The following is a 72,089-nucleotide window of genomic DNA, read 5'->3' as shown; positions in this document are numbered from 1 at the left end:
TGTGCTGGTGACCCGACTCTTACTTTAATGGTGCTGACCCGACTCTAACATTAGTGGTGGTGACCCGACTCTGACATTAGTGGTGGTGACCCGACTCTGACATTAGTGGTGGTGACCCGAATCTAACATTAGTGGTGGTGACCCGACTCTAAAATTAGTGGTGGTGACCCGACTCTGACATTAGTGGTGGTGACCCGACTCTAACATTAGTTGTGGTGAACCGACACTAAAATTAGTGGTGGTGACCCGACTCTGACATTAGTGCTGGTGACACTTCCCTAACATTTGTGCTGGTGACCCTTCTCTAACATTAGTGGTGGTGACCCGACTCTAATATTAGTGCTGGTGACCCGACTCTTACATTAGTGGTGGTGACCCGACACTAACATTAGTGGTGATGACCCGACTCTGACATTAGTATGGTGATCCCACTCTAAGATTAGTGGTGGTGACCCGACTCTAACATTAGTGGTGGTGACCCGGCTCTAACGTTAGTGGTGGTGGTACGACTCTAACATTAGAGGTGGTGACCCGACTCTAACATTAGTGGTGGTGACCCGTCTCTGACATTAGTGGTGGTGACCCAACTCTAACATGAGTGGTGGTGAACAGACCCTATTATTAGTGGTGGTGACACGACTCTAACATTAATGGTGGTCACCCGACTCTGACATTAGTGGTGGTGACTCGACTCTAACATTAGTGGTGGTGACACGACTCTGACATTACTGGTGGTGACCCGACTCTAAAATTAGTGGTGGTGACGCGACTCTGACATTAGTGGTGGTGACCCGACTGTAAAATTAGTGGTGGTGACTCGACTCTGACATTAGTGGTGGTGAACCGACACTGACATTAGTGGTGGTGACCTGACTCTGACATTAGTGGTGGTGACCCGACTCTGACATTAGTTGTGTTGACCCAAATTTAACATTAGTGCTGGTGACACGACTCTGACATTAATGGTGATAACCCGACACTGACATTAGTGGTGGGGATGCAACTCTAACATAAGTGGTGGTGACCCGACTCTAACATTATTGGTGGTGACCCGACTCTGTCATTAGTGGTGGTGACCCGACTCTGACATTAGTGGTGGTGACCCGACTCTAACATTAGTGGTGGTGATCCGAATCTAACATGTGTTCTGCTGACCGACTCTGACATTAGTGGTGATGACACGACTCTAACATTAGTGGTGTTGGCCCGACTATGACATAAGTGATGGTGACCCAACTCTAACATTAGTGGTGGTGACCCGACTCTTACATAAGTGGTGGTGACCCGACTCTAACGTTAGTGCTGGTGACAGTCCTCCAACATTTGTGCTGGTGACCCTTCTCTAACATTAGTGGTGGTGACCCGACTCTAACATGAGTGATGGTGAACCGACTCTATCATTAGTGGTGATGACCCGATTCTTACATTAATGGTGCTGATCCGACTCTAACATTAGTGGTGGTGACCCGACTCTGACATTAGTGGTGGTGACCCGACTCTGACATTAGTGGTGGTGACCCGAATCTAACATTAGTGGTGGTGACCCGACTCTAAAATTAGTGGTGGTGACCCGCCTCTGACATTAGTGGTGGAGACCCGACTCTAACATTCGTGGTGGTGAACCGACACTAAAATTAGTGGTGGTGATCCGACTCTGACATTAGTGGTGGTGAACCGACTCTATAATTAGTGGTGGTGACCCGACTCTGACATTAGTGGTGGTGACCCGACTCTGACATTAGTGGTGGTGACCTGACTCTGACATTAGTGGTGGTGACCCGACTCTGACATTAGTTGTGTTGACCCAAATCTAACATTAGCGCTGGTGACCCGACTCTGACATTAGTGGTGATAACCCGACACTGACATTAGTGGTGGTGACGCAACTCTAACATAAGTGGTGGTGACCCGACTCTAACATTATTGGTGGTGACCCGACTCTGTCATTAGTGGTGGTGACCGGACTCTGACATTAGTGGTGGTGACCCGACTCTAACATTAGTGGTGGTAACCCGAATCTAACATGTGTGCTGCTGACCCGACTCTGACATTAGTGGTGATGACACGACTCTAACATTAGTGGTGTTGACCCGACTCTGACATAAGTGATGGTGACCCAACTCTAACATTAGTGGTGGTGACCTGAGTCTTTCATAAGTGGTGGTGACCGACTCTAACACTAGTGCAGGTGTCAGTCCTCTAACATTTGTGCTGGTGACCCTTCTCTAACATTAGTGGTGGTGACCCGACTCTAACATTAATGGTGGTGACCCGACTCTGACATTAGTGGTGGTGACCCGACACTAACATTAGTGGTGGTGACACGACTCTGACATTAGTGGTGGTGATCCGACTCTAAAATTAGTGGTGGTGACCCGACTCTGACATTAGTGGTGGTGACCCGACTCTAACATTAGTGATGGTGAACCGACACTAACATTAGTGGTGGTGACCCGGCTCTAACATTAGTGGTGGTGACCCGACTCTACAATTAGTGGTGGTGACCCGACTCTGACATTAGTGGTGGTGATCCGACTCAAACATTAGTGGAGGTGACCCGACTCTGACATTAGTGGTGGTGACCTGACACTGACATTAGTGCTGGTGACCCGACTCTGACATTAGTTGTGTTGACCCGACTCTAACATTAGTGGTGGGACCCGACTGTAACATTAGTGGTTGTAACCCGACTCTAACATTAGTGGTGGTGACCCAACTCTGACATAAGTGCTGGTGAACCGACTCTAACATTAGTGCTGCTGACCCGACTCTAACATTAGTGGTGGTGTACCGACTCTAACATTTGTGCTGGTGACCCGAATCTGACATTAGTTGTGTTGACTCAAATCTAACATTAGTGCTGGTGACCCGACTCTGACATTAGTGGTGATAACCCGACACTGACATTAGTGGTGGTGACGCACCTCTAACATAAGTGGTGGTGACCCGACTCTAACATTATTGGTGTTGACCCGACTCTGTCATTAGTGGTGGTGACCCGACTCTGACATTAGTGGTGGTGACCCGACTCTAACATTAGTGGTGGTGACCCGAATCTAACATGTGTGCTGCTGACCCGACTCTGACATTATTGTTAATGACACGACTCTAACATTAGTGGTGTTGACCCGACTCTGACATAAGTGATGGTGACCCAACTCTAACATTAGTGGTGGTGACCTGAGTCTTTCATAAGTGGTGGTGACCCGACTCTAACATTAGTGCTGGTGACAGTCCTCTACCATTTGTGCTGGTGACCCGACTCTTACTTTAATGGTGCTGACCCGACTCTAACATTAGTGGTGGTGACCCGACTCTGACATTAGTGGTGGTGACCCGACTCTGACATTAGTGGTGGTGACCCGAATCTAACATTAGTGGTGGTGACCCGACTCTAAAATTAGTGGTGGTGACCCGACTCTGACATTAGTGGTGGTGACCCGACTCTAACATTAGTTGTGGTGAACCGACACTAAAATTAGTGGTGGTGACCCGAATCTGACATTAGTGGTGGTGACCTGACTCTGACATTAGTGGTGGTGACCCGACTCTGACATTTGTTGTGTTGACCCAAATCTAACATTAGCGCTGGTGACCCGACTCTGACATTAGTGGTGATAACCCGACACTGACATTAGTGGTGGTGACGCAACTCTAACATAAGTGGTGGTGACCCGACTCTAACATTATTGGTGGTGACCCGACTCTGTCATTAGTGGTGGTGACCCGACTCTGACATTAGTGTTGGTGACCCGACTCTAACATTAGTGGTGGTGACCCGAATCTAACATGTGTGCTGCTGACCCGACTCTGACATTAGTGGTGATGACACGACTCTAACATTAGTGGTGTTGACCCGACTCTGACATAAGTGATGGTGACCCAACTCTAACATTAGTGGTGGTGACCTGAGTCTTTCATAAGTGGTGGTGACCCGACTCTTACACTAGTGCTGGTGACAGTCCTCTAACATTTGTGCTGGTGACCCTTCTCTAACATTAGTGGTGGTGACCCGACTCTAACATTAATGGTGGTGACCCGACTCTGACATTAGTGGTGGTGACCCGACACTAACATTAGTGGTGGTGACACGACTCTGACATTAGTGGTGGTGATCCGACTCTAAAATTAGTGGTGGTGACCCGACTCTGACATTAGTGGTGGTGACCCGACTCTAACATTAGTGATGGTGAACCGACACTAACATTAGTGGTGGTGACCCGGCTCTAACATTAGTGGTGGTGACCCGACCCTACAATTAGTGGTGGTGACCCGACTCTGACATTAGTGGTGGTGACCCGACTCAAACATTAGTGGAGGTGACCCGACTCTGACATTAGTGGTGGTGACCTGACTCTGACATTAGTGCTAGTGACCCGACTCTGACATTAGTTGTGTTGACCCGACTCTAACATTAGTGGTGGGACCCGACTGTAACATTAGTGGTTGTAACCCGATTCTAACATTAGTGGTGGTGACCCAACTCTAACATTTGTGCTGGTGACCTGAATCTGACATTAGTTGTGTTGACCCAAATCTAACATTAGTGCTGGTGACCCGACTCTGACATTAGTGGTGATAACCCGACACTGACATTAGTGGTGATAACCCGACACTGACATTAGTGGTGGTGACGCACCTCTAACATAAGTGGTGGTGACTCGACTCTAACATTATTGGTGTTGACCCGACTCTGTCATTAGTGGTGGTGACCCGGCTCTGACATTAGTGGTGGTGACCCGACTCTAACATTAGTGGTGGTGACCCGAATCTAACATGTGTGCTGCTGACCCGACTCTGACATTAGTGGTGATGACACGACTCTAACATTAGTGGTGTTGACCCGACTCTGACATAAGTGATGGTGACCCAACTCTAACATTAGTGGTGGTGACCTGAGTCTTTCATAAGTGGTGGTGACCCGACTCTAACATTAGTGCTGGTGACAGTCCTCTACCATTTGTGCTGGTGACCCGACTCTTACTTTAATGGTGCTGACCCGACTCTAACATTAGTGGTGGAGACCCGACTCTGACATTAGTGGTGGTGACCCGACTCTGACATTAGTGGTGGTGACCCGAATCTAACTTTAGTGGTGGTGACCCGACTATAAAATTAGTGTTGGTGACCCGACTCTGACATTAGTGGTGGTGACCCGACTCTAACATTAGTTGTGGTGAACCGGCACTAAAATGAGTGGTGGTGACCCGAATCTGACATTAGTGGTGGTGACCCGACTCTAAAATTAGTGGTGGTGAACCGACTCTGACATTAGTTGTGTTGATCCAAATCTAACATTAGCGCTGATGACCCGACTCTGACATGAGTGATGATAACCCGACACTGACATTAGTGGTGGTGATGCAACTCTAACATAAGTGGTGGTGACCCGACTCTAACATTATTGGTGGTGACCCGACTCTGTCATTAGTGGTGGTGACCCGATTCTGACATTAGTGGTGGTGACCCGAATTTAACATTAGTGGTGGTGACCCGAATCTAACATGTGTGCTGCTGACCCGACTCTGACATTAGTGGTGAGGACACGACTCTAACATTAGTGGTGTTGACCCAACTCTGATATAAGTGATGGTGACCCAACTCTACCATTAGTGGTGGTGACCCGACTCTGACATTAGTGGTGGTGACCCGACTCTAAAATTAGTGGTGGTGACCCGACTCTAACGTTAGTGGTGGTGACCCGACTCTGACATTAGTGGTGGTGACCCGACTCTAACATTAGTGTTGGTGACCCGACTCTGACATTAGTGGTGGTGACCCGACTCTAACATTAGTGGTGGTGAACCTTCTCTAACATTAGTTGTGGTGACCCGACTCGAATATTAGTGGAGGTGAACCGACTCTAACATTAGTGGTGGTGGCCCGACTGTAACATTACTGGTGGTGACCCGACTCTGACATTATTGGTGTTGACCCGACTCTTACATTAGTGGCGGTGACCCGACTCTGACATTAGTGCTGGTGACACTTCCCTAACATTTGTGCTGGTGACCCTTCTCTAACATTAGTGGTGGTGACCTGACTCTAATATTAGTGGAGGTGAACCGACTCTAACATTCGTGGTGGTGACCCAACTCTATCATTACTGGTGGTTACCCGACTCTAACATTAGTGGTGGTGACCCGACTTTAACATTAGTGGTGGTGACCCGACTCTGACATTAGTGGTGGTGACCCGACTCTAAAATTAGTGGTGGTGACCCGACTCTAACGTTAGTGGTGGTGACCCGACTCTCACATTAGTGGTGGTGACCCGACTCTAACATTAGTGTTGGTGACCCGACTCTGACATTAGTGGTGGTGACCCGACTCTAACATTAGTGGTGGTCACCCTTCTCTAACATTAGTTGTGGTGACCCGACTCTAATATTAGTGGAGGTGAATCGACTCTAACATTAGTGGTGGTGGCCCGACTCTAACATTAATGGTGGTGACCCGACTCTGACATTATTGGTGTTGACCCGACTCTGACATTAGTGGCGGTGACCCGACTCTGTCATTAGTGCTGGTGACACTTCCCTAACATTTGTGCTGGTGACCCTTCCCTAACATTAGTGGTGGTGACCCGACTCTAATATTAGTGGAGGTGAACCGACTCTAAGATTCGTGGTGGTGACCCAACTCTATCATTACTGGTGGTGACCCGACTCTAACATTAGTGGTGGTGACCCGACTCTGACATTAGTGGTGGTGACCCGACACTAACATTAGTGGTTGTGACCCGACTCTGACATTAGTGGTGGTGACCCCACTCTAACATTAGTGGTGGTGACCCTGCTCTAACATTAGTGGTGGTGACCCTGCTCTCACATTAGTGGTGGTGAGCCGACTCTGACATTAGTAGTGGTGACCCGACTCTAACATTATTGGTGGTGACCTGACTCTAACATTAGTGGTGGTGACCATGCTCTAACATTAGTGTTGGTGACCCAACTCTGACATAAGTGGTGGTGACCCGACTATAGCATTAGTGGTGGTGACCCGACTCTTACTTTGGTGGTGGTGACACGACTCTAACATTAGTGGTGGTGACCCGATTCTAACGTTATTGGTGGTGACCCGACTCTGTCATTAGTGGTGGTGACCCGACTCTGACATTAGTGGTGGTGACCCGACTCTAACATTAATGGTGGTGACCCGAATCTAACATTAGTGGAGGTGACCCGAATCTAACAATATTTGTGGTGACCCGACTCTGACATTAGTGGTGGTGACCCGACTCTGTCATTAGTGGTGGTGACTTGACTCTTACATTAGTGGTGGTGACACGACTCTAACATTAGTGGTGGTGACCCGACTCTAACATTAGTGGTGGTGACCCGACTCTGACATTAGTGGTGGTGACCCGACTCTGACATTAGTGGTGGTGACCTGACTCTAACAATAGTGGTGGTGACCCGACTCTAACATTAGTGGTGGTGACCCGACTCTGACATTAGTGCTGGTGTCCCGACTCTAACATTAGTGGTTTTGACCCGACTCTCTGACATTAATGGTGGTGACCCGAATCTAACATTAGTGGTGGTGAACCGACTCTAAAATTAGTGGTGGTGACCCGACTCTAACATGAGTGGTGGTGACCCGACTCTAACATTATTGGTGGTGACCCGACTCTAACATTAGTGGTGGTGACCCGACTCTAACATTAGTGCTGGTGACACTTCTCTAACATTTGTGCTGGTGAACCTTCGCTAACATTAGTGGTGGTGACCCGACTCTAATATTAGTGGAGGTGAAACCGACTCTAACATTAGTGGTGGTGACCCGACTCAGACATTAGTGGTGGTGACTTGACTCTGACATTAGTGGTGGTGACCCGACTCTAACATTAGTGGTGGTGACCCGACTCTCACATTAGTGGTGGTGACTTAACTCTGACATTAGTGGTGTTGACCCGACTCTGACATTAGTGGTAGTGACCCGACTCTAACATTAGTGGTGGTGACCCGACACTGACATTAGTGGTGGTGAACCGAATCTAACATTAGTGGTGGTGACCCGACTCTGACATTAGTGGTGGTGACCCGACTCTAACATTAGTGGTAGTGACCGACTCTAACATTAGTGGTGGTGAACCGACTCTGACATTAGTGGTGGTGACCCGAATCTGTCATTAGTGGTGGTGAACCGACTCTAACATTAGTGGTGGTGACCCGACTCTAACATTAGTGGTGGTGACCCGACTCTAACATTAGCGGTGGTGACCCGACTCTAACATTAGTGGAGGTGACCCGACTCTAACATTAGCGGTGGTGACCCGACTCTAACATTAGTGGTGGTGACCCGACTCTAAAATTAGTGGTGGTGACCCGACTCTAAAATTAGTGGTGGTGACCCGACTCTAACATTAGTGGTGGTGACCCGACACTGACATTAGTGCTGCTGTCCCGACTCTAACATTAGTGGTTGTGACCCGACTCTCTGACATTAATGGTGGTGACCCGAATCTAACATTAGTGGTGGTGAACCGACTCTAAAATTTGTGGTGGTGACCCAACTCTAACATGAGTGGTGGTGACCCGACTCTAACATTAGTGGTGGTGACCCGACTCTAACATTAGTGGTGGTGACCCGACTCTAACATTAGTGCTGGTGACACTTCTCTAACATTTGTGCTGGTGACCCTTCGCTAACATTAGTGGTGGTGACCCGACTCTAATATTATTGGAGGTGAAACCGACTCTAACATTAGTGGTGGTGACCCGACTCAGACATTAGTGGTGGTGACCCGACTCTAACATTAGTGGTGGTGACCCTACTCTGACATTAGTGGTTGTGACCCCACTCTAACATTAGTGGTGGTGACCCAATTGTATTGTATGTGCCTTTAAGAGCCCCAGGTCTGCTGTAATGCCGGTAATTGCCACTCGGGCTATATAAGCCTGTATATAGTGTATATACGTTAAACCCCACCCCCCAGACTTTGCTTAGTAAACATCTGTGAACCAACTCCTGTCTTCAGTGTCGTTATCAACACACGGACACTACAGTGGCGACGAAGTGGAAACGGACTTACCTGCAATTCGGCAGTACCTCAAGGACATCGATTACTCGGGCGTCCAGAAGACTCAAGAAAGTGAGAGAAGCTGTGGTTTCACCAGCTGGCCAAGCTGATGGCAGGTACCGCGCTAATCCTTCCTGGGCGTCAGGCTGGCGCTCCAGCAGCTGGCTCTGCAACTGAGACAGGCAGTGAAATCGGAGGTAAGCAATAACGAACTGGGAGGGAGCACTCTGGAGACGGCTGGCGCGGCAAGCAGGTCAGCGTTCAGACCTGGAGAGAAAGTCCGGCGGGAACGAGTCTCCAACAGTAAATAAAAAATAAAAAAAACCGCGGTAAACAGCGTTGTCATCGGCAGCAGCGGCGGGAAAGTGCGGGAACTGCCATATCTTTGCTGCAGAAAAGAAAGAAAAGCACGTGAAGTGCCATATCTTTTCTGAAATGCCTAAGTCTGGCAATATTGATGCTTTTGTTAGCGAAGTAGAGGATTGGACCACATACGTGGAAAGAGTAGAGGTAAATTGCACTGCAAATGGAATAGAAGATGAAAATAAAGCTTCAGTGCTGGTGAACTTAATGGGCGCAAAGGCATACGGGCTGTTACAAAATTTAATCACTCCTGCCAGACCAAAGGACAAGAATTTTAAAGAAATTGTTGATACCCTGCAGGAACACTTAAACCCTACACCGCTGCTGATAGTGGAACGATTCAAGTTCTTGAAGAGAAATCAACACAAGAATGAAAGTAATGCTGATTACCTAACCGAATTAAGAAATCTATCAAGTACTGTCAATTCGGGGCAGGACTATCAGATTATCTTCGAGACAAATTCGTTTGTGGCCGCTTAAGTAAAGGAACACAAAAAAGGCTGCTTTCTGAAAAAGATTTAACATTGGACAAAGATTTCAGTATGGCTGTATCATAAGGAGCAGCAGCAAGAGGAGCTGCAGAGATACAAAAAAAGACACAGGACTTCGGCACCCATGAAATGAAACAGGGTTTCGAAAGATGTTATCGCTGCGGCAGATCCACCCATAACCAGAGGGTCTGCTGGTTCAAGGACAAAGCATTCAGGCAATGCGGAAAAATTGGACACATTGCACGGGTATGCCGATCTGGACAAAATAAATACACAGACAGAAAAAAAAAATCAATAAAGAAAAGTACAGGAAGGTACAAATGATGACGGACAGTAGTTCCGAAGACCAGAAGAGCGATAGCAACTTCGAAAACAAGAGACTAAGCTGTCTCAAATTACATAATGTACTTGCCAAAGAGGATTACCAAACCATTTGGGTTACCCTCACGATAGCAGGGTCCCCAGTTAAAATGGAGCTAGATACAGGATCAGCTCTAACCGTAATAAATCGACGGGATTACGAGAGGCTATTATCGCAGATACCTCTAAAAGACACATCCATTATCTTAAAAACATATACGGGGCAGAAAGTATACCCCAAAGAAAAAATAAGGGTGCCTATTTGATGCGCTATTAATTACTCATAAAAGACAGAGAGTTAGGAATGTAACTAAAAGGCTTTTATTAACAAAGAACAGAGCATGCCTCTCGTGGTTGACTGGTTTCCAAGAAGGCAGGGGGCTGCAGAGCAGTCACCTTTATACCTGGGCATGTGGGTGGAGCCAGGGGCGGAGCCAGCTGAGGCATGCATAGATACAACAGTGTGCAACAACAACAACAACGGTGAACAAAAATAACAGTGGTTTACCACATTCACCCCTTGTTTAAAATTGAGTCCGGCGGGGTGAAGTGTACTAAAGGTTCCTGTAAGTAAGTCTATCAGGTGGCCTTGTATGCCGTCCTGATCGTCGTGGTGGCGGCGGTGATGGTGCAGCATCCAATGTTGAATCTGGCGTCTCATTGAGTGGTTGGGTGGTCAATGACGGGTCCTGGGGCTGCGGCATGCCATCTACAGGGGTTGGGTTGTGGGTAGTGGTGGATGGCAATGGTAGTGAGTCCGTGGTGGATGGCAATGGTAGTGTTTCAGGGGCACCCGAAGGTGCGAGGTCTCATATGGAGACTGTGTCCTCCCGCCCGTCCGGGTACGCCACATAACCATACTGGGGGTTGGCGTGGAGGAGGCTCACCCTCTCGACCAGGCCGTCCGTTTTATGGGACCTCACGTGCTTCTGCAGTAGGACGGGTCCTGGAGACGTCAGCCATGTCGGTAGCGAGGTCCCCGATGTGGACTTCCTGGGGAAAGTGAACATTTTTTCTTGGGGGGTGGCATTGGTGGCCGTACAAAGCAGTGACCGAATGGAGTGGAGCGCCGCAGGGAGGACCACCAGCCAGCGAGAGGTCGGAAGGCCCTTAGATTTTAAGTTTAAGAGGACGGCCTTCCAAACCGTCTCATTCTCTCTTTCCACCTGGCCGTTCGCCCAGGGGTTGTAGCTGGTGGTTCTGCTTGTAGCAATACCTCTCATGAGCAGGTACTGACGGAGTTCGCCGCTCATAAAGGATGAGCCCCGGTCGCTATGGATATAGCTAGGGAAGCCGAACAAGGTGAAAAGGTCATTCAGACATTTAATGACCGTGTTACTGGTCATGTCTGGGCAAGGGATGGCAAACGGGAAACGGGAGAACTCATCAATTATGTTGAGGAAGTACACGTTGCGGTGAGAGGAGGGGAGGGGCCCTTTAAAATCGACGCTCAGGCGCTCGAAGGGGCGAGTGGCCTTGATCAGGCTTGCTCTGTCTGGCCCATAAAAATGCGGTTTGCACTCGGCACAGATTTGACAGTTCCTGGTCATGGTCCTGACCTCCTCGATGGAGTAGGGCAGGTTACGGGATTTGATGAAATGGAAGAACCTGGTGACCCCCGGGTGGCAGAGGTCATTGTGGATGGTCTGCAGTCTATCAACCTGCACGTTGGCGCATGTACCACGTGATAGGGCATCTGGGGGCTCATTGAGTTTTACGGGCCGGTACAAGATATCGTAATTGTAGGTGAAGAGTTCAATTCTCCACCTCAAGATCTTGTCGTTCTTGATTTTGCCCCATTGCTTATTGTTAAACATGAAAGCTACTGAACGCTGATCAGTGAGCAGGGTAAATCGTTTTCCGGCCAGGTAATGCCTCCAATGTCGCACCGCTTCCACAATGGCCTGGGCCTCCTTATCGACAGAGGAGTGCCGAATCTCGGGGCCCTGGAGGGTCCTTGAGAAGAAGGCCACGGGTCTCCCCGCCTGGTTAAGGGTTGCAGCTAGGGCGAAGTCGGATGCGTCGCTCTCCACTTGGAAAGGGACGGACTCATCCACTGCGTGCATTGTGGCCTTCGCAATATCTTTTTTATGAGAGTGAAGGCTGCACATGCTTCTGCTGTCAGTGGGAAGGAGGTGGACTTGATGAGGGGTCTGGCTTTGTCCGCATAGTTGGGTACCCACTGAGCATAGTAAGAGAAAAACCCTAGGCATCTCTTCAGTGCTTTTTGGCAGTGGGGGAGGGGGAGCTCCATAAGGGGGCGCATTCTGTCGGGGTCGGGGCCAATGACTCCGTTCTCCACTACGCAGCCAAGAATGGTGAGGCGCGTGGTGCGAAACATACATTTGTCCTTGTTGTGTGTTAGATTCAGCCGCTGGGCCATACGGAGGAAATTCTCTAGGTTAACGTTATGGTCCTGCTGGTCGTGGCCGCAGATGGTGACGTTGCCTAGATAGGGGAAGGTGGCCTGCAGCGCGTTCTGGTCAACCATTTGTTCCATCTCCCTTTGGAAGACCGAAACCCTGTTGGTGACGCCGAAGGGGACTCGGAGGAAGTGGTAGAGTCGACTGTCAGCTTCAAAAGCTGTGTACTGGTGGACATCAGCCCTGATGGGGAGCTGGTGGTATGCCGACTTCAGCTCAATCGTCGAGAACACCCGGTATTGTGCGATCTGATTGACCATGTCAGATATGCGGGGGAGTGGGTATGCATCTAACTGGGTGTAGCGATTGATCGTCTGGCTGTAGTCAATAACTAGGCGCTGTTTTTCGCCAGTCTTCACTACCACCACTTGTGCTCGCCATGGGCTAGTGTTACCCTCAATAATCCCTTCCTTCAGGAGTCTTGCTACTTCGGATTTAATGAAGCTCATATCCCCGGCACTGTACCGCCTGCTTTTGGTAGCGATGGGCTTACAGTCGCGGGTGAGGTTAGCGAACAATGGGGGGGAGACTTTAAGCGTGGAGAGGCTGCAAATGGTGCGTGGCGGGCTATTTAAAAGCTGCTGGCTGCAGACTGTGAGTGGGGGGAGGGGTCCGCCATACGCAATGTGACACTTTTAAGGTGGCACTGGAAATCCAACCCCAGTAGAACGGCAGCGCAGAGATGGGGCAGGACAAGAAGTTTAAAATTTTTGTATTCTGTGCCCCTTACTGAAAGGGTCACTACACATTAGCCACCGACGTCTGCTGAATGGGATTTGGAAGCCATAGAGATCCGATGGCACGTTGGCCGGACCGGGAGAGAGTAACTGCGCACTGTGTTGGGGTGGATAAAGCTCTCCGTGCTCCCGCTGTCGAAAAGGCAGGTAGTGGCGCGGCCATTTACCGTAATGTCCATCATGTACCTGGACAGTTGGTGAGGGAGAGATTGGTCCAGCATCACGGAGGCCAGCGTATGGTCGAGCGAGTCGCTGTGGTCATCAGACGAGGCGGTGGTTGAGTCTGGGTCGCCCGCGATTGGAGTTGGAGGCGTCCAAGATGGCGGACATAATGGCTGCCCCCATGATCCCGATCCCCATGCGGCAGGAGGTGTCCAAGTTGGCGGACAAGATGGCTGCCCCACGGATCACACGCGGCGCTGCTGGCGTTAGCGGTTTTACCTTTGCAGTCGCTGACGTAGTGTCCTTTCTTCCCGCAGCCAGAGCAGGTAGCGTTTTTCACCAGGCAGCGTGCTCTGGGGTGTTTTGCCTGGCCACAAAAGTAGCATTTCGGGCCCTTGGACATCGCTGCAGCAGTTGGTGCCGGGGGCGGCGGTCCCATGATCCAAGGTTGCGGCATCCACGGTGCGGAGCGGTTAGGGGAGAATGCTTCCATATTCCAGTGGGTCGCGTCTAGCGAGAGCGCGAGGGACACTGCCTTCTTCAGGTCGATTTTGCCCTTCTTCAGCAGTCTCTGCGGGGAGTAGTTGGACTTGAGGCCCGCAACGAAAGCATCTCAGCTAAGTCCCTCCGTGTGTGTCGCGGCCGATACCTCTTTACAATCACAGGCTCGGCCGAGTATCTGTATTGCCCATAGGAATGCCTCCACCAATTCCCCGGACAGCTGTTTGCGGGATCTCAGGAGGTGTCTGGCAGAAACCATATTTACCGGGCGTGTGTATTGTCATTTTAGCAGATCGATAGCCATTGCGTAGGTAGTCGCGTCCTGGATGAGCGTGTAGACTTGGTGGCCCACCTTGGAGGCCAGGATTTATAGTTTGTTTCCATCTAGTGGCACGGCTGAGGCATCCAGGTAAGCTTCGAAGCAACGCAGCCATTGTGCGAACTTGGTAGATGAACCCGCTTCTTGAGGGTCTAGGTCCAGGCATGTTGGTCTGAGGGCATGCAGCAGCGCCTGCTGCTCAGCGTTTGGTGCCGTCGTTTGCTGCAGCGCCTGCTGCTCAGCGTTTGGTGCCGACATTTTGTTTTTGTTAATAAAATTGATGCGCTATTAATTACTCATAAAAGACGGAGAGTTAGGAGAGTAACTGTTAAGTCTGTGTGTTCCAGTTGTATTAAGATTAATTACTGACACAGGCTACAATAATAACGTTCAACAGGTCTTTACTAGTTGCAGGTCAGGACTATACTAAATACAATATCACTGCACAGTACTTATATACCGGTGGTCACCACCGGTATTACGTATACAGCAGCCAGAGAAAGTAGTACATCTCTTAAGGTGGAACAGGCTTAAGTTCTCTTAAGGTGGAACAGGTTACATACACCACAATCCTCCCTTTTTAGCTTAACAGTCATATCCCCATTTAACATAACATAATAACATATATACATATATAACTTCAGGTATAAGCAGTTCAAAGGTTCAGTCTCTCAGGAGGCCTTCTGATTCGGTTTGGATAACGCCTTTCAGTGGTCTCTGATTCTTGTTGCTGAGGTGACTCTTCTTGTTGGTTTCCTATGTATTGGACGTCATCATCAGGTACAGTCCCTGCTGAGCTAGATGCTTCAAGTTCATTATCGTCTTCCACAGTTGTCTCTGTCGCAACCATGGGTTCGACCCTTGCTCTTGATTCTACCAGTTGATCCACATGACGCCTTATCACATTGCTACCAATATCTACTGTGTACATCAGAGGTCCTTGTCTGGCCCGAATTGTTCCGGACTGCCATTTTTCGTTTCCATAGCCCCTTGCCAACACTGGTTGTCCTACGTCGAAACTTCGAGTGGACTTGTTATTAATATGCCGGAACTGTTTGTTTTCCACTTCCCTCCACACATTTGGTTTTAACAAGTCCAAACTGGACCGCAACCTCCTGTTATAAAACATCATGGCAGGACTTTGGTTAGTCACTGCATGAGCGGCGTTTCGATATTCCATTAGGAAATTGTCCACCTTGTGTTGTAACGGAATCTGATCATCGTTCATGGCCTTTATTGCCTTTTTGAATGTTTGGACAAATCTCTCGGCCAACCCGTTTGTCGCTGGATGATATGGGGCAGAGGTATAATGTTTCACCCCATTCCTCTTTAAGAATTTTTGGAATTCTTCCGACATGAACTGTGGTCCGTTGTCCGAACATATCTGTTCTGGCAATCCGTTCCTTGCGAATATTGTTCTTAACACCGCAATTGTCTTTTCTGAAGTAGTGGTATTCATCTTGATCACTTCTGGCCATTTGGAATGTGCGTCCACCGCAATTAGGAACATGGAGTCCATGAATGGACCAGCAAAGTCAATATGTACGCATTGCCATGGGGCTGAAGGCCATTCCCATGGTTGTAGCAGTGCGATCGGAGGTGCATTTTGCACTTTTTGGCACCCAGCGCAGCTTTCTGTCAACTCCTCTATCTGTTGGTCAATGCCCGGCCACCATACATAAGCCCTAGCAAGACTTTTCATCTTAACTCCCCCCAGATGACCTTCATGCAGTTCCTTTAGAACTCTTTCCCGTAACTTGGGAGGAATAATCACTCTTGTCCCGTACATCAAAGTACCATGGCAGATGGACAGCTCATCTCGCCTTGCCGAGAATGCCGGTGAGGATCACCATGTGTTGGCCATCCCTTCACTGTCACCTCGTAAACTCGGGACAGTGTCGGGTCGTTCCTGGTTTCTCTTTCAATACATGCATTGGTGACTGGTAAACACTCGATGATGGTCGAATGAAATAACTCAACAGGGTCAACTTTCATCGTCTCTTCTGCTTCAGGTAGCGGCAGGCGCGACAGCCCATCAGCATTGCCATGCTGCTTTGTACCTTTGAATTCTATTTGATATTGATGTGCCCCTAGGAAAAGGGACCATCTCTGGAGTCGCTGTGCTGTCATCACCGAAACACCCTTCTTAGGGTTAAAAATGGATACCAACGGCTGATGATCTGTCAGAAGTGTGAATTTTTGGCCCTGCAGGTAATGATTAAACTTCTTCACTCCCCATTCAAGGCTGAGAGCCTCCCTATCGATCTGCGCATAGTTGCGCTCAGTGGAGGTCAATGATCTGGATGCAAACGCGACTGGCCTTTCCGTGCCATTTAGCAACTTGTGTGAGAGTACTGCCCCAATACCATATGGAGAAGCATCACAAGCCAACCGAATAGGCAGTGTCGGGTTGAAGTGAGCCAACCCTTCCTCTGAGGTGATCAATTCTTTGCTTTTGCGAAATGCCTTCTTACAGTTTTCGCTCCATTCCCATGGTACCCCCTTCTGTAAAAGAGCGTTCAGCGGGTGCAGTACCGTGGATAGATTCGGTAGAAATTTATGGTAATAGTTAATCAATCCCAGAAACGACCTCAACTGAGAGACATTATCCGGAGCGGGAGCCTTTACAACTGCCTCTATCTTGTCAGGAGACTTATGAAGCCCCTCCCGGTCAATAACATGACCACAGTACGAGATCCGCTTCTGAAAGAGCTCACATTTCTGCAGATTAACTCTAAGTCCATACTCTTTCAGTCTGTTGAGCACCAGTTCCAAGTTTGCGAGGTGTTCTTCATCACCATCAACTGTAATCAGAATATCGTCCAGGTAACATTGTCTGCCTGGAATTCCCTGTAACACCTGCTCCATGGCCCTCTGCCAAATTGCCGGAGCCGATGACACTCCAAAAACCAGACTATTATACCGGTACAACCCTCTATGCATGTTGATCGTGAGGTACTGGCGTGACTCTTCTTCAACCTCCATCTGCAAGTACGCCTGCGCCAGGTCTTTCTTGGTGAAGTGTTTCCCGCCAGACAATGAAGCAAAAATATCCTCAATCTGCGGAAGCGGATACTGCACCGTGTGAAGCACCGGATTAACGGTGATCTTGAAATCTCCACAGATGTGAACCTTCCCTGGTTCTCCTGGCTTGTTGCTCGAAGGACGTTTCATAACGGGAACAATGGGTGTAGCCCACTCACTCCAATCTACCTTAGACAGTACACCTGAACGTTCTAGCGCTTCCAGTTCCGCTTCTACAGTAGGTCGTATTGCATAGGGTACCGGTCTGGCTCTGAAAAATTTTGGTTGTGCATGTTCATCAATCTTGATGTTTGCCGTAATTCCTTTCAGTGTTCCCAGTCCTTGCTGGAACACCTGTTTAGCATCATCCAATATTTTGGACAATCGTTTAGGTTTGACATCTGTTTCCCCGGAATCTACCGTTCGTGCTTTTAAGGAGTGCCAGTCCATATTCATTTTCCTAATCCACTCCCGTCCCAGTAGTGGTGGATCTCCTTCAGGTAGCACATATAAGTCCATTACTTGGCTTTCTTCACCCTTGTGGACCACTTTTACCTCTATCTTTCCGATGGGGTACACTCTTTGCCCCGTGTATGTTTTCAATATAATCTCCGTATCCCGTAGGGGAATATGTTGGAATAACCTTTTGTAATCTTTCTTATTCATGACCGTCAATGCCGATCCAGTGTCCAATTCCATCTTTACTTGGACTCCTGCTATCTGAAGAGTGACCCAAATTGTCTGGAGATCTGCATCCTTACCAACGTTGTTTACTCTAAAGCTACCCAGTTCATTACTGCTAGCGTCTGAATCTGACTTCTGTTCGTTCGAACTGGTCTTTGTCACCTTGTGCACCTTTATGTATTTTCCTTGCGGTGACTTTTTGTTGCTGGTCTTCTTTCCTGACCGGCATACTTTAGCTATGTGGCCAAGCCTGCCGCACGTTCTGCATTCTTGGTTTTTAAACCAACACTGGTTCTGATCGTGTGTTGTCTTTCCACAATGATAATATTTTACAGTACTCAAACCCAATTTATTTGTGCTGAGTTCCGGTGACCATAGCTGCATTACTGCCGTGCCTCTCGCTGCGGCTTCATGTGCTGCTGCCATAGTGACCACTTTCTCAAGCGTCAGCTCATTCTCCTCGAGCAGTCGCTTTTGTGTATCTTCTTTTAATAATCCACACACAAATTTATCTCTTAGCGCCTCTGTTAGTCCCGTTCCAAACTGACAGTACTTTGCTAGCTTACGCAATTCCATTAAATATTCAGCATTGCTTTCATCCTTCAGCTGCCTTCTGCTGTAAACTTTAAATTGTTCCGCTAGCATCAGCGGCGTGGGGTTTAGATGATTTTTCAGGACAGTAACAATCTCCTCGAACGTCTTATCCATCGGTTCATCTGGTGATAAAAGGTGTTTCAATTGCCCGTATGTCTTCGCACCCATTAAGTTTAATAAAGTTAGTGCTTTCTCTGCATCTGGGATTTTATTTGCTTTACAATAATTTTGTGTGCGTTCTACATACATGGCCCAATCTTCGATGTCGCTATCAAAGGTATTAATGTTCCCATGTTTAGGCATCATTGCAATTTATTTTATCCCAAGATGGCGGCTTCCCGCTCTTGTCTTCATCCTCCGCCTACAAAATGGTGGTTTTCCCACGCTTGGCGGTCTTCACCCACTGGCTGCAATGGCGTTTGGCGTGCCGCTGCTGCTCCCCTTTCCCAGCGGATAGTAACTCCCCCGACGCTGTCTCCGCTTCACCGTGGCTCCCTCGGGCATTCGCGCTTCCCCGATGTCGTGCCTCGCAGCCCTTCTTGCAGCCCGGTTATTAGCACCGGCTGCGTTCGCCTTCACCGCGGCTCTCGTGCCTTCAGTCGCCCCAGATGCTGCGACTTTTTAGCCCGAAAGCGGCCCGGCCCTTATCACCAGCCGCGATCGATGTCCCCGCGCTGCGCCTTTCGGCCCGAATGCAGCCCGGCCCTCATCTCCGGTCGCGATCGATCTCAACACCCTTATTCCTCCGTCTTCCTCCCCCCGTCTGTATAGCCAACGTGGCCGACTTTCTGCTCGCGTCGCTGACCGGCTTACCCACCACCGAGGTAGAAAGAAGATAGCTGACTGCCGCTGATGGAGGCTTCGAGTTCAGGATGTCTTCTCGATGCCTGCCGCGCGACGTGTCTTCGACGCCAGTTCTGTGGATGAAGCCGCCGTGGATATAAACTGCTGCAGGGTAAGAATCGGACTCGTCACCACTGTTAAGTCTGTGTGTTCCAGTTGTATTAAGATTAGTTACTGACACAGACTACAAGAATAAAGTTCAACAGGTCTTTACTAGTTGGAGGTCAGGACTATACTAAATACAATATCACTACACAGTACTTATATACCGGTGGTCACCACCGGTATTACGTATACAGCAGCCAGAGAAAGTAGTACATCTAATAAGGTGGAACAGGCTTAAGTTCTCTTAAGGTGGAACAGGTTACATACACCAAAGTAACTAAAAGGCTTTTATTAACAAAGAACAGAGCATGCCTCTCGTGGTTGACTGGTTTTGAAGAAGGCAGGGGGCTGCAGAGCAGTCACCTTTATACCTGGGCATGTGGGTGGAGCCAGGGGCGGAGTCAGCTGAGGCATGCATAGATACAACAGTGTGCAACAACAACAACAACGGTGAACAACAATAACAGTGGTTTACCACACTGTTGTATACAACGGCAACAAAATACAGAAGTTGTATTTATACATTCTACAAGATGGTGGTCCACCATTGTCGGGACGTGAATGGATCAGAAAGATGCGTTTAGACTGGCACTCCATTCAGGCACTGACGGTGACCAGTAAGAAAAAAAACAATGATGACATCATATCTGAACGATTAAAATACATCTTGGCCAACGCCTAACAAGTGATTCAAGCGAAACTAGGAACCTTGAAAGGCATCACCGCCTCAAAAAAAGTGGAAGATGCAGCAATTCCCAAATTTTTTAAGGCAAGACCGGTGCCATACGCAATACATCCCGCAGTCGAGGCAGAGCTGGAGAATTTGGAAAAAGCAGGCGTATTATCCAAAATAGATTGGAGTGAGTGGGCAACACCCATCGTTCCAGTCATGAAAAAAGCATTGAATAATGATAAATCTGAAGAACAGAGAAAAATTCGCATCTGTGGAGACTTCAAGGTGACTGTAAACCCGTTCCTTCACACAGTACAGTATCCTCTTCCGAGGATAGAAGATATTTCTGCCTCACTATCCGGAGGGAAACGTTTCACCAAAATTGACTTGGCACAGGCATATCTACAGCTGGAGGTTGAGGAGGCCTCTAAAAAGTATCTCACGATAAACACACACAAAGGCCTGTACCAGTACAATCGACTGGTTTTTGGAGTAGCAACAGCTCCAGCTATCTGGCAAAGAGCTATGGAGCAAATCCTGCAAGGGATTCCGGGGACTCAATGCTACCTCGATGACATCCTTGTAACAGAAGAAAACGACAACGAGCACCTTGCCAATTTGGAGCTGGTGCTCACTAGGCTAAAAGAACGGGGCCTACGAACAAATCGCCCCAAGTGCGAATTTTTCCAAAATCAGATATCATATTGTGGCCACATAATTAATAATGAAGGGTTGCATAAGTCACCTGAAAAAATTGAAGCAGTCATAAAAGCCCCAGCACCTGAAAATGTTTCACAATTAAGGTCGTTCCTGGGATTAATAAATTACTATCATAAATTTTTACCGAACTTATCAACTCTTCTACACCCTCTTAATGAACTTCTACAAACAGGAGTGATTTGGAAATGGAACGAAAACTGTAAACGTGCCTTCCATAAATGCAAAGACATAATCACATCCGAAGAAGTTTTGGCTCATTACAACCCATCACTGCCAATCAGACTGGCGTGCGATGCATCCCCTTACGGTATAGGAGCAGTATTATCCCATAAATTCCCTGATGGCTCAGAACGGCCGATAGCTTTTGCGTCACGCTCACTAAACTCAGCTGAGCGTAACTATGCCCAAATCGACATGGAAGCACTCAGCCTGGTATGGGGAGTGAAGAAATTCAACCATTACCTACACTGACAAAAATTTACCTTGTTGACTGACCATCAACCCCTCATCTCCATATTCAACCCTAAAAAGGGTTTTCCCATTATGACAGCGCAAAGGCTACAGAGGTGGTCCCTTTTTCTAGGGGCACACCAATACAACATAGAATACAAAGCATCTAAGCAGCATGGGAATGCTGACGGTTTATCGCGCCTACCGTTGCCAACGGTAGAAGAGGCACCTACAGTAGACCCAGTAGAGATGTTCCACTCTGCCATACTGGAATGTCTACCCTAACAAATACTGCCATTGAAAGGGAGACGAGAAATGACCCGACTCTCTCACGGGTCTACGACTTAACAGTGAAGGGATGGCCAGCACATGGTGAACCACTGTTGCCAGCATTCTCGCAAAGAAGAGAACAGCTGTCAGTGTGCTGAGGAACCTTAATGCATGGATCCAGAGTGGTAATTCCACCCAAACTCCAGGATAAAGTGCTAAGGGAGCTTCACGAGGGGCATCTGGGTGGAGTGAAAATGAAGAACATAGCTAGGGCGTTTGTATGGTGGCCAGGTATCGATGGAGACATCGAAGAAATGACCAAGAGCTGCCTAGAATGCCAGAAGGTCCAAAACGCTCCACCACAAGCCCCTCTACATCCATGGGAGTGGCCCTCATCTCCCTGGCAAAGGGTGCACATCGACTTTGCTGGTCCATTTAAGGACTCAATGTTCTTAATCGCGGTTCATGCACACTCCAAGTGGCTGGAGTTAATAAAGATGTCCTCCACCACCACGGAAAAAACCATCACAGTATTAAGGACCATATTTGCCAGGAATGGGCTGCCAGAACAGATATGTTCTGATAATGGACTGCAATTTGTGTCCGAAGAATTCAGAAAGTTCTTCAAAAAACAATGGGGTTAAGCACTACACGTCCGCCCCATACCATCCCACCACCAATGGATTGGCTGAAAAGTTTGTCCAGACCTTCAAGAAGGCCATAAAGGCCATGGGTAATGAAGACATAAAACTTCAGCACAAGGTGGATAACTTCTTATTCGCATACAGGAATGCAACAGATATGGTTACCAACCAAACTCCCGCCATGATGTTCTTCAATAGAAACCTAAGATGCCGGCTGGATTTGGTCAAGCCCAACATCAGAAGGGACGTGGAGAACCGGCAGTTTCAAGGCATGAATGAAAGGCCAACTAGAACCTTCCAGATAGGTCAACAAGTTTTGGCCCGGGACTACCGTACCGAGAAATGGCAGCCTGGAACTATCTGCACACGACTAGGACCACTGATGTATACCGTGGACATCGGAGAAAGCATAATAAGGCACCATGCTGACCAAATCATAAAGTCATCCGAAAAGGGGCAACCTACACCACAACACTTTACGTCTAACGATGAAATAGAGATACCCATATCTACCTCCGATCCGGTGATACTGGAACCCGATGAACCCGACGCTGGCATTCAAGCTGAATCAGCCTTGCCAGAAGAACCTACTACACCACCAGAAACTACTACAGCCCCGAGGCGTTATCCGGACCGAGTCAGGATGCCCCCTGAGAGACTGACATATAATTAATTAACTACAGCAAAATGTATATTATTTTGCTTATAACATGTAATTAATAATTATTTAAAATATGATGTACTGGTTAGCTAAAAGGGGAGGAATTGTAGTGTATGTGCCTTTAAGAGCCCCAGGTGTGCTGTAATGCCGGTAATGGCCACTCGGGCTATATAAGCCTGTATATTGTGTATAACCATTAGAACCCCCTCCCCCCAGACTTTGCTTAGTAAACATCTATGAACCAACTCCTGTCTTCAGTGTCTTTATCAGCACATGGACACTACACCTTCTCTAACATTAGTGGTGGTGATCCGACTCTAACATTAGTCGGGTGGCACGGTGGCATAGAGGTTAGCACTGTTGCCTCACCGCGCCAGGGACCCGGGTTAGAATCCGGCCTCGGGTGACTGTCTGTGTGGAGATTGCACATTCTCCCTGTGTTTGCGTGGGTTTCCTCCGGGTGCTCCGTTTTCCTCAACAGTCCAAAGATGTGCGGGTTAGGTTGATTGGCTATGATAAATTGACCCTTAGTGTTAGGGGGATTAAATACGTGGGGTTACGGGGATTGGGTGGGATATGTGTCCGTGCAGGCTCGATGGGCCGAAATGGCCTCTATCTGCATTGTGTGGTTTCTGTGATTCTGTGATTTTCTGTGATTAGTGGTGGTGAACCAGCTCTAACATTATTGGTGGTGACCCGACTCTGACATTAGTGGTGGTGATCCGACTCTAACATTAGTGGTGGTGCCCAACTCTAACATTAGTGGTGGTGACCCTACTCTGACATAAGTGGTGGTGACCCGACTCTAACATTTGTGCTGGTGACTCGACTCTAACATTAGTGGTGGTGACCCGACTCCAACATTAGTGGTGGTGACCCTTCTCTAAAATTTGTGCTGGTGACCCGACTCTAACGTTAGTGGAGGTGACACGATTCTAACATTTGTGCTGGTGACACGATTCTCACATTTGTGCTGGTGACCCGACTTTAACATTTGTGGTGGTGACCCGAATCTAACATTTGTGGAGGTGACCCGGCTCTAACGTTAATGGTGGTGACCCGACTCTAACATTAGTGTTGGTGCCCCGATTCTAACATTAGTGGTGTTGACCCGACTCTAACATTAGTGGTGGTGACCCTTGTCTAACATTTGTGCTGGTGACCCAACTCTAACATTAGTGGTGGTGACATTTCTCTAAATTTGTGCTGGTGACCCGACTCTAACGTTAGTGGTGGTGACACGATTCTAACATTTGTGCTGGTGACACGATTCTAACATTTGTGCTGGTGACCCGACTTTAACATTTGTGGTGGTGACCCGACTCTAACATTTGTGGAGGTGACCCGGCTCTAACGTTAATGGTGGTGACCCGACTCTAACATTAGTGTTGGTGCCTCGACTCTAACATTAGTGGTGTTGACCCGACTCTAACATTAGTGGTGGTGACCCTTGTCTAACATTTGTGCTGGTGACCCGACTCTAACATTAGCGGTGATGACCCGGCTCTAACATTAGTGGTGATGCCTCTATTCTAACCTTACTATTGGCGATTCTGCTGGAGCATTACTGCAGATGACACTACACTTAAATTGCTGATGTTGACCCAACATTACTGGTGGTGATCCTACTCGGACAGTACTTGCGCTGAACCTAATCTAACATTATTCGTGGTACACCTAAAATAATATTACTGGTGTTGACTCTACAATATCAATTCAGTTACGAAGACAGGTTGCATAAACCTGGTTTGTATTCCCTAGAGTACAGAAGGTTGATTGTTGATCTGTTTACACTGCTAAAATGTAAAAAGTTGATTTGATGGGGTAGATGTACGGAGAACCGATTTACATAGGATCAAATAGGGTTATGTAGGATATTCGGCACAGAAGCAGGCCATTCGGCCCAACCAGTCTATGCCAGCGCTTATGCTCCACTCATGTCTCCTCCCCGTGTTTACTCATCTAAATCTATCATAATAACCCTCTATTCCCTTCTCCCTCAAATGCTTGTCTAGCCACCCCTTAAATGCATTTACACTGTTCGCTTCAACTCCTCCCTGTGGTAGCGAGTTCGACATTCTCTCTACCCTCTGTTTAAAGAAGTTTCATTCGGAATTCCCTGTTGGATTTATTGGTGAGTATATTGAAATTCGGGTCCCAATGCGTGAGTATGCGCTGGTACTCACGTGTAGGCCCAACAAAAGTGCCTGTTTTGTGCATGCACTGCGCATGCGCGGGAAACCGGCACTTCTGTTCCCCTGAAAGAAGGGGTTCAGAGGTTGAATGCGTGCACCGGAGAGGCAGCACATGTGCATCACACTTACTTTTTTTTTCCAGGTTTCTCCGGGAGTGTAAGTCTCCAGGAGTTACACTTTTAAAAAGCAGGCACAAGGCCTACTTTTAACAAGGTAAGTGATGAATTAATTAAAATTCAAACATTTATCCACAGTTTTATTATTTTTAAATACTTTAAAGAAAGGTAAGTTTATTTTTAGCCCCATTAGAAAATTTAATACATTTTTTCAAAATTTAAATTATTGTTTAAAATAGTTAGTTCATATAATGTATAGTTATTTTAAAAATGGGGTTTATAACACTTATTTGAAGTTTTAGTGATGTTTTGGGGCTTATATTATTTATAGGTTTGACAGCTCTTCCTATCAAACTTATGAATGAAGCATTCCCTGGTACCATTGGCTCTCCATGGCCCACGTGATCCCAGTGGACGCATCGAACTAACTGCGCCCCTGGGATACGCAAGCACTGTGCGCCCTGGCAGTTGGGGCAGGCCCAGGATCGGAATTCCACGTGGGACCACAGCACAGCGGCAAGGTAAGGGCAGGACAGAGGCTTGCACCCGCGGCAAGCCTCCGACCCGAATTTCTGGGCCATTATATTGAAGGCCTCTAGTTATGACCTTCCCCTCAATTGGAAACATTGTCTCTGTATCCACTGTATAACTACATTTCATAATTTTAAAGACTTCTAATAGGTCATCACTCAGCCTTCTGTTTTTAAGATAAAAGAGAGGCAGCCTCCTCATGCTTTCCCGATAAGTATACTCTATTTGGGGAAACTACTTGCTGGGGAAATCAAAAAGAGTGGAAATGATTTTAAAATTCGATCGAGGCCATTATGACGCACTTTTTCACACAAAGCGTATTTAGAAATCTGGAACTTAGTCCTCAAAAAGATTGAAAGCTGGAACAATTGGATCTCATAAGACTGAAAAAGGTCAGACTTTCTTGCAAAATTTCGAAATATATTTACCTGTTTTGTTGAGACAGCAGGAAATATCCTTGTGAATTGCTTGTTTCGTGGGTCCAAATTCACTTTTCTCAAGTGCTCGGGGGTCCATTGGGGAGGAAGGTTTGTTTCTGGTGTATAGAACATTGATTAGTCCCATCGGGAGTACAGCATTCAATTTTGACCAACAGAATAAGTGACTGGGCAAAACTAGGCCAATTGGAGTTCAATGTGAGCTATTGTGAAGTCATTCACTTTGCAACCAAGAAGCTCAGCATCAGGAGCACTGTCACAGAACAAGTTTCAAAGGGCCGAACTCAGGGACATAAGAGGGCAAATATCCACGGGGCTTCATCGATTGTCCATGATAGCTTGACGGATAATGCACGGAAATCTTGGGGGTAAATACCATTTACAGCAGATGCCCAGGGAAACCTCCAGAGAATCCACATTGAATTTTTCGTATTATGATCTGAGGTTACGGAGGCAAAGCTTCAATCAAGTCATTACAACATGGTGGCAATGCTAATGACTAGTGGCGAATTTACACACCTCCCTCATTTATTGAATATCGACATTATCCTAAATAATATCACCAATATTAATTGTTTAAAGAAATAAAAACTTGCATTTTTTAGCGCCTGTTGCGACTACAGGATGAACCAGAGCACATTACAGCCAATGAACTATTATTTGAATTGCAGTCACTGTTGTAATGTAGGAAACATGCCAGCCATTTTAATCCAAAACGCTCCCACAAAGAGCAAAGTGATAATGCCAGATAATCTGTTTTTAGTGATGATGACTGAGGGAAAAAATATTGGCCATGAGAAAGTATTGATTGTTCATCATGTAATTCGAAGATCTCACCCTGTGAAGGTGATCAGGGTGGGTATTGTGTCACTGGAAAAGAGAAGGTTGAGAGGTGATATGATCCCTCTTTTTAGGATCCTAATGGGACTAGATAATGTATGACCATGAGAAGCTAGTTCACCTTGTGCAAAAACCGTAGAGCCAGAGCATATGACCCGCATTTGAAGGGGTTAAATTCAAAACTACTCTGCGTAATCAACATTTCAGTGAGCGAGTTGTCAATCTATGCAACAGGCTCCCTGGGGAGACGGAGGGAGTAATTTGTATTGATACACAGAAATGAAAATTAGATAGATTTCTTTCAGAAAATCACATTTTGGGATAGAGTATATGTGTAATTTGAGACCTGACATGTGGTTTGTGTAGCATGCTTGGGAGAAACAGGTCATATTTTGGGCCTATGACCCCCAAAGCTCTCCACCACTGATGGCTTTCCTCACCTCATGTCTGGGTCTGTTGTAGGGTAATTGAGAAAGTTCGATTGCAATTATAAGTCAACAACTCCTTTATCGCTGCATCATGTGACTAGCTGGATGGGAGAAGGCGAGCTAGATGGCCCTTAGTGTTTGCTCGGCTAACAATTCCTATGTTTGTAAAGTAACCACCTTGATCGCCTTCACTGCAACCGGGATACTAACCTGATGCTGAGGCATTGTATGCAAAGTTCAGGCAGAATAGAGACTTTTTACCTGCTCTCTGATCCATGTGCTCCTTGACTAGCCACCCATGATTACTGGCGTTGACTCAGAAAGAATAAAATTCATGGGATCACAATTCAAATGTTCCATATTTTTCACTTTAATGTCGACGTTTAAAAAAATTAAGCACCCTGTTAAACGGTATCCTCCCGAATACTTCCTTGACATCGATATATAATTATTATCAGAAAACAGTGAGCGACCTTGATTAGATTCACACCCTTATGAGTTTGAACAATGGTGGATGGGAACATCCCTCATACTTGTCCCATTCAGCAGTGAAATATTAATGAATCAACACCCTCGCCAGTTAAATTGACCTTGCCAACAAGTCAAAAATGTCAAGTTAAGAACAAATGGGTCATAATTATTCAATGGAAACAATCCATCAATCGACAGAAATGGGTTTTTCCGCATTACTTTTTTAAAGCAAGATGGCAGAATAAATATCTGAGGTAAAAATTTATGGAATTATATTCCCTTTACCTTACCTGTTAGCATCATGTGCACCTGGTAGGATAGTTTGCTCTGATTGCTATTACTAATAAAATCATGAAAGGCTGTTTTCAATACGCTGTTACAAGTACTGCTTGAATCAATGCATTTAGAAATTGCTCTTGCCGTGTTTACAATATCCGTAACGACCATCAGAAATCCATATACTCCATTATATTCTAAAGCATTAATGTGGCATGAGAATAGCTGCAATGGCTATCTAACAATATTTAAATTGCTTTTGATGCAACGTTACGACTATTACAGCATCGCATTCATCTAGGATAGCAAGTTATAACGGTGTAGAGTGCAGCACCATCAGGAGAGTACAGTCCGACTACTTTCTGGATCTTCACAGAGTTTGTTGACTGTACTCACCCAAGTCTGTCTGTGGAATAGAGAAGGCCGAGGTGTGACCTGATAGGAGTCTTTAAGATTATGAAGGGTTCGATAGAGTAGATGGAGGGAAAATGTTTTCACTTGTCAGAGAGTCCATAACTGGAAGCCATAAAAATAAGATAGTCAGGAATAAATCCAATAGGGAATTCAGGAGCAACTTATTTACCCAGAGTTTGTTTAGAATGTGGAACTTGCTATAATATTGATTATTTGAGGCAATTAGTTGCATGCATTTTAGGGGAAGCTGTATAAGCACGAGAGACAGAAAGAATAAAAGGATGTGCAGGTAGTATTAAATGAAGAGGGGTTCGAAGAGGCTCGTCTGTGGCATAAATGCCATCACCGGCCAGTTAGGCCAAGTGGGTACTTTCTGTGCTAGAAACTCTATATAACTCTATAGAAATTGGGTATAGCCCCGCTTGGGGCGTTAGAATTGGCGCAGCGCAAAGTTTATAGCCAGAAGCAACTTATCGCCATCTGGCGTAATATTGGGTTGCATCAACCCTAAAGGTGATTGAGGCGTGAATTCAGGCATTACACGGGACTCCTAAGGCGCTAAACTTTTGGCGCAACCCAATATCGGAGCGGACGGGTGCAGTGCAGGTGCTCTCAATTACCGATGACCATGAGACTTCCAGGCGCCGGCCAGCTCTTAAAGGGGTGGGTCAGTCAGCTTCAGCATCCACACTCTGCACCTTGCAGGCCTCAGAATCGGTGCAGGCCCTTCTCTGGCGTTAAAAACTTGGACCAGATGGAGAAGGTGAGACAGAGGGCAGAACACTTCACCAATGAGGCTCTGGAGCAATTGGTGGCCGCAGTGGAGCGCCGGTGAGATGTTCTCTACCCAGACAATGGCAGGAGGCCATATCATAAGGACTACCGACGAGCTTGGAGGGATGTATGCCAGAGGGTCCTCTCCAGAAGCATGGTGACCAGGAGCCCTGTCCAATGCAGAAAGAAATTCAACGACCTCACTCGGGTCGTGAGGGTGAGTGTTGTTGCTGCAAACTTCTGCATCCCTTCACTTGCACCTGACTTTATGGCTACAGGGTGGGCTGTGCCCCATTGGCCATCTGCCAGCAAACACCCATGGCCCTTTCTGGGCACACACATGCACAATTGACTCAAGGCATCATGTAAGGGCTATTGAACCATGGGGGTCATGAGATGATCGATCACTCAGGGCATCATGTAAGGGCACTTCCACCATGGGGGGCATGAGATGATCACTCAGGGCATCATGTAACATAACTTCCCCTCCTTTCCCCTGCAGTCCAAGCTGGCGAGGATTGGCAACGACCAGCTTCACACCACTGGAGGACCTCCACAAGTGGTCACTCTCACTGAACTCGAGGAGAGAGTTCAGCAGATTCTTGCAGGACGTCTGAGTGGTCCTGTAACCACTGCAGCTGCCGACCCCATTCTCAACAGCGGTGGTAAGGTTCTCACGTTTTACAACTGTCTCGTTCCACTTGTTCCCCCCGCCAGCTTGCTTTCTCACTGTGGTCCCATGTCATAGCATTGCCGCAATCTGGCATCCCTTGCTGACAAGCTGTCCTTTTGCTAAAGCCACTCTTCCACCTCCCTGCTTTCAAATGCTGCATCACCAGCTCCGGAGCCGGGCCCTCAAGCTGCCAGTGCCAGTGCCTCCGAACGCTCAATGAGAAAATTACTGTCCAACAGAAGGTCAGCAACTCTCTCCATCAACGATCAGAATGGCTAGCCCAAATGGCGGCAGCTTTTATACTAATGCTGTGCCCCTTAAATAGCGCCACCCGAGTCCGAGAAGAGCCTGGGAACTCTCCATCCAACTGTCACTAATAGCGCCAGGTGGAAAGGTTGCGGGCACACCGAATATCCGGTCCGGGGCACCAAAATGGTGTTGCACACTGAAATGATGTCATGATCTGCCTGCGCCCGCAGGCGCACGCAAAGAGTTAGCGCCGGTGCTAAAAGGATATTCAATATGGGAGGTGACGCTATATTCACTGAGTCCACCCGAAAATTGGGTAAAGTCCCAATTCTCAGGCTCTTTAGGCGCTAATCGCTGGCGCTACCAACCGAATTTCTAGGCCTATGGCCTAGAAATTCAGTTGGCTGCGCCAGCCGTTAGCACCTTAGGAGGAGTAGATGTCGGGCGCTAGGCGTGTAGCCCCGGGTGAAGCGTGAACTGCGCCTCGCCCCAACTTCACTAGAGATTTAGCGGCGGCACAAAGTCTTTGCACGCGCTCAGCTGCGCGCACAGATCATGACGTCATTTCCTCGTGCAACGCCCTTTGTGCGCCCCCAACCGGAACTTCAGTCGTGCCGCCCCATTGTGCTCCTGGCGCCCAACGACTGTTAATTGGAACAGTGCTCAGCTGATGCAGGGCGCGGGGGGCGCAAATTAAAGGGCACTCATCCTGCAATATAAAAGGCTGCCATTTTGCAGCACACCTTCTTGCGAAACGGATCTTTGGAGAGAGACCAAGGTAGATAGCTTTCTGCTTTGGCCCAACACTCGGACAGGTACTTCTGGCTTCAGGCCACAGCTTTCCAAAAGTTTTTGCCTTCATTGACATCTCATTGTTTGCCAGCATATTATGGGGGCTGCAATGGGTATCAACGCTGGCTTTCTCAATTACATCCAAAGGGCTCACAGACGCCGTGAGAGAGTGGCAGCCCTCGCTAGACTGAGAGGGGGCAACAGGCATCGGCAAAGGGGGCCTTATCCACCCAGGGTAAACCGCCAGCAGTTCTCCTATCTCAACATGTCTGAGGAGCAGTGTGTTCGGAGGCTGCGGTTCAGAAGGGAGGTGGTGACAGAGATCTGCCAGCTGCTTGCCGATGATCTGCAGCCACAGCTGAGAAGCAGGACGTCTCTGTCGGTGGCAGTGAAGGTGACGGAGGCTCTCAACTTTTATGCCACCGGCTCCTTCCAATCCGCTACTGGGGGCATTGCCAACATCTCCCAGTTCGCCGTGCATTGCTGCATCCGCCAGGTGACCAATGCCCCTTTCAAAAGGAGACGTCAGTTCATCTCCTTCTCCATGGCCCTTGACAAGCAGCAACAGCGTGCAATGGGCTTTGCAGCATTCGCGGGCTTCCCCATGGTGCAGGGCGCCATTGACTGCACGCATGTGGCTTTGCGGGCACCTGTGGAGAATGCTGAGGATTTCCACAACCGGAAGGGCTACCATTCGCTGAACGTCCAGCTGGTGTGTGACCACAGGCAGCTCATCCTAGCTGTCAATGCCCGCTTTCCAGGCAGCAGCCACGATGCCTTCTTCCTGTGACAGACTTCTGTGGCAGACATGTTCCAGCCACAGCCTCACCCACGTGGATGGCTTATCGGGGACAAAGGCTATAATTTGTGTACCTGGCTGATGACCCCGCTCCGTGCGCCCAGCACCCCTGCTGAAGAGCGATACAACGAGAGCCATCAAGCGACCAGGAACATCATCGAACAAACAATCGGCGTCCTGAAGCAAAGGTTCCGCTGTCTCGATCGTTCCGGTGGAGCCCTGCAGTATTCGCCAGAGCGAGTCCCCATTTCGTGGTCGTTTGCTGCATGCTGCACAACCTGGCTATCCGCAGGACTCAGCCACTGCCACCACCGATTGGAGGACCACCTGAGGAGGAGGAGCAGGAGGAGGAGGAGGAGGACCAGCACAGGAGGGAGGCACAAAGTGCAAGGGCCGCCCGTCGCCGGCTTATTGAACATCGGTTCTAGGCCCCCTCTCAGGGACTGGCTTGTGCCAATGTCAGCAGATGCATGTAGCCGCACCACAAGCCCTCAGCCGAGCAGGGCAAGCAGGGCTTAAACAAAAAACCATGCACACTGCAATTTAACAATAAAAATTTATTGAAAACCTCTGCCCTTCCCACATTACATGCTCATGTGGAGAAGCCCCCTCCAAAAACGCAAAACTACCAGTCTCGGCCTTACACAAATAAAGATAGACACCAGTCTCGGCCTTACACAAATAAAGATAGACACCATTCTCGGCCTTACACAAATAAAGATAGACACCAGTCTCGGCCTTACACAAAAACAACTGCACCAGTGTCGGCCTTCCAAGAAGCACCAGGCATTTGTCCATACCTCTACTTTTTGCCCTGCGAGGGTGATGCCTTGCGCATCCTTGCCTGGCCCCTGCCGCCCTGCTGCTCCTCCTCAATGGGAGCCCAGTGGCTGCAGCAAGGCTGGGGGAAGGCTGCTGAGGGTCAGATGGCGAGATGGCAGGTACCCTTGGGGGTCGGCCTGCACCAGCTCTGGACTTGGAGTGGCCGGCTGCTGACTGCTCCAACTCAGGCTGGGCGGCAGCAGTGTGTCCAGCAGCTCGTGGCAGCTGCAATTGCGGAGTGGCAGTGTCGGCTGCAGGAATGGTGGCAACCTGGCAGATCGCAGGTGCTCGCTGTCGCCTGACACATTGGCACTCGCACGGGCCAGCACTGCAGCATGCGCAGCAAACAGCTGAAGGTCAGACTGCTGGGCTGCTGCTGCGTGGCGAGTGCCCTGGCGATGCCTGGCTGATCCAGCGAGGGTGGCAGCAGATAGTGCCCGTGTGGCCCTGGTCTGTGTCCGCATGACACCAGCCAGTGAATGGACGGCACGACTGAGCACTTGGCTGGAAGCCGACTGCGCTGCCGCGAAGTCCTCCAGACTCCTGGCCTGTGCTGCCGCGATGTCCTGCAGACTCCTGCCCTGTGCTGCATTGAATTCTTCCAGAATCCTGGCCTGTGCTGCACTGAATTGTTGCAGACTCCTGGCCTGTGCTGCCCCGAATTCCTGCCCACTCCTTGCCAGTGACTCTATGGAATCAGGCATCTTTGCCACTGCAGCCATGAGCTCAGTGTGCCTGCGCTCAGCCTGAACGGCCATTTCCTCTAGGAGGCGCACCTCCTCTGAGCTGACCGTCACAGGACTGGAGGCCGCACTCACCCTCTGGGGAGAAGTCCGCCGAGCTTCCCCACCCATCCCGCATTGCTGCAGGCCGCTGGGCCCTGGAGCTTCACTCTCCTCCGACCCTTCCCCCCGGCTCCCCTCCAGGGAAGACGTGTCCCCTACATCGCCATGGGCTGGCGCGGCTGAGGTGGCGCTGATGGGCCAGCTTCCTCTTCCTCCTCCTCGTCTCCTGAAGGGCTGACAGTGGCAGCTTGAGGGCCCGCCTCCTCACCTGGCGATTCACCATCTGAAAGCAGCAAGGCACAAGAGTAGCTTTAGATTGAGGACAGGGTGGCAGCGAGTGAGGCATGAGTGGTGCCATTCACCTCATTGGTCGGACAGTGGCAAAGAATGCTGATCTGATGCGCAAGTGGAACGAGAGAGGTCCAAAAGGTGATGCTCTTACCTTTGGTGCCCAGAACAGGGTCGGCATCTCCACTGGCGACGGGGCCAATCAGCCGGCCTCCCATAATGCGCTCCACACGCTGGTCGAGCTCGGAGAGCTCTTTGAGGTCAGGACGGCCTCCCCCAGTCTCAGTTTGGTTGTGCCGGTTGTGCGCAACCTTGGCCTGCAAGAGAAAGAACGGCCTCTAAGTACAGTGTGTAGCCCTGACCTCGTCTGCACTGCCTCACATGGTCGAATAGCTAGTACAGTGTGTAGCCATGATCTTGTCTGCACTGCCTCCCATGGTCGAATAGCTTGGAAAGTGTGTAAAGTGCTGAATGTGCAATTGATTTTCATGCCAGTCCCATAGCTGCTGGATGAGGGCTGTCCATTAGGGCTTTCAGGTCCCTTTGCCCATAATGTGAGGTGCACATACAAGGATGAGGAGGACACTGGAAAGGGTACTCACCCTGACAACCCGAGTGAGGTCGTTGAACTTCTTCCGGCATTGCACAGGAGTACTGGCAACCACGCTGTTGGAAGACACCCTGTTGGACACCTCCCTCCAGGCTTTCCGGTAGGCGCTGGGCAGCAGCCTCTTGCCACCTTCGGGGTACAAAACATGGCGCCTGCACTCCATTCCGCCAACCAGCACCCTCAGGTCACCGTCGCTGAAGCGCTGCGCTCTCTCCCTGGCCTTCTCCATAGTCCTGGGCGTTGTACAGGTGAAGCTGAAGTGGTCATGCCTACGTTGAGGGCTTCAGTGTGCAGGGCATGGCAGGCAAACAAATCCACCCTCCCCCTTTAAGAGATGACCGGCGCCAGAGTGTCTGCCGTAAATGAAGAACTCGCCGCACCTGCGCTGCGCCCGGCCTCGGGCCTATCGCTCAGCACCGCCGGCTTAGCACCTAAAGATAGTCGTACATCACCTGTTTTAGCGCAGCAGCTACCTCTTGGGGCGATGCGACTGAATATCGGCGAAGGGGGCGCGACTTTGCGTCGGGCGCAAACTTTAGCATCCACCCGACTTTACTGCCCCAAAAGTGGCTATACTGAATTTCTAGGCCTATGTCCCTAAACCAGATGAACAGTGAACTGTTCAATGATCACAGACCACTGCTCAGTCTCTCGGACTCCCACGTGCTGCTCAGCTTCCAATTCTCCCTGTAAGCAAATTGAAATGTTGTCTGAGCCTCAGCATTGAAATATTAACGTGCCTTTTCAATGTCTCCTGGCCAACATCGCATCTTGCAATCTCCGTAAACTGGAGCTCATCAAAAACTCTGTTGTCCATATCCTATCTCGCACCAAGTACCGTTTGTCCATTACCCCTGTGCTCGCTCACCTATATTGGCTCCTGGTCAGGCAACACATCGATTTAAAATATCTCAACTATCCTTTGGAAGTGCCTCCATGGCCTGGCCCTTCCCTATCTCTGGTACCCCATCTAGTCCTACATCTCTCTGAGACCGCTGCACTCTACCAATTCAGGCCTCTTGCGCACCACTGATTCCAATCGCTCAACCATTGGCATTCGTGCCTTCAGCTTCCGAGGTCCTAACCTCTGGAATTCCCTCCCTAAACCTCTCCCCTCGCTAATTCTCTCTTTCCTTCTTTAAAGCACTCCTTAAAACCTACCCATTTGACCAAGTATTTGTTCATCTGCCCTATTATCTCCTTATGTGTCTTGGTGTTAAATTCTTGTCTGATGACAATCCTGTGGAAGCCTTGGACGTTTTATTACATTAAAGTCGCTGCTTAATGCAATGTGTTATTGTTGTTGTGTCTGTTTATCCACAGATGCTGAATGTTTGTAGCATTTTCTGGTTTAACTTCACAATTATAGCAAAAGATTTATTTTCTTCCTATTGCAGCTTTAATTGTTTAGAAACCCATTATAAATAAAAGGCAAATAATCTGCTGGATGAATTTTCCTATACTGCCAAGAAGACAATGCACGGCATCTTTAAACGTTGATATTTTATTATAATATAGTTTATCATGTTGTATTTCAAAACTGAAACTTTGGTTATACCAGTAAAATCTAATAGTTTATTTCAAATACCTATCGACCTATAAATCAGACACTGAAAATCCGAAAACGCCCAATCCATTCAGGGTATTGTGTCAATTTGGTAGCAAAGAAGCACTTGGTAAATGTGCAAAAGGTAATCGAGTAATAAGAGTAAATACTTGGGGAATTGATTCACCTGTGACAGTTAATCGCATCACTAATGACGTTACACAGGCTGATATGACCAGAGAAGATATATCTGATGTAATAGATGCTGAGAGTGTTATTGTACTGACCATAGAAGATGTATCTGATTTAGTAGATGGTAAGGATTTTATTGGAATTACCAGAGAAGATGTATCTAATTTAGTAGATGGTGAAGGTGCTATTGTAATGACCAGAGAAGAATTTTCTGATTTAGTAGATGGGTGAAGGTGTTATTGTAATCACCAGAGAAGGTATATCTGGTTCAGTAGATGGTGAGAGTGTTATTGCACTGACCAGAGAAGGTGTATCTGATTGAGTAGATGGTGAGGGTGCTATTGCACTGACCAGAGAAGGTGTATCTGCTTGAGTAGATGGTGAAGGTGCTATTGTACTGACCAGTGAAGATCTATCTGATTTAACAGATGGTGAAGGTGTTATTGTACTGATCAGAGAAGGTGTATCGGATTTAGTAGATGGTGTGAGTGTTATTGTACTGGCCAGTGATGATGTTTCTGACTTAGTAGATGGTGAAGGTGTTATTGTAATGACCAGAGAAGATGTATCTGATTTAGTAGATAATGAGATTGTTATTGTACTGACCAGTGAAAATGTTTCTGATTTAGTAGATGTTGAAGGTGTGATTGCACTGACCAGCGGAGATGTTTCTGATTTAGAAGATGGTGAGGTGCTATTGTACTGACCAGAGAAGTTGCATCTGATTTTGTAGATGTTGAGGGTGTTATTGTAATGAGCAGAGATGATGTATCTGCTTTAGTAGATGATCACGGTGATAATCTTCTCATCAGGGAAGAAGAATCTATTCATAAAGATAGTGAGGTGCTATTCAAATTCAGTGATGCTGTTTCTGAATTAATAGATGATGAAGCTGTTGCTCTACTGGCCTGGGGATGATGTAGTATCATTTAGAGATGAAGAACGTGCTGTAGTACTGGAGTGTTGTAGCCTGCTTAGTATATGAGAGTGTTACTACATTGAACTGGGATAGCGTAGCCTGAGTAATAGATGATAATGGTGTTGTATTGATCTGGGATGGTTTAGTGTGATTTATAGATGATGATGGTGCTGTACTGACCTTGAATGGTATAGCCTGATGTATAGATAATGATGGTGCTGTATTGACCTGGGCTGGTGTAGGCTGATTTATAGTTGATGATGGTGCTGTTTTGACCTGGAGTGGTGCAGTCTGATTTATAGTTGATTATGGTGCTGTATTAACCTGGGATGGTGTAGTCTGATCTATAGATGGTGATGCTGCTGTACTGACCTGGGATGGTGCAGTCTGACTTAGAGATGATGGTGGTGCTGTGTTGACCTGGGAAGTTGTAGCCTGATTTACAGATGATGATGGTGCTGTATTGATCTTGAATGGTGTAGCCTGATTTATAGATGATGATGGTGCTGTATTGACCTGGGATGGTGTAGCTTGGTTTATAGATGATGATGGTGCTGTATTGACCTGGGATGGTGTAGCCTGATTTATAGATGTTGATGATGCTGTATTGACCTGTGATGATATAGTCTGATTTATAGATGATGATTGTGCTGTATTGATCTGGGATGGTGTAGGTCTGATTTATAGATAATGATGGTGCTGTATTGACACGTGATGGTTTAGTCTGATTTATAGTTGATGATGGTGCTGTATTGATCTGGGATGGTGTAGTCTGATTTATAGATGATGATGGTGCTGTATTGACCTGGGCTGGTGTAGTCTGATTTATAGATGATGATGGTGCTGTATTGATCTGGGATGGTGCAGTCTGATTCATAGTTGATGATGGTGCTGTATTTACTTGGGATTGTGTAACCTGATTTATAGATGATGATGGTGCTGTATTGACCTGGGAAGGTGTAAACTGATTTATAGTTGATGATGGTGCTGTATTGACCTGGGATGTTGTAGCCTTATTTATAGATGATGATGGTGCTGTATTGACCTGGGAATGTGTAAACTGATTTATAGATGATGATGGTGCTGTATTGACCTGGGATGTTGTAGCCTTATTTATAGATGACGGTAGAAGTACTGTCTTGACCTGGGATGTTTTCGCCCGATTTTTAAATGATGATGGTGCTGTATTGCCCTGGAATGATGTAGTCTGATTTATAGATGATGATGTTTTTGTATTGACCTGGGATGGTGTGGTCTGATTTCTAGATGATGAACGGACTCTAGGACTGTCCTGCGATGTTTTAGATGCCACAAAAGTTAATGTCAAAGCTGAATTTAAAGCTGAAAGCAGCATTGTTCTCATAGTTACAGCTGGTGACTGTTGCATGGTTTTACCTGACAGGGAGGTTGGAAGCAAATTGTTGTTTTTGGTCGATAATGGGGCCTTTATCTTGTTGGAAGAAGGAGGCACATTCGCACTGGACAAGCTGAGCACACTCATACTGCTCACGATAGGCACAGTCACACTGGACAAGATGGGCACAGTCACACCGGCCAGGATGGGCACAATCTCAGTTGTCATGATGGGCACAGTCTCAGTGGCCACGTTGGGCACAGTCTCACCTGTCACTTTCTTCACAGTCACACTGTTCACGATGGGCACAGTCTCACTGATCGCGCTGAGCACAGTCTCACTGGTCACCATGGGCAGAGGCTCGCTGGTCACGATGGGCACAGACTCACTGGTCATGATGGGCACAGTCTCAGTGGTCAAGATGTGTACAGTCTCACTGGTCACGATGGGCACAGTCTCACTATTCATGATGGGCACAGTCTCACTGGTCACGATGGGCACAGTCTCACTCGTCATGATGGGCACAGTCTCAGTCGTCACGAAGGGCACAGTATCGCTGGCCATGATGGGCACAGACTCACTGGTCACGATGGGCACAGTCTCAATAGTCATGATGGGCACATCTCAGTGGTCACGAAGGGCACAGTATCGCTGGCCATGATGGTCACAGTCTCACTGGTCATGATGGGCACAGTCTCAATGGTCATGATGGGCACAGTCTCAGTGGTCACGAAGGGCACAGTATCGCTGGCCATGATGGGCACATTCTCACTGGACACGGTGGGCAAAGTCTCACTGCTCACGATGGGCACAGTATCACTGGCCACGATGGGCACAGTATCACCTGTCACTTTCTTCACAGTCACACTGTTCACGATGGGCACAGTCTCATTGATCGCGATGAGCACAGTCTCACTGGTCACCATGGGCAGAGGCTCGCTGGTCACGATGGGCACAGACTCACTGGTCACGATGGGCACAGTCTCAGTGGTCAAGATGTGTACAGTCTCACTGGTCACGATGGGCACAGTCTCACTATTCATGATGGGCACAGACTCACTGGTCACGATGGGCACAGTCTCACTCGTCATGATGGGCACAGTCTCAGTCGTCACGAAGGGCACAGTATCGCTGGCCATGATGGGCACAGACTCACTGGTCACGATGGGCATAGTCTCAATAGTCATGATGGGCACAGTCTCAGTGGTCACGAAGGGCACAGTATCGCTGGCCATGATGGTCACAGTCTCACTGGTCATGATGGGCACAGTCTCAATGGTCATGATGGGCACAGTCTCAGTGGTCACGAAGGGCACAGTATCGCTGGCCATGATGGGCACATTCTCACTGGACACGGTGGGCAAAGTCTCACTGCTCACGATGGGCACAGTATCACTGGCCACGATGGGCACAGTATCACTGGCCACGATGGGCACAGACTCACTGGTCACGATGGGCACAGACTCATTTGTCACGATGAGCTCAGTCTCACTTGCCACGATGGGCACAGTCTCGCTGGCCACAGTGGGCACAGTCTCACTGTTAACAATGGACAGAATCTCACTGGTTACGATGGGCACAGTCTTGCTGGTCACGATGGGTGCTGTCTCAATGGTCACGATGGGCAAAATCGCAGTGTTCACGGTGGGCACAGTCTCACTGGTCACAATGGGCAGTTTCTCACTGGTCTCGATGTACACAGTCTCACTGTTCACGATGGGCCGAGTGTCACTGACCACAATGGGCACAGTCTCACTGTTCAAGATCGGCAGAGTCTCACTGGTTACAATGGGCGCATTCTCGCTGGTCATGATGGGCACTGTCTCAGTGGTCACGATGGGCAAAGTTGCAGTTTTCACGGTGGGCACAGTCTCACTAGTCACGATGGACAGGGTATCTCTGGTTACGATGGGCACAGTATCGTTGGTCACGATAGGCACTGTCTCAGTGGTCACGATGGGCAAAGTCACAGTATTCACAGTGGGCACAGTCTCACTGGTCACGATGGGCACATTCTCACTAGTCACGATGGGCAGAGTCTCACTGGTTACGATGGGCACATTATCGCTGGGCACGATGGGCGCTGTCTCAGTTGTCACAATGGGCAAAGTCACAATGGTCATAGTGGACACAGTCTCACTGGGCAAGATGGGCAGAGTCTCACTGGTTACGATGGGCGCAGTCTCACTGGTCACGATGGGAACAGTCTCACTGGTCACGATGGGCAAAGTCACAGTGGACACGGTGGGCACAGTCTCACTAGTCACGATGGACAGAGTCTCACTGGTTATGATGGGCATAGTCTCGCTGGTCACGATGGGTGCTGTCTCAGTGGTCACGACGGGCAAAGTCACATTGTTCACGGTGGGCACAGTCTCACTGGTCACGATGGGCACAGTCTCACTAGTCACGATGGGCAGAGTCTCACTGGTTGCAATGGGCACTATCTCGCTGGTCACGATGGGCGCTGTCTCAGTAGTCATGATGGGCAAAGTCGCAGTGGGCACGATGGGCACAGCCTCACTGGTCACGATGGGCACTGTCTCATTGGTTATGATGGGCAGAGTCTCACTGTTAACGATGGGCACATTCACACTTGTCACGATGTGCACTGTCTCATTGGTCATGATGGGCACAGTCTTACTGGTCATGATGGGCAGAGTCTCACTGGGCATGATGGGCACAGTCTCACTGGTCATGATGGGAAAAGTCGCACTGGTCACGATGGATACAGTGTCACTTGTCATGTTAGGCAGAGTTTCACTGGTCACGATTGCCACTGGCTCATTGGTCATGTTGGGCACAGTCTCACTGGTCACGTTGGGCACAGTCTCACTGGTCATGATGGGCACCGTCTCACTAGTCACGATGGGCAGAGTCTTATTTGTCACGTTGAGCACAGTTTCACTTGTTATGGTGGGTACAGTTTCACTGGTCAAGATGGGCACAATCTCACTGTTCATGACGGGTATCATCGTACTGTTCATGATGGGCATGGTCACAGTGGTCATGAAGGGCACAATCGCACTGATCCGAGACTCCATAACTGTGGCTAAACTGAAAGCCACTAAGGATGCTGTGGAAGTTGGAGTCTGGGCTGCTGAAGTGGGGTGTGGACCTGGTTTACCAAGTGAAGAGGAGGTTTCCATTGATGCAGGGCGAATGGGCGATCGAGGCGCAGCTGAACTTCTCATGGACGTGGTTGTACTTTTGATGCGGTGGTTCACAATCCTGGAGTTGATAGACAGTGGATTCTGTGATTCGGTGAGCGTCGGCAGCCTATTGGTCGCGGAATGTGCTCTGGTCATAGTTGTCACTGCAAAGTAGGAGAAACAATCTCAATAGATTATTGGAGGCAACGATTAGTGATATTGGACTTGGGCGAAGATGGTAAACTGGGAGACTTGCATTTGCCAACCGTTTTGCCACACGCCAGATATACGGTACTTTTGGAAATAGTGGAATAAATATTGGGGTTTATAAAGAAAGAAACGGGCAACCGATGACTTACCGTCTGTTTTGCGCCCCTGCTCTGGTCCAATTTCACCCACAACTTCTGGAGACACGTTCAATATCAATGCCTGTGAAAAGTGGAGCTCAGGCACAAACAAGCTCTGCATTCCAGTTAGTGAAGACCATTGTCATATGTGAAGATCCCTGAGGATATCTACATTGGTGAACCTCCCGCTGGGAGTGAAGCCAAGCAGGTGACTCAGGGCTTCCAAATATTTCACTTAGAAAACTGAGCAAACATAAAGGATTCAGGAAGGTCAAGGTGTGAAAGGGTAAAATCCCCACTTCAGTGCTCCTGGCAAATACCCTCGAGTAAATACAGGAAACTGGACAGTGATTTAAAATAACAGATTCAAACCATGAGGCCACAACTCTGTGGTTACCGATGGATGCTCAGCCTCCTCTGGCCGATGCACAGTGCTTGGCTCTGAACTGGTCTGTGAGATGGGCGAGCAAGCCACAACTCAGGGCAACTAGTGCGGGCCCTATCTGTGACTCCACTCCCACACCAACATCATTGATGGTTAACTGCTTTCTGAAAAGCACTCAGAAGCTACATGTCAGGGCAACTAGGTCTGCCCTATATCTGACTCCAATCCACCACCAACGTGGATACCTCTTAATTGCTCTCTGAAGTGGCCCAGGAAGGCACTCGGTTGCAGCAAACCAATACCAGCGGTTCGAGGAGAAGGCTCACCACCACCTTCTCCAGGGAATCTAGGGAGGGGGAGAAATGCCACCCTTGCCACAGATGCCCATGTCCTGAAATGTCACTTTAGAAAATAGAACGATCTGACGTGCTCTGCAAAGGGCCCTACCATCCCCTCAACTCAACATTCTTCCGACCTGGCTTAACACTGAAGTTGGCAAGGACGAATATCTGAGCTTTTGTTCGTATTTAGGATTCTCTACAGCTAATCAGAAGTGCCAGAAGGCCAACTCTCGCTTCGGGCCTTCTGATTTTCCTACTATTCATGCCATCCTACTTTTTAATCTATTTCGCTCAGATTTAAGGTAATTGGCAACATTGTGGTGAGATTTTCTGTTACACGATGAGTTGTTATCATCTGGAATGCAATGCATGAAAGTGTGTGGCAATCAGATTCAATAGTAACTTTCAAAGGGGATTTGGATAAATAATTAAAATGGGAAAATGCAGGGCTATGGGGAGAAGGCAGGGCACTGGAACTAATTGGATTGCTCTTTCTAAGAGCCGACACAGGAACTATGGGCCAAATAGCTTAATTCTACACCGTGTCCTATGATTCAATTCCATTTGCTCTTTCTTGTGCATTTTGATTCCTGACCACATGCGAGTAGCTTCCCGTCTGTACAGCCTGGAAGCAGCGCATCCAAGAAATTCTGGACATGAGCTTTGCGTTCTGAGAACGGAACCTGCCTGATTTTCCTTCCATTGTTTTCATTGCAGTTTCTTTTCAGGCCGTATAACCTTCCTCCACATTCTTCCTTATTAACCCCGCCTAGGCAGCTCTTAAAGCTGAGAGGCGGGGTTAATTTCAATATGGATGGGGACGCACATAGGAGGAATCACTCTCACTTACCATTATATACACGCCCGATATTCACTTCTTTTGAAGTCAATGGGCCCAAATATGGGGCGGAGCAGATGTCGGGCGCATGATGCGACACCGCACGTTTTGCGATCTCGCCAATATCTAATTTCACCCTCCCCCATACTTACTCTGGATTGTTGCTGTACCCTTACCTTTATATACAGGACAGGTTATCTTGTTCACGTCCAGGTAACTCTTTCCTCCCAGGGCTATCGCCACCTGTGACACTGTTGTAAGGCTCTCCGGCTTTCCCCGAGAAATTTCGTGCAACATTTTCTGCACAGATTTGGTGCAATTATAGACACGTGAGGTGAACACGTTTATGTTTTCGTCCAGTGCCTGGAGTGTAAAGATAGTAACAATAATTGAAATATTTAATGTTAGTGACCCAGAGATCATTTAATCTGAGCACATATCTACTCTGTTTGAAAGCACTGCAGCAGAAATTGAACGTCAATGGAAATAAAAATCGGGAGAGATTTGCAAGAGCTGCAGAATCGCCATCGCCCGTTTTACACGATCGCACAAAGTCAAAATCGACCCCAGGTGCGTTCTGACCAGGGTACAGTTTAGATCAGGTCACAGTGTGGTGAGGCCACACTTAGAGTACTCTGAAAACTTCTGGCCTGGTTAACCCATCACTTAGTGTATTGTGAATAGTTCTGGTCTGGTTTGGCCACACTTCGATTACCGTGCACTGCTCTGTTCTCCATATTACTAAAAGAATGGAAAGGCACATCTTCTCGAAGGTGCTATAAAACCTTGGTAAGAATGATATTAGCATTCAGTCGTTATAACTATTAGGAAAGTTAGATCAGGTTGGGTTTTTTCTCTAGAAAAGAGAAGGGAACCCAAAAATCTCATGCCAGCATGTAAACACATAGCGGGTAGTAAGAGGCAGGGTGGGGCCTATTAGGGACAAAGAAGGTGATATATGCTTAGAGGCATAGCCAAGTCTAGAATACTTAATTATTTTGTATCGGTCTTTACTAAGGAGGTGGATGCTGACAAAATATCAGTAGAAGTGGAAACGGTAGAAGGAATGGAAGGGGTGTAAATTGATAGACCTGATGCACTATAAAGACATGGTATGCTTCTAATGGATAAGTCGTCTATTGCAGATGGCTTGCATCCCAGGGTGCTAAGGGCATTGGGGGAGGAGATAGCGGAAGAAGTTGCCTTAATTTTCCAATCTTTGCTAGATGCGGGGGAGTTGCCTGAGATTTGGAAAGTGGCAAATGTGACAATATTGTTCAAGAAAGTGTGTAAGGACAATCGTAGTAACTATAGGTCGGTCAGTTCAACATCAGTGCTGGGTTAAGATTTAGAAACAATAATCAACCCACTGAGAGGTTTAATCTAATTAAGGAGAGCCAACACGGATTTGTAAAAGGCAGATCATGTTTGAATAATCGAATTGAATTGTTTGATGAAGTAATAGGGAAGATTGATAAAGGGAATGCAATGAATGTTGTCTGGTTAAAAAATTGTGGTACATGGAATAGTTGGGTCAGTAGCAGCTTGGATAAGGAATTGGCTTAGGTACAGAAAACAGCGAGTTGTGATAAATGGCTGTTTTTCAGACTGCAGGATGGTAGACAGTGGTGTTCCCCAAGGGTCAGTGCTGGGCCCACTGCTTTTCTTGATATATATAAATGACCTGGATATTGTAATACAAAGTAGAATTTCTAAATTTGATGGTGACACTAAACTTGGCGGGGGAGGGGGGAGTGATGTGGCAAACAGTGAGGATGATACCAATCGATTTCAACAGGACATAGAAAGGCTAGCAGAATGGACAGAGAAGTGACAGATGTAATTTATTAAAGAGAAGTGTGAGGTGATGCATTTTGGCAGTAGGAACAGGGAAAGGCAATAAACATTTAATGGCACAATCTTAAAGAGTGTGCAGTGGCAGAGGGACGCGAGAGTTAATGTCATAGGTCCCTGAAGGTGGCAGGACATATTAACGGGGTAGTTAGCAATGCATATGTGATCTTGGGCTTCAAAAATTAAGGTATTGAGTAAACAAGTAGAGAGGTTATGCACAGCATCTTTAAAGCGCTGGTTAGGTCACAACTGGCGTATTGCATCCAGTTCTGCTCACCACAGTTTAGGAAGGGTGTGAAGGACCTTGATAGAGTGCAGAGGAGATTTACCAGAATGGCTCCGGGGATGGGGGATCTTATCTACAAGGACAGGTTGCAGAAGCTGGATTTGTTTTCATTAGAGCAAAGGAGGTTGAGTAATGATTTGATGGATGTTTACAAGATTATGACGGGTTTGGATAGGCTAGACAGGGAAAGGCTTATCCCACTAGCTGATGGTACAAGGACCAGGGGACAAAAAGTGTAAGGTTTTGGGCAAGCGGTACAAGGGGGATGTGAGGGAAAACTTTTTTTTGCAGCGAGTGGCGAAAACGTGGAATTTGCTGCCGACGAAAGTGGTGGAAGCGGAGACACTCAATGCTTTCACGGGGAGACTGGGTAGGCCCTTGCTGGAAGTAAACTTGCAGGGCTACGGTGATAGAGCGGGGGAATGGGTGTGATTGGATTGCTCTACAGAGAGCCGGCACGGACTCGATGGGCCGAATGGCCTCGTTCTGTGCCGTTATGACTCTATTACTCCATGATTCTATTACAGAAAGGTGAACTAAAAGTGGCTTAAAAATTGTGATGGGATTTGATAAGATAGTCATAGAGATGATGTCTCCACTTGCAGGGAGAGTCCAAAACTTGGGGCCATCAATATAAGATAGCCGCTCATAAATTCAGCAAGGGATTTACAAGAAACCTCTTAACTAGAGAGTGGATAGAAGTTGTAACTCGTTATCACAAGGAGTAGCAAAGGAGGCGATTAGCAAAGATTGAATTAATGGGAACCTACATGAAGGAGAATGAATAGAAGGATATGGTGATAGGGTTAGTAGGGTGGGAGGAGCCTCGTGTGGCCCACAAAAATACGAATGGCCTGTTTCTGTACTGAAAATTCCATGTAAAGATTGTCCTCTTGGAATGGGAAGTCAAGTAGTTTCTCAGTATAACCCGCCATCCTGTTTATATTGTTTATCGCCACTTCACAGTGTTTTGATTTGATGAGCATTGAGACATTCGCTTTCTTTTGTGATAACTTTAACTTTGAATGAAGATGTTCAATGGCCGTTTTTGAATTAACTGGCCATTGTATACCACGCCCGATTTTCCTTTGCATTGAATCAATGGAAGCTAAAATCTGGTGCCTCTAAATTGGAGAGCAATTGGATATTACCCATTTTACACCTTCACCAAAACATAAAATCACCCCTTAAATCTCTTTCAACCAATGCCCTCCGCTCCTGGCGAGTTCTATCCCATGAATGGTATCGAGGTGTCTGCGAATCTTCCAACAGGCTGTATTTTGCGTTGCTTCACACTGACCGTCATCTGAACACATTAAGCACTGATACACCAATATTGTAACACCGTTTCTAAGCTCTAATTGTTTACAGTCTATCACATAATATGTTGTGAAGAAGCTGTTATTTACTAACTGCCCTTAGCTCCAAATAAATCAGAATCCTATTTTCTAATTTCACATCGCCATACCTGCATGGCCAGCCCTGTACTGCTCAAGCTCCCAATGGTCCCGTCCTCTCTCACTTCACTCAGAATCCGCCTCATTATCCACATTAAAGCCTTTGCGATGTTAAGCCGAGATCTGCCTCTTGGTTGTTGCGAGTGTATCAAACACCTCAGACTAAGTGCCGTGGTGGCCATTGTATCTACAACATAGGAAACAATTACCATCGGTTCATGGAGTAAATTTGACAGGAGTTTCGGTAACGAGAGGACACAGATGTAAGATATTGACTAAAGAACCTGAGGGGAGATGGGGAGTTATTTTTGTTTCTTTATGCAGCGAGTATTATCTGGAATGCACTGCCTGAACGGGTGGTGGAAGCAGATTCAATGGTGACTTTGTAAAGGAAATTTGATATATACTTGACAAGGATACACATACAGGACTATGGCCTATGGGGAATGAGAAGAGAGAGTGGGATTAATTGGGGAGCTATTTCATATAGCCAGGAGAGGCACGATGGGCCGACAGGCCTCCTTCTGTGCATTTCGATGATGCTATGATATCCGAAGCCACCAAGGCACGAGCGATCCGATAACCCATTGATGAAGAGAAGCTTCACAAATTTCCAATCATTTTACTCACAGCCGGTGTCCGATGGACTCCATCCTAGCACAAGTTTACCAATCACTGGTTGCAGTGACACGGCCTTGTCCCGACAACAGAACTCTACGGTTCTTAGCTAGAAATTGAATTGGGGTAATGGAAACAAGACTGAGATTATGAAATGCTACTTGTAATAAAACATGCAAGGGGTGAAATTGCACTTGGGTGGGAAATCAATTCAGGCAAAAACACATTTTGTGATCGTTATGCGACCGGGCCCAATCTTTAGTTGTATTGGCCGTTTTGCACACCCACCCAGGTCCAATTTCAGCACCCACTTTTCACCAATCTTAACGTGTGATCTCTGGTAACCTCTTTCAAGACTCCATCAATTGGATATCTTCACCGACCGTAAGCTGTGAGCCCAGGTAAACTTATTCTACAACTCCATCAACTGGATAGCTTCACCGACCATAAGCTGTGAGCCCAGGTAAACTTATTCTACAACTCCATCAAAAGGATATCGTCACCCACCGTAACCTGTGAACCCCAGTAACCTCGTTCAAATCTCCATCAAATGGATATCTTCACCAACCGTAACCTGTGAACTCAGGTAACCTCTTTCAAAACTCCATCAAATGGATATCTTCACCGACCGTAACCTGTGAACCCCGGTAATTACTTTCAAAACTCCATCAAATGGATATCGTAACCGACCATAACCTGTGAACCCCAGTAACCTCTTTCACAACTCCATCAAATGGATATCTTCACCCACCGTAACCTGTGAACCCCGGTAACCTCGTTGAAATCTCCATCAAATGGCTATCTTCACCAACCGTAACCTGTGAACCCCGGTAACCTCTTTCAAAACTCCATCAAATGGATATCTTCGCTGAACATAACCTGTGACCCCTAGTAACCTCGTTCGAAACTCCATCAAATGGATATCGTCACCGACCATAACCTGTGAATCCCGGTAACCTCTTTCAAAAATACATCAGATGGATATCTTCACTGACCAGAAGATGTGAAACCGGGTAAACTTATTCTACAACTCCATCAACTGGATATCTTTACCGACCGTAACCTGTGAACCCAGGTAAACCTATTCTACAACTCCATCAACTGTATATCGTCACCCACCGTAACCTGTGAACCCTGGTAACTTCTTTCGAAACTCCATCAAACGGATATATTCACTGACCATAACCTGTGAAGATATCAAATGGATATCTTCACCCACCGTAACCTGTGAACCCAGGTAAACTCTTTCAAAACTCCATCAAATGAATATTTATGAAACCATAAAATGAAACGTCTTGTCTGCTCATACATACCTACAGCTAATTCTTTCCCGTGTTGAGCGATCTTCCTGAGATGAGCCCAGGCGAAATTATGAATGATAAAGCCCGGGATAGGTTCCTCCTCCTGACACAGCACCAGGATTGCCAGGCTGGCTTCAGTAAAAGCCTTTAGAGAGTATCCAGCCTTTTCTGAAAATACAGAAACAGACTCCATTGTTAATAATTTGCTCTACATCTGAATAACGGGAACTACAGATGTGAGAATTCCTCCCTAGTTATTTTGCGATCCTCTCTGTGTGCCAGAAATCAGGCCAAGGATTTAAATGAATTAAATAGAACTGGTGCAGAATTTACAGCACAGAAGAAGGCTATTCGTTACAACAGGTCGAATGTGCTCCACATGAGCCTCCTCCTAACTTACTTCATCACACCCGAGCAGCTTACCCACGGGAGCTATTCCTTTCTCCCTCATGAACGTGTCGACCTTCGCCTTAAATACATAAATACAATATCGCCTCAATTTCTCCTGTGGTAGCAGATTCCACATTCTCGCCACTCTTCGGGAAAATACGTTTCTCCTGAATTCCCCATTGTTATCAGTAGTGACTCTACAGTGGACTACTGCTCTCCAGCATGGCTATCAAGTACACATGACAAATCTGATGATGTCCAGCTGAATTCTACTATGAGAATTATCACCGGTATGCATTTATCGACATCAACACCTTGGCTGCCCGTGCTTGCAAACATCACACTTCCATACCTAGGCTGCAAATACGCAGACTCCATAGAATACAACCGCGACACCAGTAAAGACATGCCGATCCAGGTCGACATCAACAACCTACTACCAACCCATCTCTAATCCAGAAGGCCATCTTGGACCGTCGACAAAGCCCTTCAGCGATCTCCACTCGGCCTTGATGACCGATGGCGAAATGCTTGGAAGCACTGTGATGTACAGAATGGATTACTTATAGAGGATCCCACAGTACAACCTGAAGGGTCAAACGTTCCTCGCAAACAGTGGACAACCATAAACCGCTTCAGAACCGGTCAAGTAGATGCTCCCATCTTCTACTTGATGGAAGATTAAAGCATCCCTGTCATGCAACTGTGGAGCTCCTAATCAGACCCTAGAGCACAGCATTGAGAACAGCCCTCAGAAGAAATTCGTAGGCAGCATACATAAGAACATAAGAAATAGGAGCAGAATTAGACCATTTGGCCCATCGAGCCTGCTCCACAATTCCATAAGATTATTGCTGATCTTCTACCTCATCTCAACTTTCATGCACATTCCCCAAATCCCTTGATTCCCTTAACATTCAAAAATATATCGATCTCTGTCTTGAATGTACTCAACGAATCAGACTCCACAGCCCTCTGGGGTAGAGAATTCCAAAGGGTCGTCACCATCTGAGTGAAGAAATTTCTCGTCATCTCAGTACTAAATGGCCGACCACTTATATTAAGAATGTGACCCCTGGTTCTAGACTCACCAGCCAGGGGAAACATTCTCCCTACATCTACCCAGTCAAGCCCTGTAAAAACGTTGTATATTTCAACGAGATCATCTATCATTCTTCCATACTCTAGAGAATATAGGCCGAGTCTAGTCAATCTGACCTCATAGGGCAAACCCCCCAACCCAGGAACGAGTCTGGTGAACCTTCGTTGCAAGAAATTCACGCTGTTATACTGGAATCTTTGGCATTTATATCTGATTTAGATATTGACATTTGATTTGCTTTGCTACTACCACACGAAAGAAGAAGAAGTACTGACTACATTATATTTATGGTCCCTAATTATAATCTCCTCTACAAGTGGAAACATCTGCTCTACTTCTACCCTGTAGAACCACTTCATAATTTTAAAGAACTCTATTAGCACACATCTCAATCATCTCTTTCCCAGATGAAGCAGCCCGAGCCGCTTCAGACTTTCTTGATAAATAAGACATATAATAATATATAGATAAATAAATAAAAACCACAAGGATTTTATTCGTGAATATAATCATAAATCATTGCTTTTATAAACCAGGAGTCAGGGTTCCTATTCCCTTTAGGCCTGAAGTCAATTGGTTCTTTTAAAAAAGTGCTGGATAAATATTTGCCCTTTAATGGGTTTGGAGGTAACAGGAAGAGGTAAAAACTGTGAATGTAATTCTATTGGTGTTTACACGGACAGATATCAGCTGAGAATGCAGTGGGATTGTAGGTTATGGGGATAGCCGCCGACTGTTATGGGAATAGAGCTGGAAAATGTTATGATTAAAGCAGACTGAGATGAGAATGAGTCTGGAGGTTTTGGGACCGTTAAGGAGTGAGAAGTGAATTTGATTTAGGTTATAGGGACACGTAACGAGTGAGATGTGAGTTTGAGTGCAGGTTATAGGGACCGGTACAGTCTGAGATGTGAGTTTGATTGCTGGTTATAGGGACCGGTACAGTCTGAGATGTGAGTTTGATTGTAGGTTATAGGGACCGGTAAAGCCTGAGATGTGAGTTTGATTGCACGTTATAGGTTACAGCCTGAGTTGTGAGTTTGATTGTAGGTTATAGGGACTGGTACAGCCTGAGATGTGAGTTTGATTGCAGGTTATAGGGACCGGTACAGCCTGAGATGTGAGAGTGATTGCAGGTTATAGGGACCAGTACAGTGAGGTGTGAGTTTGATTGCAGGTTTTAGAGACCGGTAAAGTATGAGATGTGAGTTTGATTGTATTTCCTGGGGACAGGTACAGACTGAGATGTGACACTTGTTGAAGGTTATGGGGACAGATACAGACTGAGATATGAGTGTGATTGGAGGTGATGCAGAGAGGTACAGACTGAGATGTGAGGGTGGGTGGAGGTTATGGGGACAGGTATAGACTGTGATATGAGTGTGTTTCCTGGTTATTGAGAGAGGTACAGACTGAGATATGAATGTGTTTCCAGGTTATGGAGAGAGAAACAGACTGAGATATGAGTGTGTTTCCTGGTTATGGAGAGAGGAACAGACTGAGATATGAGTGTGTTTCCTTGTTATGGAGAAAGGGACAGACTGAGATATGAGTGTGTTTCCTGGTTATGGAGAGAGGTGCAGACTGAGATATGAGTGTGTTTCCTGGTTACGGAGAGAGGAACAGACTGAGATAAGAGTGTGCTTCCTTGTTATGGAGAGAGGTACAGACTGAGATATGAGTGTGTTTCCTTGTTATGGAGAGAGGTACAGACTGAGATATGAGTGTGATTTCTAGTTATGGAGAGAGGTACAGACTGAGATATGCGTGTGTTTCCTGGTTATGGAGAGAGGTACAGACTGAGATATGAGTGTGTTTCCTGGTTATGGAGAGAGGTACAGACTGAGATAAGAGTGTGTTTCCTGCTTATGGAGAGAGGTACAGACTGAGATATGAGTGTGTTTCCTGGTGATGGAGATGGTACAGACTGAGATATGAGTGTGTTTCCTGGTTATGGCGAGAGGTACAGACTGAGATATGAGTGTGTTTCCTGGTTATGGAGAGAGTTACAGACTGAGATATGAGCGTGTTTCCTGGTCATGGAGAGAGGTACAGACTGAGATATGAGTGTGTTTCCTGGTTATGGAGAGAGGGACAGGCTGAGGTATGAGTGTGTTTCCGGGTTATGGAGGGAGGTACAGACTGAGATATGAGTGTGTTTCCTGGTTATGGAGAGAATACTGACTGAGATATGAGTGTGATTGGAGGTTATGGGGACAGGTACAGACTGAGATATGAGTGTGTTTCCTGGTTATGGAGAGAGGTACAGACTGAGATATGAGTGTGTTTCCTGGTTATGGAGAGAGGAACAGACTGAGATATGAGTGTGTTTCCTGGTTATGTAGAGAGGTACAGACTGAGATATGAGTGTGATTGTAGGTTAAGGGGAAAGGTACAGACTGAGATATGAGTGTGTTTCCTGGTTATGGAGAGAGGCACAGACTGGGATATGAGTGTGTTTCCTGGTTGTGGAGAGAGGTACAGACTGAGATATGAGTGTGTTTCCTGGTTAAGGATAGAGGTACAGAAGGATATATGAGTGTGTTTCCTGGTTGTGGAGAGAGGTACAGACTGAGATATGAGTGTGTTTCCTGGTTAAGGAGAGAGGTACAGACTGAGATATGAGTGTGTTTCCTGGTTAAGGAGAGAGGTACAGACTGAGATATGAGTGTGTTTCCTGGTTATGGAGAGATGTACAGACTGAGATATGAGTGTGTTTCCTGGTTGTGGAGAGAGAGGTACAGACTGAGATGTGAGTCTGTTTCCTGGTTGTGGAGAGAGGTACAGACTGAGATATGAGTTTGTTTCCTGGTTATGGAGAGAGGTACAGACTGAGATATGAGTGTGTTTCCTGGTTATGGAGAGAGATACAGACTGAGATATGAGTGTGTTTCATGGTTATGGAGAGAGTTACAGACTGAGATGTGAGTGTGTTTCCTGGTTAAGGGGAGAGGTACAGACTGAGGTATGAGTGTATTTCCTGGTTATGGAGACAGGTACAGACTGAGATATGAGTGTGTTTCTTGGTTATGGACAGAGGTACAGACTGAAATATGAGTGTGTTTCCTGGTTATGGAGAGAGATACAGACTGAGCTATGAGTGTGTTTCCTGGTTATGGAGAGAGGTACAGAATAAGATATGAGTGTGTTTCCTGGTTATGGAGAGAGGTACAGACTGAGATATGAGTGTGTTTCCTGGTTATGGAGAGTGGTACAGACTGACATATGAGTGTGTATCATGGTTATGGAGAGACATACAGACTGAGATATGAATGTGTTTCCTGGTTATGGAGACAGGAACAGACTGAGATATGAGTGTGTGTCCTGGTTATGGAGTGAGGCAGAGACTGAGTTATGAGTGTGTTTCCTGGTTATGTAGAGAGGTACAGACTGAGATATGAGTGTGATTGGAGGTTATGGGGACAGGTACAGACTGAGATATGAGTGTGTTTCCTGGTTATGGAGAGAGGTACAGACTGATATATGAGTGTGTTTCCTGGTTATGGAGAGAGGTACAGACTGAGATATGAGTGTGGTTCCTGGTTATGGAGTGAGTTACAGACTGAGATATGAGTGTGTTTCCTGGTCATGGAGAGAGTTACAGACTGAGATATGAGTGTGTTTGCTGGTTATGTAGAGAGGTACAGACTGAGATATGAGTGTGATTGGAGGTTATGGGGACAGGTACAGACTGAGAAATGAGTGTGTTTCCTGGTTATGGAGAGAGGTACAGACTGAGATATGAGTGTGTTTCCTGGTTGTGGAGAGAGGTACAGACTGTGATATGAGTGTGTTTCCTGGTTATGGAGAGAGGTACAGACTCAGATGGGAGTGTGTTTCCTGATTGTGGAGAGAGGTACAGACTGAGATATGAGTGTGTTTCCTGGTTATGGAGACAGGTACAGACTGAGAGATGAATGTGTTTCCTGGTTATGGAGAGATGTACAGACTGAGTTTTAAGTGTGTTTCCTGGTCATGTAGAGAGGTACAGACTGAGATATGAGTGTGTTTCCTGCTTATGGAGAGAGGTACAGACTGAGATATGAGTGTGTTTCCTGGTTATGGAGACAGGTACAGACTGAGAGATGAGTGTGTTTCCTGGTTATGGAGAGATGTACAGACTGAGTTTTAAGTGTGTTTCCTGGTCATGTAGAGAGGTACAGACTGAGATATGAGTGTGTTTCCTGCTTATGGAGAGAGGTACAGACTGAGATATGAGTGTGTTTCCTGGTTATGGAGACAGGTACAGACTGAGATATGAGTGTGTTTCCTGTTTATGGAGACAGGTACAGACTGAGATAGGAGTGTGTTTCCCGGTTATGTAGAGAGGTACAGACTGAGACATGAGTGTGTTTTCTGGTTATGGAGAGAGATACAGACTGAGATATGAGTGTGTTTCCTGGTTATGGAGAGAGTTACAGACTAAGATATGAGTGTGTTTCCTGGTGATGGAGAGAGGTACAGACTGAGATATGAGTATGTTTCCTGGTTATGTAGAGAGGTACAGACTGAGATATGAGTGTGATTGGAGGTTATGGGGACAGGTACAGACTGAGATATGAGTGTGTTTCCTGGTTATGGAGAGATGTACAGACTGAGTTTTAAGTGTGTTTCCTGGTCATGTAGAGAGGTACAGACTGAGATATGAGTGTGTTTCCTGCTTATGGAGAGAGGTACAGACTGAGATATGAGTGTGTTTCCTGGTTATGGAGACAGGTACAGACTGAGATATGAGTGTGTTTCCTGTTTATGGAGACAGGTACAGACTGAGATAGGAGTGTGTTTCCCGGTTATGTAGAGAGGTACAGACTGAGACATGAGCGTGTTTTCTGGTTATGGAGAGAGGTACAGACTGAGATATGAGTGTGTTTCCTGGTTATGGAGAGAGTTACAGACTAAGATATGAGTGTGTTTCATGGTTATGGAGAGAGGTACAGACTGAGATATGAGTGTGTTTCCTGGTGATGGAGAGAGGTACAGACTGAGATATGAGTGTGTTTCCTGGTTATGTAGAGAGGTACAGACTGAGATATGAGTGTGATTGGAGGTTATGGGGACAGGTACAGACTGAGATATGAGTGTGTTTCCTGATTATGGAGAGAGGTACAGACTGAGATATGAGTGTGTTTCCTAGTTATGGAGAGAGGAACAGACTGAGATATGAGTGTGTTTCCTGGTTATGTAGAGAGGTACAGACTGAGATATGAGTGTGATTGGAGGTTATGGGGAGAGGTACAGACTGAGATATGAGTGTGTTTCCTGGTTATGGAGAGAGGCACAGACTGGGATATGAGTGTGTTTCCTGGTTATGGAGAGAGGTTCAGACTCAGATGGGAGTGTGTTTCCTGGTTATGGAGAGAGGTACAGAAGGATATATGAGTGTGTTTCCTGGTTGTGGAGAGAGGTACAGACTGAGATATGAGTGTGTTTCCTGGTTAAGGAGAGAGGTACAGACTGAGATATGAGTGTGTTTCCTGGTTAAGGAGAGAGGTACAGACTGAGATATGAGTGTGTTTCCTGGTTATGGAGAGATGCACAGACTGAGATATGAGTGTGTTTCCTGGTTGTGGAGAGAGAGGTACAGACTGAGATGTGAGTGTGTTTCCTGGTTGTGGAGAGAGGTACAGACTGAGATATGAGTTTGTTTCCTGGTTATGGAGAGAGGAACAGACTGAGATATGAGTGTGTTTCCTTGTTATGGAGAAAGGGACAGACTGAGATATGAGTGTGTTTCCTGGTTATGGAGAGAGGTGCAGACTGAGATATGAGTGTGTTTCCTGGTTACGGAGAGAGGAACAGACTGAGATAAGAGTGTGCTTCCTTGTTATGGAGAGAGGTACAGACTGAGATATGAGTGTGTTTCCTTGTTATGGAGAGAGGTACAGACTGAGATATGAGTGTGATTTCTAGTTATGGAGAGAGGTACAGACTGAGATATGCGTGTGTTTCCTGGTTATGGAGAGAGGTACAGACTGAGATATGAGTGTGTTTCCTGGTTATGGAGAGAGGTACAGACTGAGATAAGAGTGTGTTTCCTGCTTATGGAGAGAGGTACAGACTGAGATATGAGTGTGTTTCCTGGTGATGGAGATGGTACAGACTGAGATATGAGTGTGTTTCCTGGTTATGGCGAGAGGTACAGACTGAGATATGAGTGTGTTTCCTGGTTATGGAGAGAGTTACAGACTGACATATGAGCGTGTTTCCTGGTCATGGAGAGAGGTACAGACTGAGATATGAGTGTGTTTCCTGGTTATGGAGAGAGGGACAGGCTGAGGTATGAGTGTGTTTCCGGGTTATGGAGGGAGGTACAGACTGAGATATGAGTGTGTTTCCTGGTTATGGAGAGAATACTGACTGAGATATGAGTGTGATTGGAGGTTATGGGGACAGGTACAGACTGAGATATGAGTGTGTTTCCTGGTTATGGAGAGAGGTACAGACTGAGATATGAGTGTGTTTCCTGGTTATGGAGAGAGGAACAGACTGAGATATGAGTGTGTTTCCTGGTTATGTAGAGAGGTACAGACTGAGATATGAGTGTGATTGGAGGTTAAGGGGAAAGGTACAGACTGAGATATGAGTGTGTTTCCTGGTTATGGAGAGAGGCACAGACTGGGATATGAGTGTGTTTCCTGGTTGTGGAGAGAGGTACAGACTGAGATATGAGTGTGTTTCCTGGTTAAGGAGAGAGGTACAGAAGGATATATGAGTGTGTTTCCTGGTTGTGGAGAGAGGTACAGACTGAGATATGAGTGTGTTTCCTGGTTAAGGAGAGAGTTACAGACTGAGATATGAGTGTGTTTCCTGGTTAAGGAGAGAGGTACAGACTGAGATATGAGTGTGTTTCCTGGTTATGGAGAGATGTACAGACTGAGATATGAGTGTGTTTCCTGGTTGTGGAGAGAGAGGTACAGACTGAGATGTGAGTCTGTTTCCTGGTTGTGGAGAGAGGTACAGACTGAGATATGAGTTTGTTTCCTGGTTATGGAGAGAGGCACAGACTGGGATATGAGTGTGTTTCCTGGTTATGGAGAGAGGTTCAGACTCAGATGGGAGTGTGTTTCCTGGTTATGGAGAGAGGTACAGAAGGATATATGAGTGTGTTTCCTGGTTGTGGAGAGAGGTACAGACTGAGATATGAGTGTGTTTCCTGGTTAAGGAGAGAGGTACAGACTGAGATATGAGTGTGTTTCCTGGTTAAGGAGAGAGGTACAGACTGAGATATGAGTGTGTTTCCTGGTTATGGAGAGATGCACAGACTGAGATATGAGTGTGTTTCCTGGTTGTGGAGAGAGAGGTACAGACTGAGATGTGAGTGTGTTTCCTGGTTGTGGAGAGAGGTACAGACTGAGATATGAGTTTGTTTCCTGGTTATGGAGAGAGGAACAGACTGAGATATGAGTGTGTTTCCTTGTTATGGAGAAAGGGACAGACTGAGATATGAGTGTGTTTCCTGGTTATGGAGAGAGGTGCAGACTGAGATATGAGTGTGTTTCCTGGTTACGGAGAGAGGAACAGACTGAGATAAGAGTGTGCTTCCTTGTTATGGAGAGAGGTACAGACTGAGATATGAGTGTGTTTCCTTGTTATGGAGAGAGGTACAGACTGAGATATGAGTGTGATTTCTAGTTATGGAGAGAGGTACAGACTGAGATATGCGTGTGTTTCCTGGTTATGGAGAGAGGTACAGACTGAGATATGAGTGTGTTTCCTGGTTATGGAGAGAGGTACAGACTGAGATAAGAGTGTGTTTCCTGCTTATGGAGAGAGGTACAGACTGAGATATGAGTGTGTTTCCTGGTGATGGAGATGGTACAGACTGAGATATGAGTGTGTTTCCTGGTTATGGCGAGAGGTACAGACTGAGATATGAGTGTGTTTCCTGGTTATGGAGAGAGTTACAGACTGACATATGAGCGTGTTTCCTGGTCATGGAGAGAGGTACAGACTGAGATATGAGTGTGTTTCCTGGTTATGGAGAGAGGGACAGGCTGAGGTATGAGTGTGTTTCCGGGTTATGGAGGGAGGTACAGACTGAGATATGAGTGTGTTTCCTGGTTATGGAGAGAATACTGACTGAGATATGAGTGTGATTGGAGGTTATGGGGACAGGTACAGACTGAGATATGAGTGTGTTTCCTGGTTATGGAGAGAGGTACAGACTGAGATATGAGTGTGTTTCCTGGTTATGGAGAGAGGAACAGACTGAGATATGAGTGTGTTTCCTGGTTATGTAGAGAGGTACAGACTGAGATATGAGTGTGATTGGAGGTTAAGGGGAAAGGTACAGACTGAGATATGAGTGTGTTTCCTGGTTATGGAGAGAGGCACAGACTGGGATATGAGTGTGTTTCCTGGTTGTGGAGAGAGGTACAGACTGAGATATGAGTGTGTTTCCTGGTTAAGGAGAGAGGTACAGAAGGATATATGAGTGTGTTTCCTGGTTGTGGAGAGAGGTACAGACTGAGATATGAGTGTGTTTCCTGGTTAAGGAGAGAGTTACAGACTGAGATATGAGTGTGTTTCCTGGTTAAGGAGAGAGGTACAGACTGAGATATGAGTGTGTTTCCTGGTTATGGAGAGATGTACAGACTGAGATATGAGTGTGTTTCCTGGTTGTGGAGAGAGAGGTACAGACTGAGATGTGAGTCTGTTTCCTGGTTGTGGAGAGAGGTACAGACTGAGATATGAGTTTGTTTCCTGGTTATGGAGAGAGGTACAGACTGAGATATGAGTGTGTTTCCTGGTTATGGAGAGAGATACAGACTGAGATATGAGTGTGTTTCATGGTTATGGAGAGAGTTACAGACTGAGATGTGAGTGTGTTTCCTGGTTAAGGGGAGAGGTACAGACTGAGGTATGAGTGTATTTCCTGGTTATGGAGACAGGTACAGACTGAGATATGAGTGTGTTTCTTGGTTATGGACAGAGGTACAGACTGAAATATGAGTGTGTTTCCTGGTTATGGAGAGAGATACAGACTGAGCTATGAGTGTGTTTCCTGGTTATGGAGAGAGGTACAGAATAAGATATGAGTGTGTTTCCTGGTTATGGAGAGAGGTACAGACTGAGATATGAGTGTGTTTCCTGGTTATGGAGAGTGGTACAGACTGACATATGAGTGTGTATCATGGTTATGGAGAGACATACAGACTGAGATATGAATGTGTTTCCTGGTTATGGAGACAGGAACAGACTGAGATATGAGTGTGTGTCCTGGTTATGGAGTGAGGCAGAGACTGAGTTATGAGTGTGTTTCCTGGTTATGTAGAGAGGTACAGACTGAGATATGAGTGTGATTGGAGGTTATGGGGACAGGTACAGACTGAGATATGAGTGTGTTTCCTGGTTATGGAGAGAGGTACAGACTGATATATGAGTGTGTTTCCTGGTTATGGAGAGAGGTACAGACTGAGATATGAGTGTGGTTCCTGGTTATGGAGTGAGTTACAGACTGAGATATGAGTGTGTTTCCTGGTCATGGAGAGAGTTACAGACTGAGATATGAGTGTGTTTGCTGGTTATGTAGAGAGGTACAGACTGAGATATGAGTGTGATTGGAGGTTATGGGGACAGGTACAGACTGAGAAATGAGTGTGTTTCCTGGTTATGGAGAGAGGTACAGACTGAGATATGAGTGTGTTTCCTGGTTGTGGAGAGAGGTACAGACTGTGATATGAGTGTGTTTCCTGGTTATGGAGAGAGGTACAGACTCAGATGGGAGTGTGTTTCCTGATTGTGGAGAGAGGTACAGACTGAGATATGAGTGTGTTTCCTGGTTATGGAGACAGGTACAGACTGAGAGATGAATGTGTTTCCTGGTTATGGAGAGATGTACAGACTGAGTTTTAAGTGTGTTTCCTGGTCATGTAGAGAGGTACAGACTGAGATATGAGTGTGTTTCCTGCTTATGGAGAGAGGTACAGACTGAGATATGAGTGTGTTTCCTGGTTATGGAGACAGGTACAGACTGAGATATGAGTGTGTTTCCTGTTTATGGAGACAGGTACAGACTGAGATAGGAGTGTGTTTCCCGGTTATGTAGAGAGGTACAGACTGAGACATGAGTGTGTTTTCTGGTTATGGAGAGAGGTACAGAATAAGATATGAGTGTGTTTCCTGGTTATGGAGAGAGGTACAGACTGAGATATGAGTGTGTTTCCTGGTTATGGAGAGTGGTACAGACTGACATATGAGTGTGTATCATGGTTATGGAGAGACATACAGACTGAGATATGAATGTGTTTCCTGGTTATGGAGACAGGAACAGACTGAGATATGAGTGTGTGTCCTGGTTATGGAGTGAGGCAGAGACTGAGTTATGAGTGTGTTTCCTGGTTATGTAGAGAGGTACAGACTGAGATATGAGTGTGATTGGAGGTTATGGGGACAGGTACAGACTGAGATATGAGTGTGTTTCCTGGTTATGGAGAGAGGTACAGACTGATATATGAGTGTGTTTCCTGGTTATGGAGAGAGGTACAGACTGAGATATGAGTGTGGTTCCTGGTTATGGAGTGAGTTACAGACTGAGATATGAGTGTGTTTCCTGGTCATGGAGAGAGTTACAGACTGAGATATGAGTGTGTTTGCTGGTTATGTAGAGAGGTACAGACTGAGATATGAGTGTGATTGGAGGTTATGGGGACAGGTACAGACTGAGAAATGAGTGTGTTTCCTGGTTATGGAGAGAGGTACAGACTGAGATATGAGTGTGTTTCCTGGTTGTGGAGAGAGGTACAGACTGTGATATGAGTGTGTTTCCTGGTTATGGAGAGAGGTACAGACTCAGATGGGAGTGTGTTTCCTGATTGTGGAGAGAGGTACAGACTGAGATATGAGTGTGTTTCCTGGTTATGGAGACAGGTACAGACTGAGAGATGAATGTGTTTCCTGGTTATGGAGAGATGTACAGACTGAGTTTTAAGTGTGTTTCCTGGTCATGTAGAGAGGTACAGACTGAGATATGAGTGTGTTTCCTGCTTATGGAGAGAGGTACAGACTGAGATATGAGTGTGTTTCCTGGTTATGGAGACAGGTACAGACTGAGATATGAGTGTGTTTCCTGTTTATGGAGACAGGTACAGACTGAGATAGGAGTGTGTTTCCCGGTTATGTAGAGAGGTACAGACTGAGACATGAGTGTGTTTTCTGGTTATGGAGAGAGGTACAGACTGAGATATGAGTGTGTTTCCTGGTTATGGAGAGAGTTACAGACTAAGATATGAGTGTGTTTCCTGGTGATGGAGAGAGGTACAGACTGAGATATGAGTATGTTTCCTGGTTATGTAGAGAGGTACAGACTGAGATATGAGTGTGATTGGAGGTTATGGGGACAGGTACATACTGAGATATGAGTGTGTTTCCTGGTTATGGAGAGATGTACAGACTGAGTTTTAAGTGTGTTTCCTGGTCATGTAGAGAGGTACAGACTGAGATATGAGTGTGTTTCCTGCTTATGGAGAGAGGTACAGACTGAGATATGAGTGTGTTTCCTGGTTATGGAGACAGATACAGACTGAGATATGAGTGTGTTTCCTGTTTATGGAGACAGGTACAGACTGAGATAGGAGTGTGTTTCCCGGTTATGTAGAGAGGTACAGACTGAGACATGAGCGTGTTTTCTGGTTATGGAGAGAGGTACAGACTGAGATATGAGTGTGTTTCCTGGTTATGGAGAGAGTTACAGACTAAGATATGAGTGTGTTTCATGGTTATGGAGAGAGGTACAGACTGAGATATGAGTGTGTTTCCTGGTGATGGAGAGAGGTACAGACTGAGATATGAGTGTGTTTCCTGGTTATGTAGAGAGGTACAGACTGAGATATGAGTGTGATTGGAGGTTATGGGGACAGGTACAGACTGAGATATGAGTGTGTTTCCTGATTATGGAGAGAGGTACAGACTGAGATATGAGTGTGTTTCCTAGTTATGGAGAGAGGAACAGACTGAGATATGAGTGTGTTTCCTGGTTATGTAGAGAGTTACAGACTGAGATATGAGTGTGATTGGAGGTTATGGGGAGAGGTACAGACTGAGATATGAGTGTGTTTCCTGTTTATGGAGAGAGGCACAGACTGGGATATGAGTGTGTTTCCTGGTTATGGAGAGAGGTTCAGACTCAGATGGGAGTGTGTTTCCTGGTTATGGAGAGAGGTACAGAAGGATATATGAGTGTGTTTCCTGGTTGTGGAGAGAGGTACAGACTGAGATATGAGTGTGTTTCCTGGTTAAGGAGAGAGGTACAGACTGAGATATGAGTGTGTTTCCTGGTTAAGGAGAGAGGTACAGACTGAGATATGAGTGTGTTTCCTGGTTATGGAGAGATGCACAGACTGAGATATGAGTGTGTTTCCTGGTTGTGGAGAGAGAGGTACAGACTGAGATGTGAGTGTGTTTCCTGGTTGTGGAGAGAGGTACAGACTGAGATATGAGTTTGTTTCCTGGTTATGGAGAGAGGTACAGACTGAGATGTGAGTGTGTTTCCTGGTTAAGGGGAGAGGTACAGACTGAGGTATGAGTGTATTTCCTGGTTATGGAGACAGGTACAGACTGAGATATGAGTGTGTTTCTTGGTTATGGACAGAGGTACAGACTGAAATATGAGTGTGTTTCCTGGTTATGGAGAGAGATACAGACTGAGCTATGAGTGTGTTTCCTGGTTATGGAGAGAGGTACAGAATAAGATATGAGTGTGTTTCCTGGTTATGGAGAGAGGTACAGACTGAGATATGAGTGTGTTTCCTGGTTATGGAGAGTGGTACAGACTGACATATGAGTGTGTATCATGGTTATGGAGAGACATACAGACTGAGATATGAATGTGTTTCCTGGTTATGGAGACAGGAACAGACTGAGATATGAGTGTGTGTCCTGGTTATGGAGTGAGGCAGAGACTGAGTTATGAGTGTGTTTCCTGGTTATGTAGAGAGGTACAGACTGAGATATGAGTGTGATTGGAGGTTATGGGGACAGGTACAGACTGAGATATGAGTGTGTTTCCTGGTTATGGAGAGAGGTACAGACTGATATATGAGTGTGTTTCCTGGTTATGGAGAGAGGTACAGACTGAGATATGAGTGTGGTTCCTGGTTATGGAGTGAGTTACAGACTGAGATATGAGTGTGTTTCCTGGTCATGGAGAGAGTTACAGACTGAGATATGAGTGTGTTTGCTGGTTATGTAGAGAGGTACAGACTGAGATATGAGTGTGATTGGAGGTTATGGGGACAGGTACAGACTGAGAAATGAGTGTGTTTCCTGGTTATGGAGAGAGGTACAGACTGAGATATGAGTGTGTTTCCTGGTTGTGGAGAGAGGTACAGACTGTGATATGAGTGTGTTTCCTGGTTATGGAGAGAGGTACAGACTCAGATGGGAGTGTGTTTCCTGATTGTGGAGAGAGGTACAGACTGAGATATGAGTGTGTTTCCTGGTTATGGAGACAGGTACAGACTGAGAGATGAATGTGTTTCCTGGTTATGGAGAGATGTACAGACTGAGTTTTAAGTGTGTTTCCTGGTCATGTAGAGAGGTACAGACTGAGATATGAGTGTGTTTCCTGCTTATGGAGAGAGGTACAGACTGAGATATGAGTGTGTTTCCTGGTTATGGAGACAGGTACAGACTGAGATATGAGTGTGTTTCCTGTTTATGGAGACAGGTACAGACTGAGATAGGAGTGTGTTTCCCGGTTATGTAGAGAGGTACAGACTGAGACATGAGTGTGTTTTCTGGTTATGGAGAGAGGTACAGAATAAGATATGAGTGTGTTTCCTGGTTATGGAGAGAGGTACAGACTGAGATATGAGTGTGTTTCCTGGTTATGGAGAGTGGTACAGACTGACATATGAGTGTGTATCATGGTTATGGAGAGACATACAGACTGAGATATGAATGTGTTTCCTGGTTATGGAGACAGGAACAGACTGAGATATGAGTGTGTGTCCTGGTTATGGAGTGAGGCAGAGACTGAGTTATGAGTGTGTTTCCTGGTTATGTAGAGAGGTACAGACTGAGATATGAGTGTGATTGGAGGTTATGGGGACAGGTACAGACTGAGATATGAGTGTGTTTCCTGGTTATGGAGAGAGGTACAGACTGATATATGAGTGTGTTTCCTGGTTATGGAGAGAGGTACAGACTGAGATATGAGTGTGGTTCCTGGTTATGGAGTGAGTTACAGACTGAGATATGAGTGTGTTTCCTGGTCATGGAGAGAGTTACAGACTGAGATATGAGTGTGTTTGCTGGTTATGTAGAGAGGTACAGACTGAGATATGAGTGTGATTGGAGGTTATGGGGACAGGTACAGACTGAGAAATGAGTGTGTTTCCTGGTTATGGAGAGAGGTACAGACTGAGATATGAGTGTGTTTCCTGGTTGTGGAGAGAGGTACAGACTGTGATATGAGTGTGTTTCCTGGTTATGGAGAGAGGTACAGACTCAGATGGGAGTGTGTTTCCTGATTGTGGAGAGAGGTACAGACTGAGATATGAGTGTGTTTCCTGGTTATGGAGACAGGTACAGACTGAGAGATGAATGTGTTTCCTGGTTATGGAGAGATGTACAGACTGAGTTTTAAGTGTGTTTCCTGGTCATGTAGAGAGGTACAGACTGAGATATGAGTGTGTTTCCTGCTTATGGAGAGAGGTACAGACTGAGATATGAGTGTGTTTCCTGGTTATGGAGACAGGTACAGACTGAGATATGAGTGTGTTTCCTGTTTATGGAGACAGGTACAGACTGAGATAGGAGTGTGTTTCCCGGTTATGTAGAGAGGTACAGACTGAGACATGAGTGTGTTTTCTGGTTATGGAGAGAGGTACAGACTGAGATATGAGTGTGTTTCCTGGTTATGGAGAGAGTTACAGACTAAGATATGAGTGTGTTTCCTGGTGATGGAGAGAGGTACAGACTGAGATATGAGTATGTTTCCTGGTTATGTAGAGAGGTACAGACTGAGATATGAGTGTGATTGGAGGTTATGGGGACAGGTACAGACTGAGATATGAGTGTGTTTCCTGGTTATGGAGAGATGTACAGACTGAGTTTTAAGTGTGTTTCCTGGTCATGTAGAGAGGTACAGACTGAGATATGAGTGTGTTTCCTGCTTATGGAGAGAGGTACAGACTGAGATATGAGTGTGTTTCCTGGTTATGGAGACAGGTACAGACTGAGATATGAGTGTGTTTCCTGTTTATGGAGACAGGTACAGACTGAGATAGGAGTGTGTTTCCCGGTTATGTAGAGAGGTACAGACTGAGACATGAGCGTGTTTTCTGGTTATGGAGAGAGGTACAGACTGAGATATGAGTGTGTTTCCTGGTTATGGAGAGAGTTACAGACTAAGATATGAGTGTGTTTCATGGTTATGGAGAGAGGTACAGACTGAGATATGAGTGTGTTTCCTGGTGATGGAGAGAGGTACAGACTGAGATATGAGTGTGTTTCCTGGTTATGTAGAGAGGTACAGACTGAGATATGAGTGTGATTGGAGGTTATGGGGACAGGTACAGACTGAGATATGAGTGTGTTTCCTGATTATGGAGAGAGGTACAGACTGAGATATGAGTGTGTTTCCTAGTTATGGAGAGAGGAACAGACTGAGATTTGAGTGTGTTTCCTGGTTATGTAGAGAGGTACAGACTGAGATATGAGTGTGATTGGAGGTTATGGGGAGAGGTACAGACTGAGATATGAGTGTGTTTCCTGGTTATGGAGAGAGGCACAGACTGGGATATGAGTGTGTTTCCTGGTTATGGAGAGAGGTTCAGACTCAGATGGGAGTGTGTTTCCTGGTTATGGAGAGAGGTACAGAAGGATATATGAGTGTGTTTCCTGGTTGTGGAGAGAGGTACAGACTGAGATATGAGTGTGTTTCCTGGTTAAGGAGAGAGGTACAGACTGAGAAATGAGTGTGTTTGCTGGTTAAGGAGAGAGGTACAGACTGAGATATGAGTGTGTTTCCTGGTTATGGAGAGATGCACAGACTGAGATATGAGTGTGTTTCCTGGTTGTGGAGAGAGAGGTACAGACTGAGATGTGAGTGTGTTTCCTGGTTGTGGAGAGAGGTACAGACTGAGATATGAGTTTGTTTCCTGGTTATGGAGAGAGGTACAGACTGAGATATGAGTGTATTTCGTGGTTATTGAGAGAGGTACAGACTGAGATATGAGTGTGTTTCCTGGTTATGGAGAGAGTTACAGACTGAGATGTGAGTGTGTTTCCTGGTTAAGGGGAGAGGTACAGACTGAGGTAGGAGTGTATTTCCTGGTTATGGAGACAGGTACAGACTGAGATATGAGTGTGTTTCTTGGTTATGGACAGAGGTACAGACTGAGATATGAGTTTGTTTCCTGGTTATGGAGAGAGATACAGACTGAGCTATGAGTGTGTTTCCTGGTTATGGAGAGAGGTACAGAATAAGATATGAGTGTGTTTCCTGGTTATGGAGAGAGGTGCAGACTGAGATATGAGTGGGATTCCTGGTTATGGAGAGATACAGACTGAGATATGAGTGTGTATCATGGTTATGGAGAGACGTACAGACTGAGATATGAATGTGTTTCCTGGTTATGGAGACAGGTACAGACTGAGATATGAGTGTGTTTCCTGGTGATGGAGTGAGGCAGAGACTGAGTTATGAGTGTGTTTCCTGGTTATGTAGAGAGGTACAGACTGAGATATGAGTGTGATTGGAGGTTATGGGGACAGGTACAGACTGAGATATGAGTGTGTTTCCTGGTTATGGAGAGAGGTACAGACTGAGATATGAGTGTATTTCCTGGTTATGGAGAGAGGTACAGACTGAGATATGAGTGTGGTTCCTGGTTATGGAGCGAGTTACAGACTGAGATATGAGTGTGTTTCCTGGTCATGGAGAGAGTTACAGACTGAGATATGAGTGTGTTTCCTGTTATGTAGAGAGGTACAGACTGAGATATGAGTTTGATTGGAGGTTATGGGGACAGGTACAGACTGAGAGATGAGTGTGCTTCCTGGTTATGGAGAGAGGTACAGACTGAGATATGAGTGTGTTTCCTGGTTATGGAGTCAGGTACAGACTGAGATATGAGAGTGTTTCCTGTTTATGGAGACAGGTACAGACTGAGATAGGAGTGTGTTTCCCGGTTATGTAGAGAGGTACAGACTGAGATATGAATGTGTTTTCTGGTTATGGAGAGAGGTACAGACTGAGATATGAGTGCGTTTCCAGGTTATGGAGAGTGTTACAGACTAAGATATGAGTGTGTTTCATGGTTATGGAGAGAGGTACAGACTGAGATATGAGTTTGTTTCCTGGTGATGGGGAGAGGTTAAGACTGAGATATGAGTGTGTTTCCTGGTTATGTAGAGAGGTACAGACTGAGATATGAGTGTGATTGGAGGTTATGGGGACAGGTACAGACTGAGATATGAGTGTGTTTCCTGGTTATGGAGAGAGGTACAGACTGAGATATGAGTGTGTTTCCTGGTTATGGAGAGAGGAACAGACTGAGATATGAGTGTGTTTCCTGGTTATGTAGAGAGGTACAGACTGAGATATGAGTGTGATTGGAGGTTATGGGGAGAGGTACAGACTGAGATATGAGTGTTTTTCCTGGTTATGGAGAGAGGCACAGACTGGGATATGAGCGTGTTTCCTGGTTGTGGAGAGAGGTACAGACTGAGATATGAGTGTGTTTCCTGGTTATGGAGAGAGGTTCAGACTCAGATGGGAGTGTGTTTCCTGGTTATGGAGAGAGGTACAGAAGGATATATGAGTGTGTTTCCTGGTTGTGGAGAGAAGTACAGACTGAGATATGAGTGTGTTTCCTGGTTAAGGAGAGAGGTACAGACTGAGATATGAGTGTGTTTCCTGGTTAAGGAGAGAGGTACAGACTGAGATATGAGTGTGTTTCCTGGTTATGGAGAGATGTACAGACTGAGATATGAGTGTGTTTCCTGGTTGTGGAGAGAGAGGTATAGACTGAGATGTGAGTGTGTTTCCTGGTTGTGGAGAGAGGTACAGACTGAGATATGAATGTGTTTCCTGGTTATGGAGACAGGTACAGATTGAGATATGAGTGTGTTTCCTGGTTATGGAGTGAGGCAGAGACTGAGTTATGAGTGTGTTTCCTGGTTATGTAGAGAGGTACAGACTGAGATATGAGTTTGTTTCCTGGTGATGGAGAGAGGTACAGACTGAGATATGAGTGTGTTTCCTGGTTATGTAGAGAGGTACAGACTGAGATATGAGTGTGATTGGAGGTTATGGGGAGAGGTACAGACTGAGATATGAGTGTTTTTCCTGGTTATGGAGAGAGGCACAGACTGGGATATGAGTGTGTTTCCTGGTTGTGGAGAGAGGTACAGACTGAGATATGAGTGTGTTTCCTGGTTATGGAGAGAGGTTCAGACTCAGATGGGAGTGTGTTTCCTGGTTATGGAGAGAGGTACAGAAGGATATATGAGTGTGTTTCCTGGTTGTGGAGAGAGGTACAGACTGAGATATGAGTGTGTTTCCTGGTTAAGGAGAGAGGTACAGACTGAGATATGAGTGTGTTTCCTGGTTAAGGAGAGAGGTACAGACTGAGATATGAGTGTGTTTCCTGGTTATGGAGAGATGTACAGACTGAGATATGAGTGTTTTTCCTGGTTGTGGAGAGAGAGGTACAGACTGAGATGTGAGTGTGTTTCCTGGTTGTGGAGAGAGGTACAGACTGAGATATGAGTTTGTTTCCTGGTTATGGAGAGAGGTACAGACTGAGATATGAGTGTGTTTCTTGGTTATGAAGAGAGGTACAGACTGAGATATGAGTGTGTTTCCTGGTTATGGAGAGAGTTACAGACTGAGATGTGAGTGTGTTTCCTGGTTAAGGGGAGAGGTACAGACTGAGGTATGAGTGTATTTCCTGGTTATGGGAGACAGGTACAGACTGAGATATGAGTGTGTTTCTTGTTTATGGACAGAGGTACAGACTGAGATATGAGTGTGTTTCCTGCTTATGGAGAGAGGTACAGACTGAGCTATGAGTGTGTTTCCTGGTTATGGAGAGAGGTACAGAATAAGATATGAGAGTGTTTCCTGGTTATGGAGAGAGGTACGGACGGAGATATGAGTTTGTTTCCTGGTTATGGAGAGAGGTACAGACTAAGATATGAGTGTGTATCATGGTTATGGAGAGACGTACAGACTGAGATATTGAATGTGTTTCCTGGTTATGGAGACAGGTACAGATTGAGATATGAGTGTGTTTCCTGGTTATGGAGTGAGGCAGAGACTGAGTTATGAGTGTGTTTCCTGGTTATGTAGAGAGGTACAGACTGAGGTATGAGTGTGATTGGAGGTTATGGGGACAGGTACAGACTGAGATATGAGTGTGTTTCCTGGTTATGGAGAGAGGTACAGACTGAGATATGAGTGTGTTTCCTGGTTATGGAGAGAGGTACAGACTGAGATATGAGTTTGGTTCCTGGTTATGGAGAGAGGTGCAGACTGAGATATGAGTGGGATTCCTGGTTATGGAGAGATACAGACTGAGATATGAGTGTGTATCATGGTTATGGAGAGACGTACAGACTGAGATATGAATGTGTTTCCTGGTTATGGAGACAGGTACAGACTGAGATATGAGTGTGTTTCCTGGTGATGGAGTGAGGCAGAGACTGAGTTATGAGTGTGTTTCCTGGTTATGTAGAGAGGTACAGACTGAGATATGAGTGTGATTGGAGGTTATGGGGACAGGTACAGACTGAGATATGAGTGTGTTTCCTGGTTATGGAGAGAGGTACAGACTGAGATATGAGTGTATTTCCTGGTTATGGAGAGAGGTACAGACTGAGATATGAGTGTGGTTCCTGGTTATGGAGCGAGTTACAGACTGAGATATGAGTGTGTTTCCTGGTCATGGAGAGAGTTACAGACTGAGATATGAGTGTGTTTCCTGGTTATGTAGAGAGGTACAGACTGAGATATGAGTGTGATTGGAGGTTATGGGGACAGGTACAGACTGAGAGATGAGTGTGCTTCCTGGTTATGGAGAGAGGTACAGACTGAGATATGAGTGTGTTTCCTGGTTATGGAGTCAGGTACAGACTGAGATATGAGAGTGTTTCCTGTTTATGGAGACAGGTACAGACTGAGATAGGAGTGTGTTTCCCGGTTATGTAGAGAGGTACAGACTGAGATATGAATGTGTTTTCTGGTTATGGAGAGAGGTACAGACTGAGATATGAGTGCGTTTCAGACTGAGATATGAGTGCGTTTCCAGGTTATGGAGAGTGTTACAGACTAAGATATGAGTGTGTTTCATGGTTATGGAGAGAGGTACAGACTGAGATATGAGTTTGTTTCCTGGTGATGGGGAGAGGTTAAGACTGAGATATGAGTGTGTTTCCTGGTTATGTAGAGAGGTACAGACTGAGATATGAGTGTGATTGGAGGTTATGGGGACAGGTACAGACTGAGATATGAGTGTGTTTCCTGATTATGGAGAGAGGTACAGACTGAGATATGAGTGTGTTTCCTGGTTATGGAGAGAGGAACAGACTGAGATATGAGTGTGTTTCCTGGTTATGTAGAGAGGTACAGACTGAGATATGAGTGTGATTGGAGGTTATGGGGAGAGGTACAGACTGAGATATGAGTGTTTTTCCTGGTTATGGAGAGAGGCACAGACTGGGATATGAGCGTGTTTCCTGGTTGTGGAGAGAGGTACAGACTGAGATATGAGTGTGTTTCCTGGTTATGGAGAGAGGTTCAGACTCAGATGGGAGTGTGTTTCCTGGTTATGGAGAGAGGTACAGAAGGATATATGAGTGTGTTTCCTGGTTGTGGAGAGAAGTACAGACTGAGATATGAGTGTGTTTCCTGGTTAAGGAGAGAGGTACAGACTGAGATATGAGTGTGTTTCCTGGTTAAGGAGAGAGGTACAGACTGAGATATGAGTGTGTTTCCTGTTATGGAGAGATGTACAGACTGAGATATGAGTGTGTTTCCTGGTTGTGGAGAGAGAGGTATAGACTGAGATGTGAGTGTGTTTCCTGGTTGTGGAGAGAGGTACAGACTGAGATATGAATGTGTTTCCTGGTTATGGAGACAGGTACAGATTGAGATATGAGTGTGTTTCCTGGTTATGGAGTGAGGCAGAGACTGAGTTATGAGTACAGACTGAGATATGAGTTTGTTTCCTGGTGATGGAGAGAGGTACAGACTGAGATATGAGTGTGTTTCCTGGTTATGTAGAGAGGTACAGACTGAGATATGAGTGTGATTGGAGGTTATGGGGAGAGGTACAGACTGAGATATGAGTGTTTTTCCTGGTTATGGAGAGAGGCACAGACTGGGATATGAGTGTGTTTCCTGGTTGTGGAGAGAGGTACAGACTGAGATATGAGTGTGTTTCCTGGTTATGGAGAGAGGTTCAGACTCAGATGGGAGTGTGTTTCCTGGTTATGGAGAGAGGTACAGAA

Source organism: Somniosus microcephalus, unplaced genomic scaffold, assembly GCF_052327205.1.
Source record: "Somniosus microcephalus isolate GS21.2 unplaced genomic scaffold, FLI_Smic_1.0 unresolved_chr2, whole genome shotgun sequence".
Lineage (NCBI taxonomy): Eukaryota > Metazoa > Chordata > Chondrichthyes > Squaliformes > Somniosidae > Somniosus > Somniosus microcephalus.
Note: the sequence above shows the minus strand (reverse complement) of the source record.